The sequence below is a fragment of the Lolium perenne genome, chromosome 1 (assembly GCF_019359855.2).
Source record: "Lolium perenne isolate Kyuss_39 chromosome 1, Kyuss_2.0, whole genome shotgun sequence".
In the NCBI taxonomy this organism is placed as follows: domain Eukaryota; kingdom Viridiplantae; phylum Streptophyta; class Magnoliopsida; order Poales; family Poaceae; genus Lolium; species Lolium perenne.
This window is the reverse complement of record NC_067244.2, coordinates 28,983,784-29,055,872: the sequence shown is the minus strand read 5'-3', so window position 1 is coordinate 29,055,872 and position 72,089 is coordinate 28,983,784. Positions and strand designations below refer to the sequence as shown.

General features: G+C 41.8%; 3 protein-coding genes and 1 long non-coding RNA gene across 16 annotated transcripts; all 4 read left to right on the top strand.

The window, feature by feature from the left end:
• Window positions 1-20,317: 20,317 nt before the first annotated feature.
• On the top strand, window positions 20,318-21,334 carry LOC139836165 (uncharacterized). Its single transcript, XR_011752655.1, has 3 exons — window positions 20,318-20,684; window positions 20,766-20,864; window positions 21,260-21,334. It is a non-coding gene; the product is annotated as an uncharacterized lncRNA (long non-coding RNA).
• Window positions 21,335-23,881: 2,547 nt separating this feature from the next.
• LOC127344971 (uncharacterized) lies at window positions 23,882-31,160 on the top strand. Of its 12 annotated transcripts, XM_051371436.2 has the most exons (10): window positions 23,882-23,971; window positions 24,098-24,214; window positions 24,320-24,397; window positions 24,493-24,565; window positions 24,673-24,714; window positions 25,150-25,270; window positions 25,663-29,515; window positions 29,609-29,929; window positions 30,011-30,116; window positions 30,198-31,160. In XM_051371436.2, exons 7-10 carry the CDS (start codon window positions 27,483-27,485, stop codon window positions 30,894-30,896), a joined length of 3,159 nt encoding a protein of 1,052 aa, XP_051227396.1. In that variant the 5' UTR covers window positions 23,882-23,971; window positions 24,098-24,214; window positions 24,320-24,397; window positions 24,493-24,565; window positions 24,673-24,714; window positions 25,150-25,270; window positions 25,663-27,482; the 3' UTR covers window positions 30,897-31,160. The 12 variants fall into 12 exon arrangements, with proteins under 12 accessions (XP_051227396.1, XP_071682788.1, XP_051227438.1 ...); XM_071826687.1 differs by having other exon boundaries at window positions 24,098-24,158; window positions 24,673-25,270; XM_051371478.2 differs by lacking the exon at window positions 24,673-24,714.
• Window positions 31,161-32,113: 953 nt separating this feature from the next.
• LOC127332413 (uncharacterized) lies at window positions 32,114-35,736 on the top strand. 2 transcript variants are annotated; one of them, XR_007870538.2, is made up of 13 exons: window positions 32,114-32,461; window positions 32,552-32,808; window positions 32,900-33,103; window positions 33,207-33,299; window positions 33,392-33,493; window positions 33,574-33,915; window positions 33,976-34,038; window positions 34,099-34,167; window positions 34,258-34,320; window positions 34,396-34,461; window positions 34,566-34,631; window positions 34,727-34,792; window positions 34,879-34,932. XR_007870538.2 is itself a non-coding variant. In XM_051358742.2 (12 exons), the coding sequence occupies exons 1-12, from the start codon at window positions 32,239-32,241 to the stop codon at window positions 35,584-35,586; spliced, it is 1,740 nt and encodes a 579-aa protein (XP_051214702.1). In that variant the 5' UTR covers window positions 32,114-32,238; the 3' UTR covers window positions 35,587-35,736. The 2 variants fall into 2 exon arrangements, 1 of the variants encoding a protein (XP_051214702.1); XM_051358742.2 differs by lacking the exons at window positions 34,566-34,631; window positions 34,727-34,792; window positions 34,879-34,932 and adding exons at window positions 35,244-35,480; window positions 35,566-35,736.
• A 1,659-nt stretch (window positions 35,737-37,395) lies between these two features.
• LOC127329282 (uncharacterized) lies at window positions 37,396-37,818 on the top strand. Its single transcript, XM_051355816.1, has one exon. It carries the CDS (start codon window positions 37,396-37,398, stop codon window positions 37,816-37,818), a length of 423 nt encoding a protein of 140 aa, XP_051211776.1.
• Window positions 37,819-72,089: the final 34,271 nt, after the last annotated feature.

Here is a 72,089-nt window from a genome sequence, read left to right as displayed (position 1 = left end):
CATATGCTTCTTTCACATTCCCTTGTGATACTTGTGATACCACTATGGTTGATCATGTGGAATTAGTTGCTTATGATAATATCACCATGCCATGCTATGGGAGTTTCACTTTCTCTCCTATTGCTTGCAATATGTTGAACAATTGCTCTTTCCCATGTATTGCTTGCAATGAAAATGATGATGCTAATGCTTGTGTTGTGACAACCTTGATGAACAATTGCTCTTGCCCTAGGTTTGTCAACAACAATGCTAAAATGTTGAACATGTTTTGTGCTAGATGCTTGCAATACTCTCCCATTAATGCAACCAAAATGTTGAACAATTGTTCTTTCCAATGCTTGGTTTGCAATGATGTTAATATGCTTGTAAATGAGATTGCCCCCATAGCTCTCTCAAGTTTTGGAGACTTTGCATATATCCATGTTGAGCATGTTCCCATGTTTACTCCCCATATTCACCATATCTATTATGATGCTTTGCTTAACGCTAATGGTGATGTGCAAAAGAAATGGACCATCATGATGGATGATGTGTTCATATACCATGCACACACGTTCTTTGCTTTGCCTATTGTGTGTGTAGGTACAAGAATGCCAATGTCAACCTCGATTGAACACGAGTTGACAAAGAGAGCTCTAGAGAGCATAATACACGTAAGTTCAAGATCGAACCTGGCTCTAATACCTTTCCCATGCTTTGCATTGAACATGCCGAACAATTTCTCTTTCTCATGGTTCTTTTGCAAGCATGATGATGTGATTCTTACCATTGGTGTTGCCTCAAGAAAGTTGACCAATTGCTCTTTCTTTTGGTTTGTTGGCACGCACGGTTGTGTAAATGTTGTTTTGATGAACGTTTTGGAAGATATGTTGTGTGTTGCACCAAATATCAGGACCAATTTATCTTTCCAATGGTTTGTGTGCACACATGTTGATGATATTTTGGACACCCTTCCGTATGTGTTTTTTGCCAAATTCTCCACTTGTTGCTTCAAGGATGTTGAACAATTTCTCTTTCCGATGCCTTGAGAGCAACAATGAAAATGACTTTCTACATGAGATGGACACCACGGTCGTCTCACAATTTGGAGTTTTTGTGTTTCCACATTCGGAAGATGTTCATACGGAGTTCTTACACATTGACCTTGCACATGCATTATTCTTGATAAATTTGTGTTGTGCTAACGGTGTTGTGAACATGAACGGACATGTCATTGATGATATGCTCCTCTATCACGCACACATATACTTTGCTTGGTCTTTGTTGTGTGAAGGTACACGTGACATATGGATGAGCGTCAACGAATGGGTTCAATCCCATACATCTACTACACAAGATCTCTCAATGAGAGCACACCGACATCTTGCTAAGGTGACCTCCTTCTACTTACGCTCTCTTGCTAAACCCGTGGAACATTGGCTATGCTTTGAGTGTTGTTTGGCTTTTCTTGTGCTATTGATAGGGCTCTTGACAAGTGAAGCGACATTCAAGCGTTGGTGTCATCTACCTCCTCTACACATTCATGAAGATTTATCGTCGAGGACGACTCTTTTTCAAGTGGGGGGAGATGATACGGGGCGACCTTCGGTCTTCACCGCATCATGTGCTTCATCGCCAAGACGGCACGCTAAGGTGAATCTTCTCCTTTACGCGTGCCTCGAATCGCCTATTTGGGACGATATACTACTTCATACTCCGTCATACCTTGATGATAGGAACTCGACGACAAGTACGGAGGGAAGAGAGTATGCCATGGAGACCCGAGGACGCAAGGCCGATGTCACGGAAGCATGGAAGAGAAGGAGAAAGAAGAGCTGGACGCTCCAGGCCGGAACTTCCGCCCAACATCGCCGGAACTTCCGCCCAGATGCTGTCAAGACTGAAGATGCTCGCACAGCAGAGCTTTGGCCGGAACTTCCGCCCCTGATGGCCGGAACTTCTGCCCAGGACCGGAACTTCCGCCCAGGACGGCCGGAACTTCCGCCCCATCGAACCTCAGCCAGATCTCAGCCCCCTTTGGCTTGTAACTTACCCCTTCATCCCCTTGCCTATAAATAGACACCTACCCCCACCTTCATGAGGGAGAGATGATGTTTAGATGAATTGGCTTATGCCTCTATTATCCCTTAGTGGATTTGGGAAACCCCCACCTTAGGTTGATTCCTATTGTACCACCCGGGCTCCGACCGAATCCCATTGTATCTCTTTGGTGACTTCTACCAATCTTGATCTTTTGCTTGCACTTCTACCTATTTGGTCTTTTGCTTGCACTTCTATTGAGTTTGGTCTTTTCACCCTTCTAGATTCATAGGATCTTCGATTCGTCGATCTTTTTGCGGGACTTCTACCGAAAGGTCTTTTCCTTGCAACTTCTATCGAGTTGGTGGTTCGGGCCAACGAGAACAAACTGATTGTGTTGTGTGCGTCTGTTTGTATCGAGTTCTTCGCGTTCATCCACTTCCCCGCGAATCCCCCTCTGCAATCACACTCACCCGGGTCAAACCGTGAAGATTGGGCACACCCTCGGGCTTAGCCCGCATCAAAATTGTTGAGGTGAGAAGCAGCATCATCAGTACTAACACCAGAAAATTGCTCTTTCATAACAAGGTTCAACAAGGCAGGCTTAATCTCATAAAAAGCTGCTTCAGGAGCAGGTGGAGCAATGGGTGTGAAAATAAAATCATTGTTGTTGGTGCTAGTAAAATCACACAACTTAGTATTCTCAGGAGTAGCCATTTAATAAAAATAATGCTAGCAACAAAAATAAAAGCTATACTATTTTTTTGGATTTTCGATATAAAATGCAAACAAGATAAAAATAAAGTATGCAAGAAAAACAATAACAAAGTAAAAGAGTTGAGAGTGAGAGACTCCCCTAGCAGAAGAGATGCTTTTCTCCCCGGCAACGGCGCCAGAAAAAGTTTTTGCTGAGCGCGGAGTTGATGAAGGAGAATTTATGCGCAATGTTGAGTGAAACCCCAATAGGAAGGTATGATGAGCACAACAGGAAGTTTTCCCTCAGTAAGAAAGCAATGTTTATCGACTAGTAGGAGAAAAACATTCTCTCCTGAGGTGTTGCGAACCAACTCGGGGCAGGGCGCACTGCCGGCGTCAGCAGCAACGTGCAGACCTGCACACAAACAACCAAGTACTTTGTCCCCAACTTTCAGCGAGGTTGTCAAGCTCACTGGTTTTTTTGAAAACAAAGGATTAAACGAACCGTGTGGAAGAAGAATTGTTTGCAGAGAACAGAACATAAAAATGTTGTAGAAGATTACAATTAAAAGGAGAAGGACCGGGGTCCACAGTTCACTAGAGGCGCATCCCCAATAAATAAATATGATGGGTAAACAAATTACACATGGGCAATTGACAAACAGAGATTCTAAGCTAATGGTTGGTGTAGAATACATGCTATGAAAGTATGCGGGCATTACAACAATATACATAGATCGTTATCCAACTATATCTATGACTAATAATCCACCTTCAGGATTGCATCCGCGACACCCTCTAGTATTAAGTTGCAAGCAACAGACTATCTCTTTAAGCAATGTGTGTAAAGTAAACGATAAAACTACCCGTGAATAGAACACCACTGTTTTCTCCCTAGTAGCAACATCACATCTACAACCGTAGAGAACAAGGTCACTTTCCATGGTTAAATAGAGGCATGAACCCACTATCGAGCATAAATACTCCCTCTTGGAGTCGCTAGCATCTACTTGGCCAGAGCATCTACTAGAAACGGAGAGCATGCAAGATCAAAATAACATAATACATAATCTCAACTAAAGCAATCTCTCTATAAATCGGATCCACATCAAACCAACATGTAGCAATTACAAATATATGATCTTGATCATGTTAGGCAGCTCACGAGATCTATACATGAAGCACAACAAGGAGAGGACAGCCATCTAGCTACTGCTATGGACCCATGGTCCCGTGGAGGAATACTCACGCATCACCTCGGATGAAGTCATGGCGATGTAGAGGCTTCCGGCGGTGATTTCCCTTGACGGCAGGGTGCCGGGATGGACTGCAGAACCCTCCCGAACTAGGGTCTCGGTTGACGGCGGCGTCCGAACTTTTCGTGGATGGAGGCTCGGGTCCCTGGGGTTTTCCCGATACTAGGAATAAATAGGCAGAAGGGCGGAGCAAACGAGGCGACGAGGCGCTAGTACATGGGCCAGGCGCGGCCAAGGGTGGGGCCACGCCTACCCTATGTAATGCCACGTAGCAGCTCTCCTGCGCGTGTCCTTCTGGCTCCGTCTTTGTCCCGAAAAATAATACTCTGGGCTTTTGTTCGTCCAATTGCGAGAACTTTCATGTACAACTTTTCTGAAACACAAAAACAGCAGAAAACAGGAACTGGCACTGCGGCACTGTGTTAATAGGTTAGTCCCAGAAAATGCTAAAAAGTGTGGAAAAGTGCACGTAATACATATAAGAATTGTAACAAAACAAGCATGGAGCATCACAAATTATAGATACGTTTGGGACGTATCAACATCCCCAAGCTTAACTCCTGCTCGTCCTCGAGTAGGTAAGTGATAACAAACATATAATTTTTTAGGTGACATGCTGTCAGACTACTTTGATCAATCTAAGTGTAAAAGCAAACATAGCTGGAATCATAGAATCCTAACATAAGAATGATAGATATAATCAAACAATGAAACTTAATAACCATGCTAAAACATGAATAGTAATCAAACAAAAGAAAATGTATAACGTGCATGGAAAGCAAAGTGGTTGTCAAGAGTATATCATAGATACATAATAAAGTGGTACTCAGCTTGTCCCATAAGTGGAAGCAAAACATAAATGCTTGGACACCTTTAAAAGATTATAAGGATGACTAGAAAAAAAAGTTTGAACAAGCAATACCATGATTATGAATCAATCAATAAAATCTTGGGACCATGCACATAAAACTAAGAATGACAACTATGCTCTCATAAGTGGTGCATAAACTAGAAGGTGGAGACTCAACATAAAAGTAAAATAAGGTCTCCCTTTAAGAGGCAAGTAAGATCAATCATGTGCTAGAGCTTTTTATTGAAACAACAAGAGTATAAAATGCACTTTTGAGAGGTCGTTGTTTGATACATCTCCGCTAATACCACGCAATAGCATATTTGGAGGGTCTACGCTAATACCACGCAATAGCATATTTGGAGGGTCTACGCTAAATTTTAGTAATTTTGCTCGCTATGGCGCTATTTGTGAAATAGCATGATATATCGTGCTAAAACTTCATAGCATTAGCGCACTATTTTTTCAATCTAAGTTGCTTTCACTTTTTCGTGGTGATGAACTGCAATATGTTGGTTCCTCTTCTAGAATAGGACTTAATATCGCTAATGTTGATGATTCTTAATGAAGAATTTATACTATGTTGTTGCCTTGTGAAATAATGATGTTAGCCTTCTAAAAAATTGGAGATTCTATTTGTTGTATATGGTTATGTATGTATGACTCAGTCATTTTTTGACTAAATATCCAACTTGTTTAGCGAAATCCTTTATTTTTAGACTATATTTGATGTTTTTTTAAAATGTTGTTTTAAATATAGCACGCAATTAGCACGATATAGCGTCCATAGCGTTTGAACGAGGCCGACGCTATTTCATTTAGCACGCTATTTTAAACCTTGATAATTTCTGATGTTCCATGCTTGTTTTATGACAATACCTACATGTTTTGTTCACACTTTATATCGTTTTGATGCGTTTTCTGGAACTAACCTATTGACGAGATGCCGAAGTGCCAGTTCCTGTTTTCTGCTGTTTTTGGTTTCAGAAATCCTAGTAAGAAAATATTCTCGGAATTGGACGAAATCAACGCCCAGTATCTTATATTTCAAGGAAGTTTCCAGAGCACCGAAGAGGGGCCAGAGGAGAGGCCTAGGGCCACCACACGTGGTGGCGGCGCGGCCCGGGGGGCGCGCCCCCTGTTGTGTGGCTGCCCCGTAGCCCCTCCGACTCCGACTCTTCGCCTATTTGAGCCGTCCTGACCTAAATCTTCGACACGGATTGACGAAACTCCAGAAAGAATCCAAGGACGCCGCCGCCATCGCGAAACTCCAATTCGGGGGACAGAAGTCTCTGTTCCGGCACCCTGCCGGGACGGGGAATTGCCCCCGGAGCCATCTCCATCGACTCCACCACCATCTTCATCGCCATCGCTGTCTCCCATGATGAGGAGGGAGTAGTTCTCCCCCGGGGCTGAGGGCTCTACCGTAGCTATGTGGTTCATCTCTCTCTCTTTGTGATATAGTTGAATATCATCTATGTGCTACTCTAGTGATGTTATTAAAGTAGTCTATTCCTCCTCCATGATGTAATGTTGACAGTGTGTGCATCATGTAGTACTTGGTATAAGCTATGATTGTGATCTCTTGTAGATTATGAAGTTAACTATTACTATGATAGTATTGATGTGATCTATTCCTCTTTTCATAGTCTGTCGGTGACGGTGTGCATGCTATGTGAGTACTCGGTATAATTGCGTTGGTCTATCATGCACTCTAAGGTTACTTAAATATGAACATCGAATGTTGTGGAGCTTGTTAACTCCGGCATTGAGGTGCTCTTGTAGCCCTACACAATTAATGGTGTTTGTCATCCAACAAGAGAGTGTAGAGTGGTTTTATTATGTGATCAATGTTGAGAGTGTCCACTAGTGAAAGTAGGATCCCTAGGCCTTGTTTCCACACATCCAATCTCCGTTTATTTACTGTTCTGTTGCATGTTTACTCGCTGCCATATTTATTTCAGATTGCTATTACCACTCATATACATCCATACCACTTGCATTTTACTATCTCTTCGCCGAACTAGTGCACCTATACATCTAACAAATGTATTAGGTGTGTTGGGGACACAAGAGACTTCTTGTATCGTAATTGCAGGGTTGCTTGAGAGGGATATCTTTGACCTCTTCCTCCCTGAGTTCGATAAAACCTTGGGTGATCCACTTAAGGGAAAACTTGCTGCTGTTCTACAAACCTCTGCTCTTGGAGGCCCAACACTGTCTACAGGAAAACAAGCCAACAGTAGACAGCAAGCTATTTTCTGGCGCCGTTGCCGGGGAGGAAAGGTAAAAGGCACTCACACTCCGGCTCCCGGCAACTAAGCTATTTTCTGGCGCCGTTGCTGAGTGCTCGAAGCTATTTCCTTTAGATCCTGCAATTGCATCTTTTTGTTTCTTTTTTTTCACTAGTTAGGCATAATGGAAAGCAACTATGAGCTTTTTAATCTATTTCCTGAGTTAAGACATGGATTGTTTAATGCGAAAATTAAAAAACCTATGGAACCTTATTTGCATGCTAGTAGTGATATTAGTATGAACGCTTTGAACACCATTGTTGCTAATGATATAGAAAGTTCTAAGCTTGGGGAAGCTGGTTTTGATGAGCATGATATTTTTAGTCCCCCAAGCATTGAGGAGAAAATTTACTTTGATGATACTTTACCTCCTATTTATGATGATTATAATGATAGTGGTCTTTTGGTGCCGCCTACTATGGAGGATAAATTTAATTATGATTATAATATGCCTCCTATATTTGATGATAGCTACTTTGTTGAATTTGCTACCACTACAATTAATAAGAATGACTATGCCTATGTGGAGAGTAATGATACTTTTATGCATGTGGCTCATGATAAGAATGTTTCATTTGATAGTTATATTGTTGAATTTGTTCATGATGCTGCTGAAAATCTTTATGAGAGAGGAAAATATGGTTGTAGAAATTTTCATGTTACTAAAACACCTCTCTATATGCTTAAAATTTTAAAGTTACTCTTGTTTTATCTTCTTATGCTTGTCACTTTGTTCTTCATGAATTTATTTGTGTACAAGATTCCTATGCATAGGAAGTGGGTTAGACTTAAATATGTTTTGAATTTGCCTCTTGATGCTCTCTTTTGCTTCAACTCTTATTTCTTGGGAGTGCATCATTAAAATTACTGAGCCCATCTTAATGGCTATAAAGAAAGCACTTCTTGGGAGATAACCCATGTTTTTATTTTGCTACTGTTTTGTTGAGTCTTGGAAGTTGTTACTACTATAGCAACCTCTCCTTATCTTTATTTTACTGCATTGTTGTGCCTAGTAAAGTCTTTGATAGTAAGGTTCATACTAGATTTGGATTACTGCGCAGAAACAGATTTCTGTCTGTCACGAATTTGGGCAAAGTTCTCTGTAAGTAACTCAGAAAAATCTGCCAATTTACGTGAGTGATCCCCAGATATGTACGCAACTTTCATTCAATTTGAGCATTTTAAAATGAGCAAGTATGGTGCCTCTAAAAAATTCGTCTTTACGGACTGTTCTGTTTTGACAGATTCTGCCTTTTATTTCGCATTGCCTCTTTTGCTGTGTTGGATGGATTTCTTTGTTCCATTAACTTTCAGAAGCTTTGGGCAATGTCCAGAAGTGTTAAGAATGATTGTGTCATCTCTGAACATGTGAATTTTTATTATGCACTAACCCTCTAATGAGTTTGTTTTGAGTTTGGTGTGGAGGAAGTTTTCAAGGGTCAAGAGAGGAGGATGATACAATATGATCCAGAAGAGTGAAAAATCTAAGCTTGGGGATGCCCCCGTGGTTCATCCCTGCATATTTCAAGAAGACTAAAGCATCTAAGCTTGGGGATGCCCAAGGCATCCCCTTCTTCATCGACAAATTATCAGGTCACCTCTAGTGAAACTATATTTTATTCCGTCACATCTTATGTGCTTTACTTGGAGCGTATGTTTGTTTTTATTTTTGTTTTTGTTTGAATAAAATCGGATCCTAGCATTCTTTGTGTGGGAGAGAGACACGCTCCGATGTTGCATATGAACACGTGTGTTCTTAGCTTTATTCTTAATGTTCATGGCAAAGGTTGAAACTGCTTCGTTAATTGTTATATGGTTGGAAACAGAAAATGCTACATGTGGTAATTGGTATAATATCTTGAATAATTTGATACTTGGCAATTGTTGTGCTGATATGGATCATGTTTAAGCTCTTGCATCATATACTTTGCACCTATTAGTGAAGAAATACATAGAGCTTGCTAAAATTTGGTTTGCATGATTGGTCTCTCTAAAGTCTAGATATTTTCTAGTAAGGGTTTGAACAACAAGGAAGACAGTGTAGAGTCTTATAATGCTTGCAATATGTTTTTATGTGAGTTTTGCTATACCGGTTCATTCTTGTGTTTGCTTCAAATAACCTTGCTAGCCTAAACCTTGTTCTGAGAGGGAATACTTCTCGTGCATCCAAATCCTTGAGCCAAAAACTATGCCACTTGTGTCCACCATACCTACCTACTACATGGTATTTCTCTGTCATTCCAAAGTAAATTGCTTGAGTGCTATCTTTAAACACTTCAAAAGTTATTACCTCTTATTTGTGTCAATGTTTTATAGCTCATGAGGAAGTATGTGGTGTTTATCTTTCAATCTTGTTGGGCAACTTTCACCAATGGACTAGTGGCTTCATCCGCTTATCCAATAATTTTGCAAAAAGAGCTGGCAATGGGGTTCCCAACCCCAATTAATTAACTTTCATAATTTTACAAAAAAGGCACTCCTCCATGGTATGTGATTGTTGGACGGCACCCGAGGATTCGGTTAGCCATGGCTTGAGAAAGCAAAGGTGGGGAGGAGTGTCATCTAAATAAAAACTAAAATATAAGGCACTCCTTCATGGTATGAGATTGTTCGCAGGCACCCGAGGATTCGGTTAGCCATGGTTTGTGAAAGCAAGGTTGGAAGGAGTGCCACCCAAAAATAAAAATCTTTCATCGGAGCCGCTCTTTGAAAGTCTGTCTGGCAAGGGGGTTAGAGTGCCCACTACCATTCGTTGACAACAACAAACACCTCTCAAAACTTTACTTTTATGCTCTCTTTATGTTTTCAAAATAAAAGCTCTAGCACAATTATAGCAATCCATGCTTCCCTCTGCGAAGGGCCTTTCTTTTACTTTTATGTTGAGTCAGTTTACCCACTTCTTTCTATCTTAGAAGCAAACACTTGTGTTAACTGTGCATTGATTCCTACATACTTGCATATTGCACATGTTATATTACTTTACATTGACAATATCCATGAGATATAAATGTTACAAGTTGAAAGCAACCGCTGAAAATTAATCTTCCTTTGTGTTGCTCCAATGCCCTTACTTTGAATCTATTGCTTTATGAGTTAACTCTTATGCAAGACTTATTGATGCTTGTCTTGAAAGTACTATTCATGAAAAGTCTTTGCTATATGATTCAGTTGTTTAATCATTGTCTTTACCATTGCTTTGAATCACTTCATTCATCTCATATGCTTTACAATAGTATGATCAAGATTATGTTGGTAGCATGTCACTTCAGAAATTATTCTTTTATCGTTTACCTACTCGAGGACGAGTAGGAACTAAGCTTGGGGATGCTGATACGTCTCCAACGTATCTATAATTTCTGATGTTCCATGCTTGTTTTATGACAATACCTACATGTTTTGTTCACACTTTATATCGTTTTGATGCGTTTTCCGGAACTAACCTATTGACGAGATGCCGAAGTGCCAGTTCCTGTTTTCTGCTGTTTTTGGTTTCAGAAATCCTGGTAAGAAATTATTCTCGGAATTGGACGAAATCAACACCCAGTATCTTATATTTCAAGGAAGCTTCCAGAGCACCGAAGAGGGGCCATAGGAGAGGCACAGGGCCACCACATGTGGTGGCGGCGCGGCCCAGGGGGGCGCGCCCCCCTGTTGTGTGGCTGCCCCGTAGCCCCTCCGACTCCGACTCTTCGCCTATTTAAGCCGTCCTGACCTAAATCTTCGACACGGATTGACGAAACTCCAGAAGGACTCCAGGGACGCCGCCGCCATCGTGAAACTCCAATTCGGGGGACAGAAGTCTCTGTTCCGGCACCCTGCCAGGATGGGGAATTTCCCCCGGAGCCATCTCCATCGACTCCACCACCATCTTCATTGCCATCGCTGTCTCCCATGATGAGGAGGGAGTAGTTCTCCCCCGGGGCTGAGGGCTCTACCGTAGCTATGTGTTTCATCTCTCTCTTTGTGATCTAGTTGAATATCATCTATGTGCTACTCTAGTGATGTTATTAAAGTAGTCTATTCCTCCTCCATGATGTAATGTTGACAGTGTGTGCATCATGTAGCACTTGGTATAAGCTATGATTGTGATCTCTTGTATATTATGAAGTTAAATATTACTATGATAGTATTGATGTGATCTATTCCTCCTTTCATAGTCCGTCGGTGACGGTGTGCATGCTATGTTAGTACTCGGTATAATTGCATTGGTCTATCATGCACTCTAAGGTTACTTAAATATGAACATCGAATGTTGTGGAGCTTGTTAACTCCGGCATTGAGGTGCTCTTGTAGCCCTACACAATTAATGGTGTTTGTCATCCAACAAGAGAGTATAGAGTGGTTTTATTATGTGATCAATGTTGAGAGTGTCCACTAGTGAAAGTAGGATCCCTAGGCCTTGTTTCCACACATCCAATCTCCGTTTATTTACTGTTCTGTTGCATGTTTACTCGCTGCCATATTTATTTCAGATTGCTATTACCACTCATATACATCCATACCACTTGCATTTTACTATCTCTTCGCCGAACTAGTGCACCTATACATCAGACAAGTGTATTAGGTGTGTTGGGGACACAAGAGACTTCTTGTATCGTAATTGCAGGGTTGCTTGAGAGGGATATCTTTGACCTCTTCCTCCCTGAGTTCGATAAAACCTTGGGTGATCCACTTAAGGGAAAACTTGCTGCTGTTCTACAAACCTCTGCTCTTGGAGGCCCAACACTGTCTACAGGAAAAGAAGCCAACAGTAGATAGCATTGTTCATGTCAACGAGTAGTAAAAAAAGCTATTTTCATCTTCCATACTAAGCAAGTTTGATAGCGGTTCCGAAATATTTGGGCGAAGCCTCTTTTCATTTATACTACTTATAAAATTGTGAAACTACTTCCAACCTTTGCTTACACATACCATGGCTAACCGAATCCTCGGGTGCCGACCAAGCAATCACAAACCATGGAGGAGTGCCCTTTTCTTATAATTTTCCTATTTTCTTCCCCTATAGGAAGTTGTGGTCAAACCAGCTCTTCCTTTTTTATATAATTTTTTATGTGATAAGCAAGATGAAGCTCGCGAGTCTTTGAGTTACTTAACTAGTATGGAAGATCTATCGAGTACTTGGCATATGAACTTCGACGGGTCCAAAACAGTAGAAGGAGCTGGAGCAGGCATGATACTTGTGTCACCGCAAGGCGATAAGATGAAGTACATATTGCGGTGACGTTCCCCAACGCATCAAATAATGAGGCGGAATATGAAGCTCTGATCCATGTGATGAAGATGGCGAAAGCATGTGGTGCCACTCGTCTCAATTTTTTTTGGAGATTCTCAGCTAGTCGCACAACAAGTGATGAACAAGTGTGAAGAGGCCAATGACAGCATGATAGCATACAGAGATGCGTACAATGAACTCGAGAAAACCTTGGATGGTTGCGAAGTAAATCATGTGAGCAGGCTCAGGAATGATGAAGCCGACATTCTAGGAAACATCGGGTCACAATGTCTGCCTATACCACCCAAGAAAAAGGATAAACCCAAGAAAGCCTCGGGGGCTGATGAAGCCCCAGAACCACATATTTCTGATGAAGAGGAAGAACCAGAGGAAGTCATGATGATACAAATCCCTTGGATGCAAACATAGCTGACATATATCACGAAGAAAGAAATACCCGAAGATCCAGTGGAAGAATGAAGAGTTGTTCAACGATCTAAGGCATTTACAGTGGTCAAGGGAGAACTATACAAACGAAGCATATCGGGGGTACTACAGAGGTGTGTTACACCCGAAGAAGGACGCGCTATATTAAAGGATATACATGAAGGGATATGTGGCCACCACACAACTAGTCGAGCAATTGCAGCCAAGGCTTTTTGAGCGGGATTTTACTGGTTAATAGCCATAGAAGATGCAAAGGAAATCGTGCACACTTGTGAACCTTGTCAAAGATTTGCATCTAAACAACACTCTCCAGCAGCGGAATTAATGCCAATACCTTTGGCATGGCCTTTTGCTCAATGGGGATTAGATATGGTGGAAAAACTGCACAAGTCTTGGCCAGGAGGACACGTCTATTTGCTCGTAGCACTCGACAAATTTACCAAATGGATTAAAGCAATTCCAGTAACTTCGGCGGATGCAGTATGAGCAGTAAATTTCATCAAAGGGATACTTTTTCGGTTCGGAGTCCCCAACAGCATAGTCACGGATAATGGCAGTAACTTCACTTCTCGAGAATTCAAGAACTATTGTGAGGGTGTAGGCATCAAACTACAGTTTTCATCTGTTGCACATCCACAAATCAACGGCCAAGTTGAAAAAGTAAACAACCTCATATGCAATTGCATCAAGAAGTGTATGCTGATACCACTCGAAAAAGCAAAACACGCTTGGGTCGATGAATTACCCTCCGTGTTGTGGATCTTACAAACAACACCAAATGCAACAACTCAAGAAACTCCATTCTTCCTGGTCCATGGTGCCGAAGCAATAATTCCAATAGAAATAGAACATAATTCTCCTAGAGTTGTGGAGTATGATGAGGAGGCCTCGTAAAAAGCACTTCAGGATGATATCGATGCAGTTGATGAAGCAAGATATGTGGTGTTGTCAAGAGTAAGCGCATACCAGCAGAACCTTAAAAACTACCACAGTCGACGTTTGCGGCCCAGATCTTTCGAAGTCGGCGAACTAATTCTTCGGCTCAAGCAGGATAGCCACGAGAAGTTGGAATCACCATGGAGTGGGACCATACATCGTCACAGAAGTCATCCCGAGAGGAGCCTATCGACTAAAAGATAAGAAGAAATGCAAGGACGAAGGAAACCCGTGGAACATTGCACAAATGCGACGTTTTTACGCGTAGGAAGAGGCCAATATAGTGGAAACCATGTAAACACAAATGTACTCTAACAACTCGCAAGTTTTCGGATACACTCTTTTCCTTCTAGGGCACCGAGTGGGGCTGGAAGGTTTTTAGTGAGGCGGGCTTGCGATGCTGCAATATTGCATGGTTGAAATAAAAAATAGTGATGAAAAATGTTCTTCTTTTCTTTACAAGCAATGCTCGGGGGACTCGAACCCGCAATACACAACATAATCGACTTGGGCACACTTGACAATATATCCGCTTTGGTTTCACAAAAAACCTCGCGAAAAAACAATATTCTTATGTTACCCCAGATACGCGGGGGCTAAGAAGAAAAGTACAATACAACCAGAAGAATTTTCATTTACTCTGTAGATGTCTCGCAACATTTTACAACAAGACATGCCAATATAGCACATGAAAAAATTGTCCGCACAAGAACTCGATATTTATAACAAGATATACGACAATTTCATATACACAACATTGCATCTTGGCTCAAACCTCATGAGTTGAACAATATAAAGAATTCCTATATTAGCCTATCTATATTTTCTCTAGCAGCACGCATTTGTTGCATTGAATCATCGTATCGGTATTCTTTGAAGAAAGAGGTGTCTACTTCAAGGAGTTCATCAATCTTTTTTTCGGCGATAGGTGACAAGACCGCATTGTGCTGATGAATATTCACCCTCCTCTTCGAGGGCTTGAGAAGAACACCATCAACAACCTTGTCAAGATCCATCTTCGAGTGGTAAATCCTCAGCCAGATCAAAGAAAATTTGGCACTAGTCACCATCTGAGCCTTCACGAAGTCCTAAATATTGCACACATCATTAAACTTGTCAATGAGTTGAGTAAGATTCTCGTGTTGAGGATTGCGAGGAAACATGGCATTATAAACCATGGCCAAGGTACTATTGCAGAAATCAAGAAATTCTCGAGTCTGGGTGGGACGATCTTGAAACTGACCAATTCGGCGACAGCGAGTCTCATCCGCCCAAAAGTCAATATCGTTGGCTCTGGTAAGACAAAGAAGGCTATCAACCCGCAAGTTTACTCTCTGTTCCTCAGCAGCAGTATCCAGGAACGCACCTATGAGAGATAAAAAAGGGAATATAGTACAAGGATAAACGCAGGAGAACAACGTGAAAGTGTTAAGACAGAAATAACGTACCAGCCATATCTTGACTCGCATCAGTCATAAGGTGCAACATATAATTTTCGCGTTGAGCAGATCGAGTGGCGTTGGAAGTCGCAGTTTTTTCCAGTTCAATAGATTCTTGCATCTGACGAAGAGCAGTTTGTTCACGATCCGAGGATTTTCGCGCTTGTTCCAAGGCAGTCGTGGTTTTTTTTTCATCGACTGAAGTTGTTGTCGTAAATCGTCCATGTCCTTATTCATCGATTCAGGGCACGATGAAACGTCCAAGGAGGCATTTTCAGGAATTTTCATGGAGTGCGATGTAGCAGGGGATGTGTCGGAGCATCCAATCCCGGTATAGTTGTCAAAAATCAACTGGAAAGTACAACTTATTGGAATCAATCATCTATCAAGGCGAACTTATTCATTCATAGTCACAGTACATTCCATAAAGGAGTTTTCAAAATATGTGGATCATAAGGCGCTTACATAAAAGTTCGAGAGCAACAAAAGGCGGAAATATCTACAAAGAAAAAGGAGTACAGATTTGTCTACATGACCTCCATTTCGGCAGTGCTGGTAGAAGCGGAAGACCTTGAGTCAAGGATAGCAATGAGTTTCCTCGAGAAGAACTTGACATCTTTTATCAAGGCTTTCCACTTATCGCTGTTTAAACCCTTTGACATCAGCAACTTTAGCCCAGTCGACTTTCTCGCCACTGGCCGCCACGAGAGCAACTGTGCCTTCCAATCTTCAAGCTCGCTTGGCGATGCACCAAAGCTGGATCATGTTGTCCATGGAAGTGTCTGGCGAGTTGGCCAAACCTCGAAGGCAGCACAACCTTTGGGAAGAAATGCGGGAAGATGAGTTCAAGCGCAGTCCACGCTAACTTCAAGCAATCACGCGCTAAGACGCATTTCAGTTACAGGGCGGTGAGAGTATCCAGGAGACGATCTTTATCTAACTCCTGGTTCCTGGTATAATGTTCACCAATCTTTTCTGCTGAGGAAGAGAAACATTCTATCAATAAATATGATAACGGCATGGACACGCAAGCAAAAAGTGCAGAGAAGGGAAAGGTAGTATTACTCAAAAATCTGGGGCATTGCATCTCGAAGAGCGCAATTACATCATCTTCCCTTTGGGTGATCTCTGCTTCTTTTTCACTCAAGGCATTTTTGGCGACATGAAGTCTTTTTCGAAGATCTTCCACACCAGCAGCTTCCTTTTCAGCCTTTTTGCGAGCCTTCTCGCTGGCCTCAAGTTTTTTCTCCAAGACATTGGCGCGCTCCTCAGCAAGACACAAACGCCTTTGAATAGAAAGAAGGGATAAGGATACAAGATAAATAAAAAACATATATAGTGTTATGTGCAATAAAAGTTTACCCCTCAGAGAATCAGCTTCATTGCGGAACCCGATAAAACGAGAGCCTATATCGACCATCTCCTTCATCAAGGGCTGCAAAAATAGTCGACAAGGAAAAATACAATATAAAAAGTTAGAACTTTCCCGAGTAAACAAAGAAAATGACAAGAAAGGAAAAGAAATCTCACATCATCAAGGAGAGGTGTCAATAAGCTCCCAGTGATAATTTGTTCTTTTCCAGACGCGCCCGTTCTAGCTTTTTTCTTCTTCTTCAACGCTCGGGGGCTGTGTACTGGTGCCGAAGCTTCGGGAGCAACATGTGTTGGAACCGAAGATTCTGGGGCAACATGTGGTTCCTCGGAAAGAACCAGCGTATGGGATGTGCTCGTGTTTGCTGGCCTAGGAGCTTCGAGTTCCAACAATTCTTCGTCATCTCTCTCCACACATCATCATTTTCAGTACACAAAATAAAATACAAGTCAAGGTTGGGTGAAGAAAAAAGATAGACTTGCGAGCTGACGTCTCCAGCAGAAGTGAAGGGGTCGAAGTTTTCTTGTCCTTCGGGAGTAGATTCTTCGGCGACTGGTTCAGATAGTTTGGATTAACCGGAATCTTCTTCGTCCGGATTTCTCTTCCTCTTGCGCTTATCTGGGGAAGCCGCAGGAGAAGGAGAGTTTGAATGGGAGGAGCCAGAAACTTGTTCTGACTCCAAAATTCTGTCAGAGGAACCCACACTCTTTTTAGATTCTGCGGGTTCGCTCTCGAGAAAGGAAGTTTCTTGCAAATCATCATTAACGATGGCTCGCTCAGTTATATCTCCACCTTCGGGAAGGGGAGGAAGAGAAGAAAGAGACTAGTATTCCTGCATAAAGAAAAAGCGAGTTAGTAAGCGCAAATTTATTGGACTAGTAAGAAGAACGGTGTAACTCGAGGAAAAGTAACTTACAGCTGGAAGGGCATGGACACCACGGAATGGTTCCGTGCGACAGGAGGAGGAGGGAGCTTCACTTTTCTTGCTCAAAGAGGTGAAGCGGTGTACTAGCTTTTCCAAGTCCTTCAAGGAAAGATATTTGGAAACCCTATTAGCATCTTCAGCACCCGAATACAGCCAAAGAGGATTCTTTCGAGCCTGAAGAGGTTGTACTCGAATCCGCGGGAAATGTGCAATAATCTCCACTCCCGATAGTACCTCCCCCTTAGTGTTCTCCAGCTCCTGGATACGAGCATTTAGGGACTCGGTAGCCGCTACTTCTTCGGCTGTGGCTTCTGCGTCCCAGGACTTGCGCCTCTGAATGTCTCCCGGCGAGTCAAAAGGGGCAATTCCATATTCTTGCGCATCCGAAGATTCATCCTTGACGTAGAGCCATTTCTTGCGCCAGCCTTGGACAGAGTCGGCGGATTTGAAGTCAAAATATCCGGCTTCTGTTCGAACACAGATGCAAACACCACCTACATTGTAGATGGTGTTCTTCGAGTTGTTGCGGCGGAGGTAGAAAATGCGCTTCCACATGCCCCAGTGGGGTGGATGCCAAGGAAACACTCGCATAGAGTGATGAAGATAGAGATGTGGAGGATAGAATTGGGTGTCAACTGATGAAGCTAAATTCTGTAAATAAAAAGGATATCCCGGAGAAATTCATGGAGGGTAACAGATAATCCTCGGATGAGAAAGTCAGTGAAGGTTACTCGGAAACCTTGAGGAGGATGGGGAGTACTTTCATCCCCTGGCATCCGCATGGCTTCATTCTTGAACAGGACCAAGTTCTTGAGCATGCGACAGTCTTGCGTGGAGATCTTAGATCTCTCCCATCTGGAGATCTTCTTCTTCTCCACGCGTTCTCCGGTACCAGGGGCGGCGTCTCTGGTGAGCTTGGTCCGGGGCGGCGTGGTGTCGAAGCGGAGGAGGAAGAGGAAGCTTAGCGCAGGAGGTTCTCAAGGAGGGAGAAAGCTAGGGCAATGGAGATATGAAAATGGTTGTGCAGCGTAGCGAAGGGCAAAATTGAGCCCAGGGGTAAGAATTTATAACCAGGCAGACGATGAAGCTCGACCATTGGATGAAGGCGGGAAGATCTTAAACCCAACACGTGGTTGCTTGGTAAAAAGCCTCTACGGTTTATTTTGGACGTGAGAAAGTTACTACGCGCGTGCCGGGAATGTCGGAGGACGTGTATGCCCCACTTGCGCGACGTGGGAGAAGAGCAGAAATTTTGGACCCACCAAATAGTGGTACGTCAGAAGTCGTGTCCTCCCAAGGTGGTCACACATGGTTTTCTTCAGCATCTACGTCATGGTGATAAAAATCTTCGAGTTGCTGGAATAATATATAGTCAGAAGTAAAGTTCGAGAGCCTATGTCCAGCTGCAAGCACCTGTTCATATGCTCAGGGGCTACTATTATCAGCAGTACTGAAAACACTCCTGATAAGATGATGTGATGGTGATAAAAATATAGAGTTTCTTAAATAATAGAAGTTGAGCCTACAACCAAGTGCAAACACTCGGCTGTAGCCTCGGGGGATGCTCCTATTGGGAGCGTTGGTCGCGCACCCAATGAAATATAGAGGAAAAAAGAAAGAGAAACAAATGACAAGACAATATAGAGTCGAAGCCGGAGAATTTTTACGTACATCTTCGAGACGCATAACTCGTCATGTACTTCCATCCGGAGGTCAAGATATTGTTCCATATAAACATGTCATCCTGAAGAAATGAAGAATTCTATCAACCACACAAAGGCACTCGATAATATATTCTCAGAACGCGTCCGCCGCGATAAAAAATCTAAATGCCGTGACTCAAAAGAGAGTTCGCAAAGATAAGACCCCATGATCTGTCCCGTGTGGCGTGGTATAACACATGAATGCGCTCTCCCACTTTACCCACATCAACATATGTGAAGAAAAATCCTAACGGACGCATTGGGTAGTCGATAAAATAAGCTGGAATTTGATTCACGATATGTCCTGAAGCGGCACGTATTGAATTACATCAATATTCCAGGTTCGAGTCCAGGGACTTGAGCTTGAAGTAGGTTTATGCGGGTTTACCACGAGAGAAATTAACTGGTACCTGACCCGTCAGATGAACCAGCCTCACTTACCATTATCCTTGTGCAAAATAGATATTGAGAAAAACACGAATGCTACTCGAAAGTCTTATTAAATAGATAGATGGCGGAGATTTTAATCGACTGTATGATTCAAAGAAATTCTTGGGAGCTACTGACATAGGTATTCCTACCAGGCATGCCGAATAAAGTAACCTGGGTCTACGGAAAGTCATGAAGCCCATGGATTCGAAGCTTTGGAGGCCCAGAAGGTGGAAGGCTTTCGAGTTAGGAAAGTATAGTTGTAATAGGAAACTTGTATCAATATAGGAAAAGCCCAATGCGGCTCGACAGTTTGTAACTCATACGACACGGAAAGGGCTCGACAGTTTGTAACTCATACGACACGGAAAGGCCTCTGCTTCGCCTCCACTACAAGGAAACCCCCTCTCTAGCAATACATAGTCTGCAATGAATTAAATATGTGTTGCATTTTTTTTGCATAGATACATATATATCTGTTGCCGGCCATATCCGTGGTCCGCTGTACAGATTGCAACTGATATGATGCGTTGTGGTTGCCGGCCATATCCGTGGTCCGCTGTACAGATTGCAACTGATATGATGCGTTGTGGTTCATGTGTTGCAACTTCATTACGCTTTTTGCATAGGGCCCCCATGAGTACGTATTAAATCTACTGTAGTTGTCAGTTTCTTCTATACAACAGACCAATTTTTCGAAAACAGAAAAAAATATCACTTGGGCAGAGATTGAACCCGGGACGTGCATTAAGATACTAAGCCTAGGCTTGTGACCATCTCCGCTAGGGGCATGTTTACGATCAGATTTACAAAGAGATTGTATTTATTCATTTTGTGACTACTTCTGTATGGCAGATCGGATAGATCTGTGGGTCCTAGGCACATCAGGTCTGTATCGGGAGAATCCAACCGAGTTCATTAGGTCTGAGCCATCAGCTCCCAATACGTCTTCTTCCATTAGGTCGTTGCAGCTGCATCTATCCTGTGGCGGCAACGCCGGCACAACTTCACCGAGTTTGCGCCATCCTCTCCTGATACCTCCTCCTAATTCAATCGGTCCGCATCTATAGCCGGCCGGTGTCGACAACGCCCCTGCAAGTCATCAGGTCAGAAGCCTCTGCCCCGATTCATCCTCTTTCTCCTGATCGCTCCGCCCCTAGTCCGATTCTCTAACTCAATTCGTACAGGTCTCACCCCAGGCACATCAGGCAGGTGTCTCCAGGTCCCAAAACGAGTTCATTAGGTCAGCAGACATCCAACAATCTTTGTTCTGAATTGATTCACTGGTGAGTGAAAAGATAAGGGGCTTTTAGCATTAACAAATGAGTTACTTTAATTAGAATTTCAGTACTACTTAATTATTATCGATGGGCTTATTGTCTTTGAATTTTATTCTCACCTGTGACTACCTTAGCATTCAGTGCCAAGATGAATCCTGATAAGTTATCATGTCTAATTGTTTTACTAAGCATGCCAATATTTGTTTCTTCTGACTTACTGAGTCAATATGGATAATTAGACTACTCTGTTTCATGATTTGGACAAGTTCTTTCACACGTGCCCTCTTCTTCTCCATATATTTTAATTAAACATGATATCTCTAAATTTATTTGGTTGCTACATAAGGCTTCTAGAGATTGTATACTGTAATTTATGTAATTGCTCTGTATTGTTTCGACAGAATAGCTGGCATCTTTCTAGTGGATTGTATTTGGTTAGATACTCGCAGAACACAACGTAACAACAAGTTTTCAATGTATGTTGTCAAATAAATTGCATTCAAATGAACTGCAACTGAAGCTCATACATGCTACTGATCTCTTTATGCAGTGTGGAATGGATTTAGACGCCATCAAGTTGTTGTTGCGTTATCCTCGAGGGACTACAGAGCACTTAGCTGGCGTAGATGGATTTCTGGAATTTGCATATAAAGATAAGCTCGAAGATACAAAGATCTCTTGTCCATGTGAAGATTGCGTAACGTGCCCTGTTCTTCTCCATATATTTTAATTAAACATGATATCTCTAAATTTATTTGGTTGCTACATAAGGCTTCTAGAGATTGTATACTGTAATTTATGTAATTGCTCTGTATTGTTTCGACAGAATAGCTGGCATCTTTCTAGTGGATTGTATTTGGTTAGATACTCGCAGAACACAACGTAACAACAAGTTTTCAATGTATGTTGTCAAATAAATTGCATTCAAATGAACTGCAACTGAAGCTCATACATGCTACTGATCTCTTTATGCAGTGTGGAATGGATTTAGACGCCATCAAGTTGTTGTTGCATTATCCTCGAGGGACTACAGAGCACTTAGCTGGCGTAGATGGATTTCTGGAATTTGCATATAAAGATAAGCTCGAAGATACAAAGATCTCTTGTCCATGTGAAGATTGCGTGCACACTATAATAACTACTATACTATTTGGGAACAAACATCTTTTTTGTAAGAATTTTGAGGTATGCTGAGAATTAATGTGGAGCTGACACGTTTGCACTTTATACTTTAGATTTCTGCTGGGTTTGAAATGTGCGCACTTTCGGTGCTTCCTACAAATTTTAAGAGGCGCTTGGATTCTGTGTGGTACCCCTTCATGTGCGTTTGATTTTTTTCTGTGTGCGTGTAGCAGCCTAGAGCTGGACCCGCAAGTTTCAGTGCGGTCAAAGCGGCGCCCATGATTCCACGACGCTTAATTGCATCTGGTTCATTCTCTCGCCCCCATCTCTCCCATCTGTTCTCTTTCTAGGCACCGCCGACGCCATCGTCCACCAGGACCGGCGAGCGGCGAGCGGGACCTCCGTTGACGGGACAAGCCAGCAGCGCAGTGGAGAAGCCCCGCGTACATATCTCCATTGCGAGCAGATGGCGGCGCGGAGGCCTCAGAGCTCCCTCCTCTCCCACCCGAAACATTGCCGGAGCCTACACGGCCGTCCTCGTGGTATCCCACTATGCCATGTCTCTTGCCCCATGCCCAAGCCTCCTGCCCTGGTCTCCTCCCCGTCCCGATTCCCCCAGATGTGGAGGTTGACTAGCTGTGGGGAACACCGAGAGCCCTCGCCGACGTTTTCAATGCTGATGTGGAGGTTTGTGCGCGGAGTCTTCGCCCGCGGCCGTCTGCCACGGGCACGGGCCGATGCGCCGCCATCCCGTGACAGGAGGAGCACCGCCTGGGCGTCGCTCAGCGTCGGAGGGATGGAGGCCGAGGAGTGCCACAGTCTGCGTGCCGGAGGGTTTCGCGAGGCCGGCCGTTGGCCTCCATGGCCATGAGCCGATTGTTTAGCTCCATCTTCATGGACCTCCTCCTCCCTCGAGCGGCCCTTCACGGGCCTCCTACTCCCTCGAGCGGCCACCCAACCCCACCTTTTTCAGTCCCAATTCTCCCCGCCGCGAGGCGGTCGTGGACTGAGTCGGCTGCTCCCGGACGCCGGGGACAGAATCCCCTGCCGCGGCTTCCCCGCCGTAATTACCTCACATGGATGGCAGCCCTGGACGGCAGCAGTCCCGCTGCCTACTCACTTTGCTTCTCCACATATCTGCTTTTATTTTCTCCTCCGATCTCCTGGGTGTAGACTGTAGACTGTAGATCCGGCCCTGATTCACGCCCTCCGTTCATCTTCTTTGTCTTGCATCTTCATCAATATTTTCTTCGCGTGGCCATCTTGAGGGTAAGCCCTTCTGCGTGAATTCTGTTTTTCTACATTCAGCTTATGATCGGTGTGTTGTTTGGCCCCTGTTGAATTGTCTCCTTTAGGTTGGCGTCCTCCCCTATCGAGCCGGACAGCCCTGGAGACGGAGTATTGTAGGACGGTTAGGCCTCTTGTCGTTGGACGACAAAGGCGGTGCAGATCCCCTGCTCCGGGGCGGGCTGCTTTTTTCTGCGCCACCTTCGCGCTTACTTGAGGTGAGGTGATTTTTTTTCTTGATGGCCTGTACTTCCTGTTGGGGATTCATGATACTTTGTTCATAGCTTTGATAAAATTGCTTGAGAAAATCTGTCCTACGAAGATGGTACATGAGAAGCAGCTCTGCTTCATAGATGAACATTACTCATGCGTGTAGATTCGACATTGATAACAATTGTTACCTTGGATGCATTCACTGTTAGCCTCAGAACATGTTTATGTCTAACTGGCACAACCTTTTGAAATATGACAGTCTTTATGGCTTATGGACTTCAGGATGATAAACACATGAAAATCTCAGACATGATTCTGCACTGCAGGTATACTTTTTTTAAAATTTTAATAGCTACTGTCATATTTGTACTCCTAAAATTAATTCTTGAGCAATGTATTTCCAGGCTGCATATTGTGTCGGTGGGCATTCAGGAAACTGGCAAGTTATTCAGAACTCAATTCTTGGATGTTACTTGCGTCGTCCTACTCTGGTATGGCAACCACCTACATAGCAGTTTATATCAGCAAAACGAACACAATCAAATTTAATAAGCATAAGTTGCTAACAAGCTAATGGTCATACGGTGGTTTTGTACGCTATTTACGCCCATCAACAGAATCGGCATCATGGAGCTCCATACATCCACATGCTCTTCGTCAGCCAGAGCCCATGGCCCAGTTTAGTCTTTCCCCCAGATCATTTTCAGATCCACCTTTAAGTTATACAACCAATGGTAACGTTTCAACTGCAAAATGACCACATTATCTCACTGTAAGAAATATCTGCATTTTTAAATATGGAGTGATCACATTATTATTAATCTATAAAGCCTCTCCAGGTAAAGTTATACACAACTAAGGGACCATATCATCAACTAGATCAAGACAAGACTGAATTCGTTGGAGCCAACGTTATGGTCAGGAAGCATACCATCTTTCTTCCCAATGTTCTCCACTACTATGCATGGATGCTGCACTGGAGTTGCCTGATATGTATTGAGATGGTACGCAGGAGCATGCTTGAAGCCCAGTGAGAAGAAATGAGAAAATTTCTCAGGAGGGAGAACATGCTTGAATATTGCCGTGTAAGTCTTCTTTCAGATACAGTGTACACATGGATTTGGGTGAGTACACACTGCGTCTTTCTTTCTCAAATTGTGCTTGCTTGAACGTTGTTTGCTGGCTTTGGCAGCTTTTGTCCATGGCTTCCATGCGTGTGTGCACATGAATTGGGGTGAGTACACACTACACCTTTCTTTCCCAAATTGTGGTAGCTTGGACATTGTTTGCTGGCTTCGGCTGCTATCGCCCATGGCTTCCATGCGTGCAACCGTACCAGTCGCTCTGTCCGGTGGTGTAATCGAAGACAGTGTGCACAACAAGTCAACAACTAGCTAAACTGATATGCTAATTAAAGTAATATGGTTCTGCTAACTTTTCTATGTGCTAATGTAATTAATCTTCCAAAGGGAAGTATGAAAGAAACAAAAGAATAAACTATAAAGAGGAAAGGCATATGATCCAGAGCCTTCTAAGGCGTGAACATGACAGTTGCCGGTTCTACCGCCACATTGCCTAGCTAGCCATGAACAACTACTAATTCCAATTATTATTCATGCCCGATGTTGAAGTTCAAGATGCACCTCTATTTATGTCCGACCAATTCCAGGGTGAGGGATTTTCCTACCAGTTCAATATGTCCAAAGTGAAGAAAGAAAAGAGAAGTGAGAAATGCGCAAACGTACACTTTCAATTGCCATGGTCTGCTGAATTGATTAATTTGTTGGAAGGTAAGGTTCTTCAGATGAATCGTTCCCAAATGTAATTGCATTATGTATTCTTCTCACAATATTTTAGGTTCAACTTGCAAAATATTATTCAGCATGATTGTAAGAAACTTATATGTTGGAAAGCTGCTCATGAAAAGATAATCGAATTAACTGTTGGGAAATTTCAATTGCAGGTTTATAAAAAATAGAGATTAATCATAACAAATACTTTTTAATCCAAGAGTACCTAGGAAGTGTAATTATGCCATGTGATATATCACAATTTTTTAATAATTTTTTTAGCCAGAATATTAGCGAATCAGAATTGCCTGTAGTGGAGTAGTATGAATTAACAATATATTAGCAACCAGGTTTCTGACATGTTCACTGAATTGCATGTTTTGTAATTGCAGGTCAACCAATGTTAATTATTGTTATCGACCTTCTTGCTATCGTTTTAGTGGCTCTTAATATTGGTGATGTAAGACGACCTCCTTGCACACTTCAAAGTTCATTTTTGCTTATACCAAGTGGGTCAGACTAACTAAAGGGTGGTTTTTCTTTGTTCTACTGTGGTAATACATCCGAGCGGAATGTATAACTCTGAACTTTTATAGCCAAGCGATTTCTTTTTTTCACCTTCAAAATGGCAGTGTAGTTCTAGATGTAGTAAAAAAAATATTCTTGGAACACTTTTGCTCAATTCACCTCTTACAGATTGATGCCATTTTGCAAGATTGTTCAATGGCAATTGCCCAAACCATTTGTATGTAGAAAATGCAACTCTCTGTTCTTCCTTTATTGTAACTAGCTAGCTAGATCAATTTATTATATCTCTGTTCTTCTTTTACTGATAACTAACTAGATCAGTAAATTATATTCACATATATCTCCCAAATTAACACTGCATGCATATCTTCCAAATGTGTTAACAATGAAGTAAATCAGTTCAAGTAAGTAAGGAAGAGGAGAGATACAAAAGGAGAGAATGAAGATAGATATGTCAAAACCTTTTGTTTTTGTTCTTGGATCCAGATCCTTTTCTTTTCTTGATGTCTTTTTCCTTATGAATTGTAGATCCAGTTCTTGTTAATTTACATTTTGTTCCATGCCGCCTCCTCCCACCAGCTATAGAGAAGTCCACCCTATATGGAGAGTATGGAGCATACAGAGCTATAGAGAAAACAAATGCTACTGCAATTTCTTGGGCTAGCTTGCCTCCTGAAACCTGAATTGCTTTGAGATATGATTGAAGGATTTGGCTTTCCCAATGGTCTTTGGTTGGTTATTCAGTACTCTTGGATTTATTAGTTATGTTTCCTCAACACAAACATTAGATTACTATAGTGAACTGCGACATACTCACAGTTCAGGTAAGAAATTGATATTTATTTTGTATCTGTTAATACACGTGTTGTAGCTATTTGAGTTTGAGTGGTTTGGATAGATGGAACGGTAGGTTTTCATTGTTGTAGTAGATATTTGAGTTTGAGTGTATGCAGTCCTGCTGATAGGCAAGCAGCTGCCTGTTGCTGCGCCAGCCACACCATATTGGTTCCTCTCCATCAGGGCCCCTCCATTAAGGGATGAGTGTACTCATTTTTAGATCAGAGAATTGGAAAAGGACCAAACATAGTGTACCAATGTGTTGATAACTTATTTGTCTAAGGTTGATAGATTTCTTAGAACTCTTTGTTGGTTTTTTAGTCTTTATCATCTAGCAATAATTTCCATGTCACTGGTCATGGCCTTTTAAGTTTATAACTGTCGTTCGCCATGGCAGCGGCGGTGGTGACGTTCAGCTTATTTTGGGAGCTGAACCCGAATAAGATGTGGCCAGGAAGTGGATCTACCACAACGGTAAAAAAAAAAAAGCTCAGCCAAACGTGTCAATAAATGTCCATCTCACCAGACACGAGGCCACACACAGCATACAACAAGCCATCGATCACCCATCACTCAATACCAACCTTTCACCGCAACCATCTACAGACCAGTAATAGTGTATTAGTGTATGTATAAATGTCACACAAAAATAAACCAACAAATACACCATGCCTTTAAATAGCAAGAACAAACATAATTCCCAAAAGAAAAATACTAAAATGCACATTCATTTAGCACTACCAGAAATCACCATCACTCGGCCACACATGGCGCGGCGTGCCGCCGCGCCCCTTCTTTGCTAGTACTATCAAGAGATGATGTTCGTGGCCACTTGGTGTGCAATGGAATGCTTCAGAGTTATGATAAATGGGTTTTCCATGGTGAGTCAATATCTGAACAACCAGCTCAGCAACCACAACCTCGCAATGAAGGAATGAATGCTAACATGCACCAATTAATTAATGATGCACTTAGGCAAGTATATGATGATGTGCCTATGGCAGACAATACAGATTTGCCAAATCCACTTTCACATGGACCAAACATAGAAGCACAAAACTTCTACAAATTGATTAAAGACTCACAGAAACCTTTGTGGCCAGGATGTGAATTATCTCAGTTATCCTTACTTGTTCTTTTGTTTAATATAAAATCCATGAACAAATGGTCTGATAAATCATTTGGAGATCTACTTGATATTTTGCACATGGCTATTCCGAATGGAAAGGAACTTCCCCAGAATTTTTACGAGTCTAAGAAGATTGTTTCGAAGTTTGGCCTTGGTTATGAAAAAATTCATGCATGCCCAAATAATTGCCAGTTGTTCTGGAAAGATAAAGCAGATGATGATTTTTGCTCTATCTGCAAGGCTTCTAGATGGAAAGATAAACTACCCGAAACCAAGTTAACCAAAAAGGAAAGAAAGAAGGCAATCCCAAGCAAAGTTTTAAGATACTTTCCAATCAAGGAGAGGCTGAAAAGGTTGTTCATGTGCAAAGAAACAGCAGCTTTAGCGCGATGGCACGATGAAGAGCGCATCAAGCAGGATGGCGTGCTACGGCATCCAGCTGATTCCCAGGCATGGAAGCATTTTGATGAAAAGACAGGATTTGATTCTGATGCCCGTAATATTCGGTTTGGTCTGGCTACTGATGGTTTTAATCCATATGGGATGATGAGCTCTAGTTATAGTTGTTGGCCGGTTGTCTTAGTCATGTATAACCTGCCTCCATGGCTATGCATGAAGGAATCTTACCTTTCATTATCTTTAATAATTCCTGGATCTAAGAGCCCCGGGGATAATATTCATGTCTTTCTACAACCCCTTTTAGAAGATTTGAAAGATCTATTTCTGAATGGCATTTCCGTTTATGATGCATCCAAAAATGAAACCTTTCCTCTGAAAGCAGCTTTGTTGTGGACTATAAATGACTTACCGGCCTTCGGAATGCTGGCTTCATATATGGTGCATGGAGAATTTGCATGTCCACCTTGTGGTGCAAATGTATGGACCAAGCGCCTGAAACATGGGAAAAAATATTGTTTTATGGGTCACCAACGATTTCTGCCACCTGGTCATGAATTCCGTAATGATGCTTCTTCTTTTGATGGAAAAACGGAGCATGGAACAGAGCCTGAAACTTATTATGGGCGCCCCGTATTAGATGACATAGCTTCTATTAGTGATTTTACAAAGTCAGAAACTTACAAGGGCAAAAGCAGTCTATTCACATTACCTTATTGGAACACTAATCTCCTTCGACATAATCTTGATGTTATGCATATAGAGAAGAATGTGTGTGATAATATTTATGGCACACTTCTAAATTTGGATGGGAAGTCAAAAGATAATCTACAGGCTCGTCAAGATCTCAAAGAGATGAATATTAGAGAGGATCTTCATCCAGAAAAAAAACCTTCAGGCAAGTTCTACTTACCACCTGCAAGCTTTACTATGTGTAGAAGTGAGAAGCAATTATTCTGCAAAAATCATCAAAATATAAATGTTCCAGATGGATATTGTGGAAATATATCCAAATGTGTAAATTGTGTTGACGGAAAAATTCATGGGCTCAAAACACATGATTGTCATGTCCTAATGCATCAATTCTTGCCTATTGCTTTGAGGGGTATTCTTCCAGATAATGTCACAGCAGTACTATTTGAATTGTCATCTTACTTTCGTGGAATATGTTCGAAAGTTCTTCACGAAGATGAGCTTGAACGTTTGGAAGAAAGCATCAAAATTACACTCTGTAAAATGGAGATGATATTCCCTCCTGGGTTTTTCACGGTTATGGTTCACTTAGTTGTCCATTTAGCAACTGAGTGTAAGATCGCTGGACCAGTTTGCTACCGATGGATGTACTTCATTGAAAGGTTATCATGTGTTCTTAACATACATTCAGTTTTTATTTTTCTTTGTTCCATGTCATATATTTTGCTAAATTAATGGTTATGTGTGGACTACAGGTATCTTGGTAAGCTGAAGTCGTATGTTCGGAACAAAGCTCGTCCGGAGGGCTCAATTGCAGAGTCGTATTTGGCGGATGAGTGTATGGCATTTTGTTCAAGATACTTAGAGGGTTTCGCCACTAAGCATAACCAACCAGCAAGGAATGATGACAACCCACATCAATATGAATCTTCAATATATTCACATGAGTCTACGTTGTTTCCTCCGGTAGGGAAATCACTGGGAAGACCAATTGGTTACACTTTAGGCGACAACGAGGCAGTACAGGCCCATAGATATGTGCTATTCAATTGTGACGCTGTCAAGCCATATTTAACGTAAATGTCTTGGCCCAAATTTTCAATTTGTTTATTATTTAGTTTATATATATATATAAACTTGTGGCCTTTTTGTTGTAGAGAACATGGTAAATATTTGAGAAGAAAGAACCGGAAGAAACGCCTAGATCCAAATACATTTGAGAAGATGCAACATGAGGAATTTGCTGAATGGTTCAAGGATCATGTAAATTCCATTATGCAATTTAATCATGATTTACTTATTGTTGGTTTGAATTTAGCTTATGTATTACTTTTTTTTCCTAAGGTCATGGAGTTGGAGAGGGAGAACGGTACTGGAAGCATCGACGAGGATATTAGATGGTTAGCCCGTGGTCCACTTCAGGTTGCAACTAGACATAGAGCATTTAATATTCGTGGATACAGATTTAGACCGAAGCGTTATGACAAGGTGACTCAAAATAGTGGTGTTGTTCTGATCGCAAAAACATCAAGCTACACTTCTGCACGTGATAAAAACCCTATCCTCGGAGATGTCATCTACTTTGGAAGGATAGTTGACATAATTGAGTTAGACTACTATAGAAAATTTTCAGTTGTGCTGTTTAAGTGCGAATGGGTTGATCCTACTGAAGGAAAAGGTGTGCAAATAGATAAGTATGGTTGTAGACTTGTAAATTTCTCGCATCAAATTCACACCGGTAAAAAGGGAAGTGATGAACCTTTTGTGTTTGCCAGTCAAGTTGACCAAGTATTCTATGTGGATGATCATCTTTATCAAGGATGGTCAATTGCTTTGAAGATAAAGCCTCGAGATGAGTTCGAATTGGGTGAAGAGTGGACCGATGTGGAAACTGAACCTTATCATGTCAGCAAGTTCTTGGAGCTTTTTGATATTTCCCATCAGAAACAAACTTGGAGGAGAAGAGATATAGAGGGAGATACTGTAGATGCTCCCAAAGTGTCACCAGATGAATCAGTTCCCGATGAAACAGTGCCTCAATAAAGTTCAGATTCCTGCGTGTTCTCATGTGATTCAGTTGCTACATTTTCTTCAGCAGCGGGTGAATTATAAAAGGCTGGAACCAGTTAACTTGATGAAGCCATTGCTGTTCATTTTTAAAACTATTTGTTGCTTAAAGACTTTATTTTCTGTCCCAGTACATGGTACCTCGAACAAGTATATTTGTGGTGCGTGAGAGTATTTTCTTAATTTCGCAACCTGCAATTTCTCACAATATGTGTGCAGTGCTATTATTTTCTGAAAACGTGATCAAAAGTTCCTTTTTTCATGGTATGTACAACCATTATTCAGTATTCTGCCTTCGTGGGACATATCTCCCTTTATATCAGGAAACAAATCCAAGATCCGTATGTAAGATGACCATCAATTGGATAAACTTTGTAAACGGAGAACATGAGAGTCACTTTCAGTTTTGACACCTACATAATATTTTGAACCGCAAATCAGATATCGATTCCCTGAAACTGTCCACAATCAAGTTCAGTTAACGGATTTGCATCCCCGATCTATGAATATTTGAGTACTAGTATTTCCTGTCGGTCTGTATCCCTAGGGGGTTGTTTGGATAGCTAGGATTAGCGATCAGCTTTTAGAAAACGAGTATTAGGCTCTCAATCGTCCACCTTCCTCATTGCTTTCTGTAGATAGGAGGGCACCCAGATACAGCCGCGCCGTCGACCGGCCGGATGTCATGCGTTTTATCTGGTTTTGGTGCGCACTTCATGGCCCTTTTATCTGGTTTTGGTGCGCACTTCTCAGCCGGCGCCGGCGGCCGGCCGGATGTCATGCGTTTCGACGGCGTCACCAGCTCGTCAAAATTCGTGGCGATTTGAAGTACGTATGTCTCGTGTTATAGGAAAGGAAAAAATGGCGCAATAGGAATGCAGGAGGCGGCATAAGTCAGGCTATCGCCGGCGAAGTTTTGAGAAGTTGTTAAGATCGAGTAGACGGAGATCGCGTTTATGGAAAAACGACTAATACTCGTTTCTCTAAAAACACGAAATCTGAGGATTTCCAGTACCAAATTTTCTATATCCACGGATTGTTTAGCGGGGCCAAACAAAGTTTTATTCTGTTAGACAGTTTTCCTAGTTTGTAGAATTCTGGTTTTGTGTATACCACGTATCCAAACAACCACTAGGGGTGAATGGATACGTTTTTTTGTTTCATGCCTCATTTTTTTCACTGGTGAAGGAACGGGGTAAATTTCCTGGGAATTCACATGTGAGTACTGTATGCTACTGCCGCATGCTTTCCCCCTCCCTCCACCACTTCTATTATTTCTACACTCGGCAGCATATATTTGGAGGACTTTCTATGATACATGCTAGCTTTGTGTTATGGTTTGCATGGTGCAGCAGATATGACGAGGAACAAAATGCATGTTGTCGAATCCAACGAAGAATATTTGGTCGAGGAACAGATCCAGCAACAAAATTGTGTTGAACAAGTTCAAGAATCATCTGATCATCAAGTTATAACAAGTAACGATGAAGAAGGCTCTACAGATTGTGATGATGATGATGATGATGCTGATAACGACGAAGGTAATTTGGAAGTTATTCCTTATTCATTGCAACAGAAAATTCTTAATCGTCATATGAGTTAATTCCGAGTTGAATCCATCCAAACTGTAGGAACAAAAGGGCGTAAGAAGAGAAAGCTTAAATATATTTGGAACCTTCCTGTTGGAAAAAGGATTGTGGTTAAGTGCAATGATTTAGATCAGCCAATTGGGAAAGAAGCTAAACATCTTGGAAACTTTCTTGGCACGATAGCTAGGAATGGATCTTTGTGTAGCTTGTCCTACAAGGATTGGAGATTGTTGATAGGAGAAAAAGATAAAGAAACTAATGTAAGGATAAACTTAAAGGCTATACTTGATCAAGTAAAGGTAAATTGTGGTACATTAGTATCTTTTACAAGATTCTCATATTTTGCATTAAATTTAATGTCTCTCTTGTTTTCTGATTACTATTATGTAGATGAGGTTTCTTTATCCTTCACGATTGGAACCATACATATTAAAAACAATTAGAGACCGATGGAGGCAACATAAGTCAGACATGAAAGCACTATACTTTAATGAGAAGAAGAGCATTGAAGCAAATTACAACAATGGTCCAAATTGTGTGAGTCCAGATCAGTGGAGAGCTCTAGTGAATAATTGGACAAGCCAGAAAGCAAAGGTACATAGCCATTTTTTTTATCGTTTATATTTTCCCCTATCAAATTAGCTTTTCCACAAAATTACAAGATATGCGCACAAACTTTTCCACTTATTCTTTGTAGGATATAAGTGCTCAAAATAGGGAAAACTGTGGGAAGAGGAAGTCCACACATACCGCTGGAACAAAGAGTTTTTCTCGAAATAGGGAAGAATTGGTACATTTTTAATAACTATATGCATCTCTTTTCCATTCATATAATGTAAAGTCATGACCAACTCCTTAAGTAATTTATTCATCCACTATTAGAGAGAACAAGATCCTGAGAAGAAGTACCCTCATAGGGCTGTCTTGTACATCCATACACACAAGCCTGTAAGGAAGGATAACAAGAAAATTAATGCACACGTGGTATTTGCTCAGCTCTCATCCACTCTTACTTTGTGCTGCTATTGCATATTTTGCTTTTTCTTACTCTGTCTTGTGTTTAGGCAAGGTTGAAAGGTATCTTAGAGGAGCAACCAGAGTTAGCAGATACCAGCCAAGGAAAGACTGCTTGGAAAGGAGATGCATTGAATATAGTCTTGGGAGATGAGAAGTCTGGTCATGTACATGGTTTGGGACTAGTTCCTAATCCAAACAAAGTTCTTGATGTGTCAACTTCCCGTCGCTTCCAGAATATACAATTTACTTCATTGGAGGATATACCAAATGAAGCTATGCTATCTCTTAGGGTTGAGATGGAAAAAATAGGACAGTATGTGAAGAATCAAGGTGCTGAATTGCTGGAACTAAAAGAGAAGATAATAGAGTTGGAAAGAGAACCGAATCAGGTAAATTTATAGGAACTTCACCATCATTTGTTTTCAGAACTAACTTCATCGCTATGACAGAGAAGTTTGGAAATTATGGAGCTAAAAGAGAAGATAAGAGAGTTGGAAAGAGAACCGAATCAGGTAAGTTTATAGAAACTTCATCTTCATTTGTTTTCAGAACTAACTTCATTGCTATGACAGACAAGTTTGAATCTTGTGCCTACTCTTCGAGATGATCCTCCTGTAGATGGACATAATTCCAAGAGGAAAGTATGTACATTTTAGTGCACAAAATAAATTGCTCAAAGTTCACTCTAATATATATTGTCTCGCGTCTTAATTTTCTTTCTATATCTGTAGAGAGTATATGGCGCTTCTCCTAGTAAACAACTCCCAATGGTTGAGGAACCAAATAATTTGATGGTACTGTATGGATCTGGATTTACATTCTAGCAGCAACTTATAGAAACTACTGATTTATCTTACCTTTCACTACAGGTCAAGCAGAGTGGTTTCCCTGGTCTGGACTCGCAATCATCAATCAAGCAGGCTACTCAAGATAAGGTTTGCTCGCATTGTAGATGATCAAACACTTATGCATGAATTGTTTACAATGTTATGTCTAAATTCTATTCTTCCAAAACTTGTGATGTATTCCTTGATCACAGAACAAAGAAAGTTTGGTTCAAAATGGCAATGCACAATAAGGGGAGAAAAATGCTGCTCTACACAATGTTAGTTCACTCTTGTTATTTGGAGCTTACCACCATTATGAACTTTGATGTATCACATTTTTATTGGTAATTTGTTGTTGTATTACAAAATTCAGAACATGAAAACAAACCCCCCACACAGTGAGAAACAAAGAGTAACTGGGGTATCAACATCAGTCAAGGTATGTTTTTATCATCAAACTTGGATCTATGTTCAAACTCTAGTACTCTAATGATTATTTAAAATGATGTTGCTTCTGGCTATCAGCATGATTTTAAGAGCAGGAACTCAAAAGTTGTTAATGCAGCCGTGCTTTCTAATGTAAACACACAAAACCTTCTTAAAATGTTGTTTATAATACTTACTTGAATTGGGCACTGACATTCAACATTATATCTTTTTGTAGAAACAACAAAGTGGTTCACTAAGTTGGTTGGGTGCCGGCTTGCTACCAGTAAGAGTGCTCAACTTTGCGATCCATTTATTTAGCTTCGCCAGATGTAAATGATAATGTTTTTGACATTACTTTAATTATGATTATATTTTTCTTGAAACAAATCTATTTTGTTCTAGTTTTCTTTCCGAATGATGGGCATGAGGAAACCAATCCATACCTTTTGTTTTTCTAACAGGCAGGCACTAAAGTATTCTTGAAGAGCCTATCAAGCGGAAACAAGGATGTTGCTCTTGCTACAATTGTAAGCAACGATCCGAAATATAAACTTGATGGTGCTGAAATAACAAACCAATTTTGGGCAGTACATGTCATTGCTGCACTTGTGAAAACCGAAGAGTTGGTACGGAAGCGAAAAAATTGTACCACTCTTGGTAACGCAGAAGGAACAAAAATTGCATGGCCTTCAACCTTTGTACGTGACTTTTTTGCCATCTCGATACTTGCATCATGTGATGTTTTTTCCACTGTTGTATTGACAATTTGGCCTTTTTCTGTAGATTCAAAAGATAAATGGATGATAATATGGGTGACTAGTTGAATGGGAGGAGGAACAATGATGTTGCGGCTGGATAATCCATTTCACATCTACGCATCTTTAGTTATTTCGTGGGAGAAAAGTGATGTTGTAAACATAATATTTATATATGTACCACGTGGATGGTGTTCCTCTTGTAATGCTACCATTTGAGTCCAATATATATGTTTATCTTCTATATAAATAGTGATGTTGATTTTTCTCACTTAAACGTATGTGTTGAAAGCATGGCATGGACCCGATTCAAGATAATTGCGATAATTGAAAGAAAAAATAGGACGGCTGTAATATGTGGACCACCATTGCTAATATTTAATTAATAAAATAATATTTTTTTGCGAAAACATAAAATTAATATTATGTGTATCATGAATCCAGTAGGACAAACACCAACGTATGTAAGTGTTGCCCGCCCTTAGTTCTATACGTTGCTGCCTAGCAACGCCCCTGTTACCAACAGACCTATATGCGTTGCATTGTACCTTTGCAACACCAAAAAACGCAACGCATTATTATCCGTTGGTAGAGGTGCTAGCAACGCCTATATTGATATTTAGATACAGATAAATATGTTGCAGTAGGAGGGGTCCTGTTGTAGTGCTCCTATATAAAGGGGAAGCCGAGGGATGAAAAAAGGATCGAATTATTGTAACCCTAGCCACCATATTATTTAGTTGGGCACCTTTGTTCGGCTGAAACTTCGAGATGTACTTGCCCTCTACTTCTTATGAAACCCTAAGTCTACAACACGTAGGCATTGACAAGTTAATCCCTTGTCAGTCGTTGTGTCCAAGTGCTTATCTCTTTGAGGATCCGTTGCAGCTGAAGGGTGCGGAGGTTGAGGGACTGTCCATAGGTGAGGTGTATCACCATGGGCGAAGACACAACAAGAGGATGGCGGGTAGCTGTCAGTGTGCCTCAACCAAGTCGTCTATGTGTCTCCATGAGAGGATCAAGGTCAAGTGCGAAGAGGGCGGTAAGCCAGTGAAGGGGAATCTCTTTAATGAGGATCTATCTCTACATGAGGCTGGAGTGGATGGTGTAGTCCACGAGGTAGTTGACATGTATTGCGCTAGGGTGGACGGTGTGTTCCACGATTGCTAGCGTGGCTATATAGTCCGGATCATGCTTGAGTTGTTTCGTAAATTCGCCAAGTTAAAATTGGGTAGAGCTAATTAAACTTGTCGTGAAGCGAGACCTAGACAAAAAGAATATGTGCAAGAAGTCAAAATCAGAAAAACACATAAAACAAAGAGTCAAGATTAGGAAGAGATTGTTGGCAATAATCTTTCCTTGATTGAAGTTAGTCGTGTCTTAGTTTAATTAGGTTGTTAATTAGGGAAGGCTTCGTGTTTCAAGTGCATGGCTGCCATCTAGGTGGTCACGTGGAGTTGGTCATCTTGGTTGTCCATATTTAGCTAGGGAACTATGCGTGACTCGGTTTGCTAGCTTGTGTACGTTTAGGAAAGAGTAGGTTCGTGTCGTACAAGGTTAGGTTTATCTAGTAGCCAGGCGTGTATATATATACACATCAAGGCTCCATTTGAAATAAACAGAAAAAGGAGGGCACGATACGATGTCTTGGCCACGAGTTATTTTGCGTGGTGTGTTTCCTCGTTTCATGTGATTGATCTGTGGGCAAATCCCAACACGTTGAGCGCACACTCTATAAATTTAGCGCGCTTGTTGCCAACTGTCACCGTTTCAGTGCACCATTTACTCTTCGTCGACACCCGTTGCCCACCGCTTCGTGGTGACGCCCACCGCTTCACCTCGCAGTGCCGCCAGCGCCATGCCTCTGCGCGCGAACCAGACGGGCTTCACCGGCGTGCGCTTGCGCCCGAGCGGAAGGTTCTATGAAGACATCTGCGATGCATCATCCTCAAGACATTCGACACGACGGAGCTCAGCGCGCGCGTACACTGCCGCGTGGCGGCTTGGGCACCCGGCCACCACCTTCAACTTCCGCGACTGTCATACCCTCGCGGAAGCGGAGTTCATGGCCGGCGTTTCCATGAACCTCGTCAACAATGAGCAGCGCCGTCACCACCGCCAGTGTCACAGCATAGTAGAGGTAGACGAACATGCCATGGAAGTGTGGTGCCAAGCCTTCCTGCAGGACGCCCTGGACAAGGAGGCCTTCTACACGCAGAAGAGGGCCGAACGTGAGGCGGAGACGGCGGCAAAAATGGCGCTGAAGATGGAGGTCCGCTGAAAGAAGGTGTTCATCGGGTCGCAGAGGGAGGGGCCCTGCATGATCAACGACAACGACGAGCGTTGGCTGGATGAATTCCTGACCACCCGTCGGCATCATCGGCCTCCGAAGAAGATGTCGATTTCTAGATTATCGCCGCGAAAATAAAAATGTTTAGCTTTTCTAGTTTATTCTCTGCACTAGTTTATTTTCTGCACTAGACGTTTATGCTAAATTTAATCCATAATATAAATGTTGTATGCTAAATTATGTTTAGCGCGCAGGATTTTAGAACTCCTGCTGGGGTGATTTGCCTACTTTGGTGCACCATATGCAGAGGAAAACATATCTTCGTGCACCATATGTCGACGGAGGAAAACATATCTTCCTGCACCATATGCAGATGGTGCGCGCTGCAAAGTGATTTCAGCGTGCTGAACTTTAGCGCCTCTGCTAGAGATGCTTTAAGGGGTGCTGAATTTTGGCGTGAATCAATGTGTGGTATGGGTACGGGAGACGAAGGTACTACAATGTTATGAAACGAACGCCGGAATAAAGCTATCAAAGCTGACAGGGGTGATGTACGCCTCACGAAAATGTAGAGAAATTCTTTTAGTGGGAGGTTGCTATTTGGAGATATAAGATATAGAGAACATGCCAATTGAGATTTTCTTAAAATGTACGACGCACGTTGAAGGTGTACTGAAATTTTTGTTGAAATTTATAATACAGATAGTCTTGCCTATTTTGTGATGTTGAAAATATATTATGTTCATAGATTTATTTCAAACTTGCCAAAGCAATCCATTCTACCCACTCCCAGTTGCAGCATTTTTTTTTGAGAAACACAATACAAACGTAGACGCTCACATACACGCGTATACACTCATCCCTATTAACGCACACACGCACACCCTACCCCTATGAGCACCTCCGGAGTTGCAGCATATTATAAACATACATGTATCTTGTTCTTTTCTTTTCACGACATGTTTTTATGAACAAAGTTAAATATACTATATTGGCATGATTTGTTTTGCTTTCAACCTGACTATTATAGTCATGAGCACCATTTCTCTTTGTTCGTATGATCTATATGAATCTCCACACATAGCACATTCTATCGACATGGTCCTCTCCACATGTAGCACGTTGGACTGATGTTTTCATATATTTTCAAGAAATTGCATGTTTAATATTTAAATAATACATGTACGCTGATAATATGAGGCTTCGAAAAATAGATTAAATATCGAGGTAGAGGCCTGGATTTTTTTATACGACGAAGATGATACTTGGCATCCATTGTGAGAGTATGGTTTTGTTTGTGTTCCGATGTCTTTGTCTAAACAATGCGCGTGACACAAGTGAGTTTGATGATTTGTGATTTTCTGGAGCGGTCTACGTGTTGCGAGTAGCTGATTACTTGCCAGGTCATTTTTCTGTTTTGTTTTTCTTATGTATTTTGGCTGTCTCATCCTTAATGTCTCAACTAGTTCTTAACATTATGTCGGTGCAGAGGCTGGTTGGTATCTGCTTGATTTTAAATTATTCCCTTTACCAGAAACAAGATAACGCAGGGTAAGAAATAATAACACTGAAATAAGGCTTATGCATGAGTGACATGAAATCTTAGTACATCATGCGCTAAGGATGATTTTATAAGTACATGTAGCGTAGTTTATGTACATCACAGTTCAAATTATTTACTAAGGATGAAAAATAATAGATGTGAACTTAGTATATCTAGAGTAGATCTGCTCAGATGCTCATACAGGATGGCCATAAGTAAAGGCATCGGCCCAGGCTTTTAAGTAAAGCCATACAGCTGATCAAGGTCTTAGAAGGAAATTATTAAAAAAAAGGTCTTTGAAGGGTGTCTTGTTTAGATAAAGGGAAGAGTCACACGTACACTTCTACACCATATGTCCATCTAGTTTGATAACACCCAGACAATCTAGACTGGACATATATGAAAGATAATGAGAAAAATGGCAGCAATAATGCAAACAACTAACAAACAAACGAGAAAAATGGCAGCACTGTCGAAAAAACAAGTAAGAAACAAAGGATCAGGAAAATGGATAAGCACCTGGAATCTCGGTTGGGCTCATTTCCAACCCTTCACTAGTACAATGGATACAAAAATAAAGAGATGCACACAACATTGGCTCAGAAATTTGTAATACTAGAGGATACCCCGCACGTTCCTGCGGGAATTTGTGGCAGGGTTTATAAGTTCCGTTCAATGAAAGATGGAACTCCAACTTGTGGGACATTAGTATGTCGACTCAAGAAGAGATTTGGATAATAGAAGAAAGGAAATAGTCAGAGCAGAAGGGAAATAAAATGAGATTGGCACATATATATATATATTATTTTGTTAAGCATGACACAATATAAGTTAGAAATCAATGAACACAGTTTATACGACCATTTGTTCGATCAAGAACCTCCGTTGGCTATTTTTCTTGATTATAAATCATATTACAAATGTAAGAGCAAGCAAGGAGAAGGAAGCATAAAATAAGGGATAGTGAAAGCTGTTAAACTTTTCCTTCGAATTAATTTTTAGTAAAGCTTAAGACAACTAATTTTATATCCATTTTGAACAGCTTACACAGGATAAGGACTAACACTTGTTTGCTCAACCAACTACAATGAATTTTAATTGCCAAAAGATACGGATTTATGTATGGAGCAAGCTTTTTGACACATTGTTGGATCTGCTGCAAACTCCACGAGGAAGCCACAAATGTGATATCAGCTAGATAAGCTGCACATGAAGCAAAAATTGAATATTTTACACTAATTTCTTACAAAAGTAGTTCAACATTAGATGACACAGTTTGTTATGACAAAAATATTAGAACATGTACCTTTTGTTGCTAGAAGTAATGCATGGTAGATCTACATCAGACTTTGATAGACAAATATTTCAAGTGGCATGCATGGTTCCAATAGGCAAATACCAATGTCCTGGAGCACTAATATCTTGGGAGATCCACACGAGAGCAAAAAAAACAGTCGTAACGCTATGAATTTGCACAAATAGAGTTATTTGAGTTGCAGAGTAGATACCTTGGCAAGTTTGTTTCTCAAATGATAAACTGGTTGGCACCAAATACAAAAATTTCAAACATGCTTGCAGATGTATGTCGAAGATACTCTGAAATTGTGTTTAACATGATACCTAGGATGCTAGGCATCAAGAACAGCTACAGTCTGTAGAACCTCAATCTACACATTCATCTACAGCTACAGAGTTTTTCCAATTCTCTAGCATATCTATAACAGGTTGGGGGCAAGGATATACCTGATCTAGTAACTGAAAAGCAAGGAGAAGCAAGCAAGCCTTCCTATATGTGAAGCTAATTGTAATCCATGGGTATGCAATGTAGATCCGAAAATCTGATTATACATAGGGAAAAGGATATACCTGATCTATTAACTGAAAAGCAAGGAGAAGCAAGCAAGCCTTCCTATGTGTGATGCAGCTAATTGTAATCCATGGGTATGCAATGTAGATCCGAAAATCTGATTATACATACAGAAAAAATCAGAGGAGGCACAACTTTCTTATTTACTGCAATTGAATCTACCATGAGCATCGATTTTAGGAAAGTAACCTTCCTGTTGGTGCTAGCTCGATTACTGAAAAAATACTTACAATTCTCTGCAACTGAAATTGGACCTTAGTTTCATATATGCATGTGCACTGGGCCGAGCCTAGTGGGCTGGGTCGGTCCTGCGTCCGTGGGTTGGGTCGGTTGGCCTGGCCCATGAGTTTCCAGCCCCAGTGTTGCCCAGTGAGGCACTGAGCCGAGCCCACCTCGACCCATCGTGCGGGGTGGAGGCCTTCCCCAGGCTTAAGTGGTGGTGGGTTCCACGTGGGGTGCGTGACCTTACCCTAGGGTTTCCTGCCTCCCGCTCTGATATCCGATGGCGGCGGTGACTAGCTAGGACCATAACCATCCACTCCCCACCCGCTCCCCTGTCCCGTTCATTCGCCGAGGTGGTGCAGATGGACCGGTAGCGTGGCATGGCGGCGAGGAGCCAAAACGGCAACGGTAAACGCCGGTTGGAGGAGATATCTGCGGTGGAGGATGCACGGCTGGAGGCGGACACGTGTGCGAGGCTCCTGGCGTCCGAAGGAGCGGCTCTGGCAGCGGTGGCGGCAACAACAACAACCACGCCAACCGTCGGGGTGCGGGGCACCAGGCGAATACGTCCGCAGCTGGCCAGGAAGGCCAGGGTGGACAGGCTCCTCCCGCCTGGTTGCTGGCGAGGGAGAAGAAGCGCAGGAGCAAGCCCTGTGAGCTACGCAGGAGGGGCGGGCGCTGGCTCCTTTCCCATGGAGGCGAATCACGGCCGTGGGCCAGAGCGGGGCTCTGGCTGGACGCAGCAGCAGCCCCGACACATGTCATCGATGGCCAAGCAGCAGGCCTCGCCATCTCTTGTGGTGGCCGGCATAAACCCATCCAAGGTGGAAGGCTTCCGCTGCGGTCGCCCTGGCCACTTTCAGGCTGGCTGCACCGCCGACCCGATCTGTGTCATTTGTGGCAAGGAGGGCCATTTCTTGGCGGAGTGCGCGGGTGCTGCACCCCTGGTGTTGTGCTTGATGGGACAGGCCATCTCCGGGAAGGGTTTCTTCTACCTCGACTTCGAGGAAGGAGGCGAGGAGGAGGGGGAGGCCTCGAACGCGGCGGTCCTGTCGTTTGACGGCCTCCCTCTATCTGCCCGTGACCCTGAGGCGGAACTCCACCACTTCATCGGCATCGACTGGGACTGGAAGGTGACCCAGGTGGCAGCAAAGGAGTACATGGTCCTCTTCCCGTCGCAGGACTGCCTCCGGATGAGCGCTCGTAGCGGGAAGTTGTTCTTTCCGCTCAGCAACTCCACGGCCAAAATCAAGCTGGCGGATACTGACCCGGCACCGGCGGAGCTTCTTCAGGAGGTGTGGGTGACCATCTCGGGCCTCCCTCGCCGGATGTGGCGTGCGAAAATTCTCACGAAGGGGATGAGGATGTTGGGTCGGCCTGTCGAGGTGGACTTGAGCTCCCTCGCACGGCGCACACCTGTTACCATTCAGATTGCATGCAGGAATCCATCCAAGATCCACGGCCTAGTGCAAGTATTCCACAAGAACGGGCGCTTCAACGTGGGTATCCGGGTGGAGCAACCCCTCTGTGCCCCCACCGGCCCTCTGCGCAATGATGATGATGATAGCATGGGGGACGAGGATGATTCGGACAGCCTGGGGAATGAGGAGGAGTGGCGCCGCTTGGGAGAGAATGAAAAGGGGAAGAATGCGGCCGCGGCGGAGCCGGAGTCGGAGGGGAATCGCACGGAGCCAAAACCAGCGGACCAGGTCGCGCCGGCTGATAGTGTCATGACGTGTGACCCAGTCCTGGATCAGTACGGCAACAACTTGCCCTCCTCATCGGGCGTGTGGCCTCTACCGCTGGCGGTCCTGGAGAAGCAGCGGGCATTCGAGACACCGCCTACTACTACACCGGCACAACAACAACTGGCTATATTGGAGGGGGTGCCTACATTGCCGCCTTTCGACTGTTCTACCCTGGTGACGGTCGAGTCTGACTATGACTCAGATGCCTCAGAGGAGTCACCGGGCAGGCTCATTGGTGCCCGGTCTGTGGAGGCCGGCTTAGGTGGAGCTGCCGCGCTCTCGGGGGAGTGGGACCTTCAGGTGTTCAGGGAGGCGACGATGGACGCGGCCACGACGGTGGTGCCACGCAGGAGGAGGACCAAGACGGTGCCGACTGGTCCGGCGCGAAAGAGTGCACGACTCCAGGGTCCAGCGGCCGCGGTGTCGGTGATGCAGAGGGCCCAGAACAGGACTGCCTCCAAGAACCTCGACCACGCAGGTACTTCCACCCCCCTCGCCCACCTTCCCGATGCTCACCTGTCGTCTGTAGCATGAGATTCTGGTCTCACTTTCATGACGGAAACACACTCGGTGTCCGAAATTCTTTCGATCGTGCGTACTAAGGAGGCGGCTCACGCGCTGCTTGCGCAAGCTGCCCTGCAGAAAGAAGCGTCCCAGGTGGGCGCTGACGCGGTGGTGGTGCTCTCGGGGCCCGGTGTAGATGGGACTACACCGGTGGCCATGGAGGAGGTCAGGTGACCGTGGTGGACATCCCGGTCCAGGCTGCTCCTCAAGCCAATAAAAAGAGCTCTTCGGCCATGTTGGCGACCCATCGTGGACAGAGGAAAGCCACACTTTCTTAATGCATGTTGGGTTCTACAATATCCGTGGGTTTGGCAGACCGGGCTGCCGCACCCAGATCAAGGAGCTGATTTCCCGAGAACATCTCGACTTTGTCGGTCTGCAGGAAACCATCAAATCTTCCTTCTCCGCAAGCGAGCTGCTTAGCATCGATCCTGCTGGCCGATTTGCGTGGCATGATGTGCCGACGGTATGGAGATCTGGGGGAATCCTCTTAGGGGTTAACGAGGATTCTTTCGACGTATTGGGTTGGAGTAGGGGCTCCTTCCACATTAGGGTTTATGTCCTTCAGTTGGTCACTCTTTGTGGTCTACGGCCTGGCTGACCATCGGCGATCACCTAAGTTCCTCCAGGAACTTAAAGAGGCCATCTCGGCTTGTCCCTTGCCACTTGTTGTGGGAGGTGACTTCAACCTGATCAGGGGATCTAGGGATAAAAATAACTCGAACATAAACTGGCCCCGCTTTCATAGCTTCAATGACTGCATCGCTAACTTGGAGCTCCAGGAGATCAGGCGCACCGACGCGAGATATACCTAGTTTAACAAACAACTAAACCCGGTTCGGTGCGTCCTGGACAGAGTCTTTATGTCCACGGAATGGGAAGCTTCGTTCCCCCTGTGCACCATGGTGGCAGAGATCATTATTGGTTCGGATCACTCTCCCCTCATCCCGAGCTCTGGGGAGGAGCTCATAAAACGCAGCCCAAGATTCTTCTTTGAGAAGAGCTGGCTGGAGCGTGATACGTCCAAAACGTATCTACTTTCTCGAACACTTTTGCTATTGTTTTGCCTCTAATTTGTGTATTTTAGACACAACTAACACGGACTAACGTTGTTTTCAGCAGAATTGCCCTGGTGTCTCGTTTTTGTGCAGAAACTCAACTTTCAGGAAAATCCCCGGGATTAATTCCAATGGGCCTATTTTCACAGAAGATGGATGGAGCCAGAAGACCAGAAGGAGGGGGGCCACGAGGCGCCCACCCGACAAGGCGGCACGGTGGGCCCCTAGGCCACGCCGCCCTATGGTGGCGATGCCTCGGGCAGCCCCAGGTGCTCCCCTCTGGACTACTTAAGGGTTTCGACCTAAAAACGCACGGGGGTGAGACAAAATCGCCACAAGACATCCAGAACACCGCCGCCGTCGCGAAACTCCGTCTCGGGACCAGAAACTCCGTTCTGGCACTCCGTCGGGACGGGGAATTGGAGGAGATCATCGCCATCATCACTACCGACGCCTCTCCATCAACCAGCCATGCTTCCCCCATCCATGTGTGAGTAATTCCCCCGATGTAGGCTGAAGGGGATGGTAGGGATTGGATGAGATTGGTCATGTAATAGTATAAGATTGTTAGGGCATAGTGCCTAGTATCCGTAATTGGTACTTTTATGATATTGTTGCAACTTGTTATGCTTAATGCTTGTCACTAGGGCCCGAGTGCCATGATCTCAGATCTGAACATGTTATCGATTCATGATGATATTCATTGCTTTATGATCTCACCTGCAAGTTGTATACACATATTGCTGTCCGGAACCCGAGGCCCCAAAGTGACAGAAATTGGGACAACCGGAGGGGAAGGCTGTGCTATGAGGATCACATGTGTTCACGGAGTGTTAATGCTTTGCTCCGGTGCTCTATTAAAAGGAGTACCTTAATTACTAGTACATTCCCTAGAGGCCCGGCTGCCACCGGTTGGTAGGACAATAGATGTTGTGCAAGTTTCTCATTGCGAGCACGTACGACTATATATGGAACACATGCCTATTGGTTGTTTAGTACTTGGATACTGTTTTATTACTATCTGCAAATGCACTACCTTGATTGTTACATGATTTCTCTCATCCATGAAGCGCCCGTCCATCCATCCCTGTGCCTACAGTATTTTAATCCTGTTGTTTACTATAATCACTACTGCTGTCTTGTTACATTGCTGCCGATATTTGACTACTGCTACTACTATAAAACTGTTGCTACTGATAAACTCATGCGAGCAAGTCTGTTTCCAGGTGCAGATGAATTGACAACTCCGCTGTTAAGGCTTACAAATATTCTTTGGCTCCCCTTGTGTCGAATCAATAAATTGGGTTTTACTTCCCTCGAAGACTGTTGCGATCCCCTATACTTGTGGGTCATCAAGACTATTTTCTGGCGCCGTTGCCGGGGAACATAGCTTTATTTGCAAGTTCACTTGGATTGATATTGTTCGCTGCAAATTCTCCATCATGGGTAAACCTCGCGATACTAAAGTCGCCAAATTACCATCCACTACAAGAAAAGGTACAACTCTGAGTACCTCTGCTGCTCTGGATTCACCATCTGTGATAAGTCAACTTGTTTCACCACCACAAGCTTCACATGCTGGTACTTCTGCTGAATCTGAAAATTCTTCTTATAATTTTAATGAAGTTTCTGCTGTGCTTGATGATAGTGGTTTGTTAGGATCTTTTCTAGATGCTAATTGCTAGGTCTAGACAAATTGAAAATACTGAAATTCCTAATGAAAATACTGTTACACCTGTTAATTCACCTGAGTCTGAATACTCTAGTGATGATCTTGATGAAGATTATGTGGAACTTGATGATGATTTTATTGTTAAATGCAATGCTACTACTGATGCAAGTAATATTAAAAAGCTTCTCGCACAACATACTGTTAGATATAAGTTGTCTCCTGATCCTAAATTTGCCACATTTCCTATAAACATTAAGGATAAGGATTATGATTTTTTTCTAGATTTATCTCATATATCTATTGTTGAGAAAACACATTTTTGTGGTACTGAAAAAGAAAGTGTTGTAGAACACATGATTGAGCTGTCTACTTTGAGTAGCTTATTTTCTGATGATATCAAGAAGCGTACTTATTTTGTTGCTAAATTTTTTCCTTTCTCATTAAAGGATGATGCTAAAACTTGGTATAATACTTTGCCTCCTGATTCTATTGATAGCCCAAGTGGTTTGCTTGATGTTTTCTTTCGGAAATACTTTCCTGCTAGTGCTCAACATATTGCTTTGCAGAAAATTTATAGTTTTGACCAGGAAGATGGAGAGAAATTGTCTGAAGCTTGGGCAAGGTTTTGCTCTCTTATCAGAGCTCGACGTGGACATGATTTGGAAAAGCATGATTTACTTGATATATTTTATTGTGGACTAACCCTTGAGTCTAGGGCATACCTGGATAGTTGTGCTGGTTGTGTTTTCAGGAAAAGAACTCCAGACGAAGCTGAAGAATTATTGGCTAGAATAGGCCAAAATCATGATGATTGGACTACACCTGAACCAACCCCAACATCAATATTGAAGAAGAGGGGTATAATTAAATTAAATGATGAAGATATGAGGGAAGCCAAGAAATCTCATAAGGAGAAAGGTATTAAATCTGAAGATGTGAAGAATTTACCTCCCATAGAAGATTTATGTAAGATAACTCCCCCTTCATCCATGATTGAGGTACATTCTCTTCAACGCTTTAGTAGGGAAGATATTCCGTATTCAAAACCTCCTGATCAATGTTTAGATGAGTTTGATAATTATATTGTTAAGCAAGATAATTTTAATATGAGAGTAGAGAATCATTTAATGGAAAATTCTCAAGCTATTAGTAAATTGCATGATGTAGTGGAGAGAACCTCCAATGATGTTAAGATGCTTGTTAAACATTTTCATATGATTCAAACTCAAATTGATCAACTCACTAAAGTGCAAAATGACTTGTTAAAAAATAGTTCTAAAGAAAAACATGCTTATGAAGTAACAACTAGAGGCGGTGTTTCTACTCAGGATCCTCTATATCCTGAAGGGCATCCCAAAAGAGTTGAACAAGATTCTCAACGAACTGAAACTAGTGCTCCTTCTAAGAAAAAGAAGAAGAAACATAAAACTGTTGTAGAATCCTCTGAGCCTGTTAATGATCCTAATAGTATTTCTATTTCTGATGCTGAAACTGAAAGTGGTAATGAACATGATAAAGATAATGATAAGAATGTTGTTTCTGATAAAGAAGAGGTTGAAGATGAACCTGAAAAGCATGCTAAAAATAAAAAGTATACTAAATAAGATTTTATTGCTAAGACACATGGTAATGAAAGAGAACCTTGAGTTCAAAAGCAAATGCCTTTTCCTGCTAAGAAACTAAAATCAAAGGAAGAAGAACACTACAATAAATTTTGTGATTGGATGAAACCTTTATTTTTGCAAATTCCTTTGACTGATGCTATTAAATTGCCTCCTTATTCAAAGTATATGAAAGATATTGTCTCTAATAAAAGGAAAATTCCTAATGAGGAGATTTCCACTATGCTTGCTAATTACTCTTTCAAGGGCAAAGTTCCAAAGAAGCTGGCCGACCCAGGTATACCGACTATTCATTGTTCCATTAAGAATAATTATGTTAGAACTGCTCTATGTGATTTGGGAGCAGGTGTTAGTGTTATGCCTTTTTCTCTTTACAAGAGACTTTATTTAGATAAGTTGATACCAACTGATATATCTTTGCAAATGGCTGATAAATCTACTGCTATTCCTGTTGGTATATGTGAGGATGTTCCTGTTCAAGTTACTAATAACTGCTTAATATTAACTGATTTTGTTGTGTTGGAAATGCCTGAAGATTATAATATGTCTATTATTCTTGGAAGACCTTTTCTTAACCTCCAGGGGCTGTTATTGATTGCAATAAAGGAAAAGTTACTTTCAATGTTGATGACAAGGAGCATACTGTTTATTTTCCCAAGAGGATTGATAAAGTATGTGGAGTTAATACAATTTCTAATGTGAGAACTATCAAAGTGGGAGTTATTGATTGTCCTATATATGAGCCTAAAGAAGGATATCAAAATATTATGATTGGATCCATATCAATACAATACAAGGTAACATGATTGATTTGAGGTTTATTTCTTCTTATGTCATGTAAAATTTATTTGGTGGCAAGACTTGATCAACCTTGTTAACAAGTACATTTTATATGCATAGATGAGCTAAACAACATTTCTTTCTTCCTCCACTTGTTCTACTTGCTGTAGCACTACTTGTTTTGCAAGGTTGTTTAATTTTTTAGAGGTTTGAAAATCTTTTTCTGCCCTGTAATAATAATTTTACCACCCAAAAATGTGCATTTTTCAAATTTTCAAAAATTCACAAAAATTATACCGTTGGTCTTATTTTTCGAAGAGCTACCTGGGAGCACCTGGGGCTGACCAGTGGGGCACCCCAGGGCAGGCCCCCATGAGCCGGCGCGGCCAAGGAGGGGGGCGCGCCACCCTGTGGTGTGGGCCCCTCCTTGCCCCACTAAGTCATCTGTTCCTCCCCTTCTACTCTCTCTGTCCCGAAAAAACTCGTACCAACTTTCTCTCACTCGCGTTTTTTCTCAAGAGCTCAGGATTTCTTGATCTCTTTGCTCAGCCCAGATTTCTGTCTGAAATTTGGCACATTTGCTCTCCGGTATGTGACTCCTCCGATTATCCAAGTAGAATTTTGTTTGGTTGAGTATATCTTGAGTATTTTGCTGCTGTAGGTAACATGTTAAGTGAGCTTGCATGCTTGTTCTAAGTTGTAAGAATTAGTTTTGATGCATGTTTAGTACTCTACCAAGTTCCTATAGTAGTTTCCCTCATTTATATGTCTCCAAATCAACTTTTGTAATGATTGTTGAAAAATTTCAGAAAAAGAAGATGCATAACCATACCTTTGGAGAAGTGTTCGAAAGAGAGACGACAAGCACGGGGAGGCCCTCAAGGGCATCCACTCGAATTAGACGATCCTATAATGAGGATGTCATCGCACCGAGCTTCGAAGTTGAAGAGGACAATGTAGTTCGTAATGCTTCATCCTTTCCATGCTATGACTTTTTGCGTAATGCAGGGCTTCTTGATGACTTCTTGTTCCTCATCAATAATGTGGGCTTTTCTACCTATATGGAAGATGAGAGGAGTCAATACTACATGCTAACTAAAATCTTTGTTGAAAGCTTTAAGTTCAACAACGCACACTTCCAACCATCAGTTACATTTAGGATTTACGATAGGCCTATTACTATGAACTTGAAGGATTTGTGTGCTGCATTGGTTATTACTCCTGTAGGTACAGCGAAGAAGATCGAGAAAAGCCCCAAAGCTTTGACGGATATCTATCGAGAAGTTACCAATGATGATAGCCGCACCATTCAGCGCGGCAAGATAAGAAACATTCAACTCCCTGCCATTAGATATTTCGCTTACTATCTTGCTACTAGCATTCTTGGTAGGGAGAACACTAGCAACATTTCCAGTTATCATCTTGCTTTTCTAGTTGCTGCACTTACTGGAAATACACCTTATCATCTTGGTGCTCTTGTTGATCGTCGTTTATCCAATAAGGGGCCTATTTTTGGAGGAATTGTTGCCTCACGCATTATGGCATATCTAGATCTTCCTCTTGATCCTACTGATGAGAAATTAACTCCTATAAGGCTTGATATTGCTGCAATGAAGAGTCACCAATTTATTACAACTTACTCTAGTTTAGAAAATATTGTCTATAAAATGTTGTTTATTGACGGGGATGAGAGGGAAATCCCTTTGCCGCAGACCGATTTGTTCAGTGTTCACAGGAGACTGTGGTCGCGCTCTAAGGAGGAGGTGGATGAGCAGCTGAGGATACATGGTTTCCACCAGAAGCATGACTCCGAGGACGCCGAGCCCTCCAACGGGTACACCGTCACGTATCCTGGTGCATCTTCCAGCACATACCCGGAGCAGGATCCTTATTCGTCATACTACGGAGGTGCCACTTCATGGGCACCATGGGGTTGATCTCCACTTAGGCCAAAAGCCTAAGATTGGGGGGAGGTACACCGGCATCACTCATTCATTGCATATTACTATTGTCGGATACTTGTACATACTTGTTTAGCTTCTTAAGGTGGTTTCTAATAAGAGGGAGATGATATTTGGGGAAGTGCTGTTTGAAAACAGATTCTGGACTGATACCAAAATTTTTTTCAAAAACAGCCAGAACGTTATTTTGCGAAGCCAATTTTTTTGCATGTTCCCCAGGTTATTATATAACTTTCATTAGTTGAGCACTTTTCGATTTGAGCAGCGGAAGATTTTCTTAAAAATCGATTACTGTACTGCTGTCAAGTTTGACGAATTTCTGCTACTTTGTGTTTATGTGACTCTTTTAGTTTTCATTTTCTTGTTTTTGTTTTGTTTCTTTCCTAAAACACAAAAGACCAAAAATATTTCTGTTGTTTCTCTTTACCATTTGTTTATTTTGGTTTCTTGCTCCTATTTTGCTTTATTTGCTATCGTTGCTTTGCTATAAGAAAATCCAATTTTTTTTTGCTTTGTTTGCTTGTTTCCTTTTGTTCTTGTTTCCAATTCGAAAATACCAAAAATATTTGTTGTTGTTCTTTGGTTTTTAAAGTTCATTATGGAGTTCAGCGGTCTCCGGTGGCTAGAGCTTGGTTTTCATTCCATATTATTCAAGCTACACAAGTGAAAGGCAATAATGACGATCTACGACAAGTCGACTGTGGTAAGTGGCTGGTATGAACTCTATTTGTTTTAATTTTTGTACATATACTCATCCATGTGAGCATGCTTAGTTGGTTCATGTGAGGTATATGTCATTTAAGAAAGTCTAGTAGTTCATGATCTCTCATGTTTAGCTCCAATTTATTAATATGAGTAGCATGTCATAAATATTTGTCTGCATTGTTTTATTCATAAATAGGTATGACATTGTGGTATCCTCCTCTGAATAATTCACTTGAATCGACTTGGCACATGCTCACGCATGCATATGACTGAACAAAAGTCAATTAAGCCTCGATGATTTACTTTGCATCAGAGTTCTTGTATCACTTTTATGCCTCCGTTAATTTATTTTGTCGCAAGCATGATTATGACAGTTATTGCTCTCTTGATTGTCGCTTCCCAGTCTATTGCTATCCTTCACTTGTACTGAGCGGGAATGCTGCTCGTGCTTCCAAACCCCTGAAAACCAAGTTATTCCAAAGTGTCCACCATAAATACCTATACATGGCATTTCAAACCATTCCAAGTAAATTCTCATGTGCTACCTTTAAAACCTTCAAAATACTTCTCAATTTGTGTCGATGTTTTATAGCTCATGAGGAAGTATGTGGTTTTTATCTTTCAACCTTGTCATTTACTCCTGACAGACTTTCATCAATGGACTAGTGGCACATCCGCTTATCCAATAATTTTGCAAAAAGAGCTGGCAACGAGGTTCCCAGCCCCAATTAATTAACTTTCATCAATAATTCTCTTCACATGTTTTGCCCTGATTTATCAGTAAGCAACTTAATTTGCAAATAGACACTCCTCCATGGTATGTGAATGTTGGAAGGCACCCGAGGATTCGGTTAGCCATGGCTTGTGTAAGCAAAGGTTGGGGGGAGTGTTATCCATAATAAAACTAAAGTACGTGTGTAAACAAAAGAGAAGAGGGATGATTTACCTTGCTGGTAGAGATAACGTCCTTAATGGGAGCCGCTCTTGAAAGTCTAGTTCACTACAAGAAAAGTTCTGATAGACAACGTCTCAAAATCGTCCGCTAAGGGGTATTTTTCGTCGCCTATGGGCCTAACCCGACGATATGGGTTCTGTTGTGGAAACTGCGTCAGGCAAAGTCCTACGACGATTTTTTCGGTCCGTCGCGCTTGGGCGCCCTTCCGCCACGGAAAATCGGACCGTTGCCCAAGTGTTTCCGGGAGCCCGTTGACTGCTGACGTCATGCAAACTGACACGTGGCAGACGCCGTTAACTGGCAGTTAACGGCGTTAACCGGCTGAAACCCCGTGGTAGATGGTAGGCCCACACGAGGCCTGCCACGTCTTAAGCGGGCCGGCCCATTAAGTTTGCGGGCCGGGCCAGCTGACTTAGTTTGACCGGTCAACTATATAGCTGGGCTGGTCCATTAGTTACGTGGGCCGGGCCTAACCTCTAAGGTTGACTGGTCAAAACTTTAATGGGCCGGCCCACTAAGTATGTGGGCCGGGCCGAATGCACTCGTTTGACCGGTCAACAGGCAAAAGGGCCGGCCCACAAGACATGTGGGACCCACTTTCAGTATCGGTGGCCCATTTACAAAGTGGGGTCCACATTAAAGCAATCGGGCCGGCCCAAGAAGTTATTGGGCGGCCCAATTAGCATGTGGGTCCCACTTTCCTGCTATCGGGCCGGCCCATTTTGTACGTGGGGTCCTCAGTTGATCAAATGGGCTGGCACAACAAGCGATTGGTCCGGGCCAAAAGCACCGGCGGGTCCCACTTTCCTGTTAAAGGGCCAGCCCATTTAGTATGTGGGGTCCACCATATAGCAAGTGGGCCGGCCCAACAAGATAGTGGGCCGGGCCAAAAACACAGGTGGGTCCCACTTTCCAGTTAAAGGGCTGGCCCATTTAGTATGTGGGGTCCACCATATAGCAAGTGGGCCGGCCCAACAAGATAGTGGGCCGGGCCAAAACACTGGTGGGTCCCACTTTCCTGTTAAAGGGCTGGCCCATTTAGTATGTGGGGTCCACCATATAGCAAGTGGGCCGGCCCAACACGCTAGTGGGCCGGGCCAAAAACACAGGTGGGTCCCACTTTCCAGTTAAAGGGCCGGCCCATTTAGTATGTGGGGTCCACCATATAGCAAGTGGGCCGGCCCAACAAGATAGTGGGCCGGGCCAAAAACACAGGTGGGTCCCACTTTCGTCTTAAAGGGCAGGCCCATTTAGTATGTGGGGGCCACCACAAAAGCAATTGGGCTGGCCCAACTAGTTAGTGGGCCGGCCCAGTAGTGGGTGGGGTCCACCTTAAAGCAAGTGGGCCGGCCCAATAAAAGTGTGGGGTCCACAGTAAATCAAGTGGGCTGGCCCAATAAGTAAGTGGGCCAGCCCGTTTAGTTGCTGTTTATATGCCGGCGTAATAGGCGCTTTAGGATTTTGCGGGCCGGCACATATGTGATTTCGCTTAATTGGGCCGTTTAAGGGATGGGAATTCGTGATTTAGATACTGAGAATATTTACGCAGCATTGATTTCTGTCGGATAGCCTCACTTACCACAAGCACCAAAGAAAAAATGCGCGAAAGAACTACTCCCTCCGGTTCATATTAATTGACTCTAATATGGATGTATCTAGACACATTTTAGTTCTACATACATCCATATTGAAGTCAATTAATATGAATCAGAGGGAGTATAAAAACTAACTAAATATTACATCAGCTGCAAGGCATTGAAAAAATATTACAGAACCCAGAGAAATTGAATGGTAATTAAACCTAGCAATACAATGAAGGGATCCGGCAATCTTTTAAGTTGTCCATGGAGCACCTATATCCGAAACAAAGACATTACAAGTTAAGACAGCAACAATGGAAAGGCAAAGACACTACAATATTGTTTGCCAAAGAATTTGGAACTCATCATTTTGTCGTTATAACAAGATCATTGTAATGCGCACAATAAGCAAACAAAGAGTGCATGCCGCATACTAACAGCCAATATAACAGAGCATGTTAGAATGAAACAGCAGACTTACTACTGTCGAGTCCCATGCAAACCAACATGTTCAGGGAGTACAAAATTGGCATGAACAACATAGTAGCAGGCTATAAATTTTGTAACAACGACTGAGCAAGATGAAGTTATGATGGCTACATCTACAGAGCAGGGAATGTAAACCAAAAATAGAAGTTACGATGGCAAAAGCTAAAGAGGAGGGAATGTGAACCAACATGTGCCAAGTGCAATTACTTCATTTTGGCCGTGAACTAAATAATACTCCTGAACTTATAGTGAAGGGGATGCAAATCAAGATGTTTCGGGATATAAACTTGTAATGAGCAACACATAGAGGATAGTTAATGCTGGAGCTTAGGATGGACCAGATACAGAATATAGTGGGATCACCTGTGAACTTGTATAAGAGGGAATGCAAACCAATATGTTCAGCTTTCCATATGTGAGCGTCATGCCAAGTCAGAGAAACAAGTCAATAATGCAGCTTTTGAAGAACAAGATGGCACGCAAAATTATTATCTAGTAGTATGACAAGTTTATTTGTACTACAGGCTAGATAGCAGAGTGATAGCATGCCAAACTAAGTCCTTACTTTGTTAGCTTACAATGAACTAGATACAAAAAATGGCATCACCTGTAGTACAGGGAATGCAAGCCAACATGTTCATGGAGTAAAAAATTGGCACAAACAACATAGTAGCAGGCCATAATTTTTGTAACAATGACTGAGCAAGATAAAGTTATGATGGCTAGATCTACAGAGCAGGGAATGTAAACCAAATATAGAAGTTACGATGCCAAAAGCTATAGAGCAGGGAATGCGAACCAACATGTGCAATTACTTAAAATTGGCCATGAACTAAATAATAGCAGGATGTTACTATAATACCTATAATTTTTGTAACAACGATTGAGCAAGATAGAAGTTATGATGGCTACATCTACAGAGCAGGGAATGCAAACCAAAATGTTCAATCGCTTAAAGTTAGCAATGAAGTAGAAAATAGCAACGTGTTACGGTCATAGCTAGGAATGAACTAAAAGAGCTTCAGACAAACAAGCATCGAACCGAACATGGCGCTAAAACAAGGGACTTACATTAGGAGAAGCACTCTGTGGGAGTCACAGCAGATCTTCCTGGGGTTGATAGATCCGGTGATGAAGTACGCTACATGTGCTACTTGGGGTTGGAGAGATGGCCATTACACTTCATGATTACTCATCTCATCTGCAAAAATGTAACGGCGCGTCGTTAGCACAAACAGGTTCCCCCAAGATTAAACAAGAACTTGCAGGCAAGCAATAGAAAAGCGACAGTAGAAGAGTTTAGATCATGCACGGCGCCGGTGAAGCAGATCCGGTTCGTGCACAGCGGTGTCGGTGAGCAAGATCCGATGCGGTGGACGACGGATCCGGCGAAGCGGCTCCGGTGGGGTGGACGATACCGCAGCTGAAGCGACTGCGGTAGACTGCTAGATGAGCATATGGTTTCGAGGTTCGGCGGGGATGATCCGATCCGGTTGATGACGGCGTCGATGAAGCGGCTCCGGCAGGCAGCCGGATGACGAGGATCGCGAGGGCTCAGGTAGGCCAGGGAAGTCCGGCGGGGATGTTCCGGTGCGGTGGTCGTGGAGGTGGGAGAGATGGACTTGGGAAGTTCCGGTGGGTGGTCTGAGGGAAATGAATTTTTTTGGGAGGGTTTCCGGGCTAGGGAGGTGGTGATCCAAAAAATGACGGGCAGACCCCCCCACCAACCGACTTTGCTGTCATCTCCACAGGGGTAGAATGGGAATTTGGAAGCGTGTGAAATTTTTGTATTTTGTAGGCGGGAAGTTTTGCCGCTATGAGATTTTGAATTTCGCTAAGGTCCAAGTATAATGATAAAAAATTGTGAGACCGTACTAGTACCTCTGTTCAAGGCCGAGTGCAAAATCAAATCATCGTCACCTTGAATATTGGTCACTACCATGGTCATGATCTATCTCTGAAATTAGCGTATCCGCTATATCTTGCAAAGTATAATGATAAAAAAAATTGTGAGACCGTACTAGTACTTCTATTCTAGGCCGAGTGCAACATCAAATCATCATCACGTTGAAAATTTGTTACCATGATCATGATCTATCTCTGAAATTGGCGCATCCGCTATATCTTTCAAAGTATAATGATAATAAAAATTGTGAGACCATACTAGTACTTCTGTTCAAGTTCGAGTGCAACATCAAATCATCATCACGTTGAAAATTTGTTACCATGATCATGATCTACCTCTGAAAATGGGTGCATCCGCTAAAACTTGCAAAGTATAATGATACAAAATTGTGAGACCGTACTAGTACTTATGTTCAAGGTCGAGTGCAACATCAAATCATCATTACATTGAAAAGTGTGTTACCATGATCACGATCTATCTCTGAATTTGGCGCATCCGCTAAATCTCGCAAAGTATAATGATAAAAAAATTGTGAGACTGTACTAGTACTTATGTTCAAGTTCGAGTGCAACATCAAATCATCATCACGTTGAAAATTTGTTACCATGATCATGATCTATCTCTGAATTTGGCGCATCTGCTAAATCTTGCAAAGTATAATGATAAAGAAATTGTAAGACAGTAGTAGTACTTCTGTTCAAGGTCGAGTGCAACATCAAATCATCATCACGTTGAAAATTTGTTACCATGATCCTCTGAAAATGGGCGCATCCGCTAAAACTTGCAAAGTATAATGATACAAAATTGTGAGACCGTACTAGTACTTATGTTCAAGGTCTAGTGCAACATCAAATCATCATTACATTGAAAATTGTGTTACCATGATCATGATCTATCTCTGAATTTGGCGCATCCGCTAAATCTCGCAAAGTATAATGATAAAAAAAATTGTGAGACTGTACTAGTACTTATGTTCAAGGCCGAGTGCAGGATCAAATCATCATCATGTTGAGATTTGTTACAACGATCATGACATATCTCTAAAATTGGCGCATCCGCTAAATCTTGCACGTGGCGCATCTCGGTGCGGAGCAACAAGCCGGTGCTATCAAGGTTGAGGCGTCGGTAGCGTCATCGGGCTCTCCTCTTTTGATAGATCTTCTACATGGCGTGGCGCACCGCCCACCGAGAAGCAGTCACATGTGAGATCGAGGTGGAGACGTTGCCGGCATCCTCGAGGCGCGACCGCCCTTCTACGAGCCAGAGTCGACTCAAGGTATGAATCCATGCGCTGTCGCGTCCCTTCTGCATATGAAGTGGGATGCCTTAGATTTATTGTTCTTCTCTTACGATTATTTCTAGCCGGACATGTGTGCTCTTTCTCTGAATATATTGCTTGAAAAGCTAACCAAGTTACTTAAATTCACTTCGTTTCTTAATCTTGCGTGCTAATTTTGTTATTTTTCTTTGACAGTGGTGCGCGCAAGGAAATTTATTTCTGGGTGTGCTGAGCTGTTAGGCCTAAGTCGAAATCCTCAGCTAAACAAGGCCTCAGCTTAACACATAAAAAGGTGTTCAATCTCGCCCACAATGTCCTCTTCTTTCCTCTTCCTTTATTGGAACTTGTTTTGCGAGACAAGGAAAGTGGCACGTGTAATGTGAGTAAAACCCTCTTAGCCAAAATCAGCTACGAGCAAGATTTTATGTATTGTAGATTCCCCAATTGACTCTCATCCCCAATGTAGTCTTTTTTATGTCAGTATAGACTTCTTTACTGGATGTATACTATCGTACATGGCATGCATTTGCCTAATGAGGAGCATTGTATTGCCATTCTAGCCAACCTGATCGATCTGTCAAGCTTCATGCACGAGATGCCATGTTTAATTTACTCCCTCGCTCCGATCCATATTTCTTGGTGTAAAATGAATGTGAATCGGAGGGAGTACTCTTCTTAGATAGTACTATACCAGTTCAAAAAAAAGTACTGTACTACTACATCACAAATGCATCAAAAGAGTACTACATCACAAGACCACCACGGTTGTACTAGTAGAGTTTAATGCTTAACTTCCAAAGGGAATAAGATTACACATATGAACTTTAAACAGGTGCTGTCCGATGTCTGCTTGTTTGGGAGCACAACATAAATAATACTACCCCCGTCCATACATAAGTGACTAAACTTTGTCTGAAGATGGTTTCATCTATATATGTTTTTAGTGTGTAGATACATCCGTATCTTGAAGGAAAAAGGTGAGCCGCTAACTTTTTGAATAGAGTGAGTAATACAATTCGGATAAACAATGGTGTAGTAAAACAAATACTCCTGCCCATCATAAAACAAAACACAGACTGACTCAAATATATGTACAGATCACAAAAAAGGTTTCATCAGAACCCGAACATATACATGCAGAGATGACCGTTTGATCACATAAAACAAAGGTTTCGTGGCATATTTATGCCCCCAAAACAAGCAGACGTAGGACAGCGCCAACGTACTAGCAGCTAGCACTATGGAGCTGCAGTACAAACAAATGGTGCAGCGACATTTCCACCAGAACGAAAACTAAAAGACATCAGACCAAACAAAAGCTGAGCTATCACTTCTTGCCCAAACAAGCCTTGCTCCTTCATATGCGACTTCCTTTTCTCTTATGGATGTTGAACTTTGAATTAGATGGGTTCCTGACAGCGCGTTCTTTTTCGTGTCCTTGATGTTGCACTCTGGATCAGGTCGGTTCTTGTCGGAAATGAACAAATTGATCAGCAAAAGTCATATGTAAATGAATGCAAAGGTTACATATGAATGACTAACCCGGTCTAACTGAGTAGGGATGTAAAGTGCACCAACGTCTAGCAGAATTGTACTTTCTCCACTGCCAGTTGCTCATATCTAATTGGAATACTCCCTCCTTTGCCCGTACAACCAGCTCATTTTTGTCCTCAAATACGCAGAGTAACCTTACTGCATGTTTCCAATTGTATGGAAATGATGTGTCAAGGCCAAAAAAAGTATCCAATTCAAAATTTATATGACATGTCCATGACTCGTGATCGCCTGTTGATGATCTTGTACTGGCCCATGTTTGTAGGGTGAAGTCTCTTATAACAGCAAGGGCAACATCTCCATTATGTCCCTTTAAGATGTGAATGTTAAGCATGAATATATCATGCGTCTCATGAGGGCACTGAATATATTTCAGAGCCTTCTTTGCATGGTCAAGCTCAATGATATATCTAGACTTCGTTGGCCAGTACAAAATACCCCCTATGAGAGTTGCCGGTCTACGGTCAATCTCTGACAGCATCGGAGTTGATCGAGCTAGAAACTCCCATTCTTTTGAATCTGGTGAGTAGATATGAGCCTGTGCATCGTAACGTTTAGTTGTTATCCAAACAACCGAGAACTTGCCACAATGTGTAAACGGTTCAGAGTTGTTTCTCGAACAGAGAATTGAGCCGCTGCTTTCAATTGTGTGATTGCGCCACAATGGTGGTTACGGTATCGCTGTGAGAACTTGCCTAATTGGATCCCAGGTGATATATACCCACTGGATACATTAGAATGGAGTAGCACCATACCATCGCGGCATCCCAGGACATAGATTTTGGGACCGTTCACTTGAGACGGGATTGCCAGCATCTTCAAGATTGCCGGGTGAAGATCATGCTCTGTGATGAATCGATTGTCCTCGGAGTTGTTGGTGAAAAACCCTAGCAACGGGTTTCCTCCGTTGTGTGACACAGTTAGCTTTCTGAAATAATTGCTTCCCATACATTGCCTCCATGCTTTCTTGGTGCCTGATACAGCTAGTAAGCAGGTTGGATGGGGAGGAAGCCTGACAAGAATCTGAGAGACTACATCTCCAGGCAGATCGTTGATTGTTGTGGGTGTCCTTCGACTGAAGCTGGTAGGATTATGCAAATCGCACGATGCATCGTCAAAATTATGTAAACAGCACACTGCATCATCTATTTTTTAAAACAAAATGCAACATCTAATTTGACTAAGCAGCAAAATGCATCATCTAATTCATCATCAAAGTTTCCTAAACTGCACGGTGCATCAGCAAAATCAAAATAGTGTAAATAGCACAATGCATCAGCAAAATCAAAATAATGTAAACAGGACAATGCATCAGCAAAATCAAAATAATGTGAACAGCACAATGCATCAGCAAAATCAAAATATTGTAAACAGGACAATGCAATTGTAATCCTGTTGCATAATCAATGAAGCCCTTAATTTGCAAAAAAAAACACCACAAAAATAGGACGCACCAACGGAAGGCAATCTCGCATATACAGTAATAATTGCTAACGTGTCAACACGATTGGAGGAAAAAGAGACCTCTACAGGACCCAAAACGCTGTGGTAACATCAGATGGGGTTAGCTTTGATATAGGTAATAAAATGTAAACAGCACAATACATCATCTAAGTTGACAGCAAAATTCTTCATCAAAATTTCCCACTGTTCAAGGAATCAGAAAAATTACCTAAAAGGCTAAAAGAGCAAAATGCATCATCAGAGTAAAATATATGTAAACAGTACAATGCATCATCCAACTTTTGGCTAAACAGCAGAGAGCATTAGCTAGGTTGACAGAAAAAAAAACAAAAAAAAACCATGAAAAATTCCTGAAGAGGTGAGTGCATCAGAAAAATTACTAGTACCTAAAAAGCATAATGAATCACCCAAATTACAAAAGAAGCAGAATGCATCATCAAAAATACAAAAACATCTCAATGCATCATCACGTCTGGTTTGGGCAAAAAACCCAATCCACCAGATCTAACCTCATTGCAGTTGGGGAAGGTAGAACTTACAAAGGGGTTGACGAGTCACGATCATATGCAACAAGCGCCGCCTTAGATGAAGTCACCATCCAAGCTCTCGACGCGTTCAAAGCAGCCAGCTTCGAAGCCTCCGACGGTTCTCCCGGCTGCGCCGCCAAAACTCTCGAAGCACGCGCCAAGACTTTCCAACAAAATGCAGCTTCGATACGAGCATTTGCCAGCGCCACAGCGCCCGGGCCCGTCCTAGCCACCGCCTTCGCCTTTGCCTCCGCATCCGCTTTACATGTCTCCGCCGATGCATGCAGAGCATCCGTCTCCGCTTTCCATGTATCCGCCGACGCAGTGTAGGCATCGAGCGACGCCGTTTTCATTTCCTAGAAAACCCAGTAAGTTACTCACATTGCAATCCCCAAATTAAGGTTATATCGAACACAATGACCGATGAACCTGCAGTACTCGCCGGAGGTTGGAGATGTACATACCTGCGAAGATCGGTCCGGTGGTGCTTGACTGTGGTGCGTCGGGGACGGGGGAGAACTCGGCGGGGAGAATGGTGGCGCGGCCCAAGACGGCGGCGCGGAGAGGGGCGACGGTGCGGTCATCGAACCTCGGCAGACAGTATTTTGTATATATATATGAGAAGAAGAATAAAGTCTGGTCGAATGAGGCAGCGCGACCGGCAGAGTACAACCGAAGGCTACTAGTGCTACCTTGGAGTATTGTAGTAATATAACATAATAAAAATAATGGCCTTGTTTAAACCACTCTTGTCAGTGTGGCATCGCGTCCAAATTTAATGCATTATGTGGAAATCGGAATAATGCTGTAAAAACTCTCATACTAGTGTGGTATATAGCATGCACCGACACTTTTCAACAAAATGTCGTCTCCATTTCATAGGAGACTGCTTGCACACTGGGATACGATGCTGACATGACGAAGGGCGCAGAAGTATTTTGGAGTATTTCATTCGAGCAGATCGGGACGACGGTGCGTCTTTGGAGGGAATACCGTGTGGTGTGTCTTTGGAGGGAATACCGTACGTACTTAGGAGTATTTCATTCGAGCAGACTGCTTGCACACTGGGATACGATGCTGACATGACGAAGGGCGCAGAAGTTTGCGAAAATGGTTGTACTACCATCCGACCATTAGTATAATCATTGCGCGATAGCTTACACGAGAAGGAAAAGAGCCGAACAGCTGTGGATAATAAAAGCATTTGGCTCTTCGAGGATCCTTCTTCTACTGCCTTCTCAAAGGAGTACTACTATTGTAATCTTTTTTTGTTTTTCTGGGACCTTCGGGTCCCTTCCCCGTTGAAAAGTGAAGTGTTTCGAATACATTCATATGCCTATGTTTCTATTTTTACAAGCAAATAAATAACAAAGGATGACTCAATGCACAAGTTGATCTCATTTTGAAATTTTTTTAAACTTCTTCTATTGTATTCAAATTTGATTAGAAGGAGTCGATCGATTGTACATGCCAATCGTATAGCTTGGTGGGTGGATTGGCATTTGAAGTTTGGTCATTGTGTTCTTGTTTGTTACCACCCTCGCAAGGCACGTCCAAGTATTTCCTGTCAGAATTTATGGCATGTATGTAGTTAAATAACCTATATTATTTCAATTATGAGTTTAATTACTAGGCAAAAGCTTAAAAATCCATATATAGTTGCAGATTAAGATGAACAAATCCTTGAACCTATATCTACAAATATGGCACTAACACATCCTACCAAGCGGAAAGCATGTCTACCCTACTGCTTCCAAAAGGTGGAATTATGACAATAATGTGCAACTGTTAAAATTTGGTAGCCCTCCTTCACAAATAACACACATCTAGCCATTTTTGTAGAGTAATAAAAAGGGAAATCATTCTTTCATGCATGCATATAATTGTTAGAATCTCTTGTTTGTGAAGTTGCTTAAAATACGATCTCTTCCAAACTTGAGGTCATATGATAACTAAAAAGTTTTGTATGGCGGGATTTTGCATCAAAGTACATGCGCACAATACTCACTTGTGGGCAGAAAGCCAAACAAACTCATATTACAAGGTTTGTATTAATTTGTTCTAGAAATTTCACCATCACACATGATTTTGTGCTTGCGTTAATTTTACTTAAAAAACTTCTTCCAAATTCAAATTTTCTTCAAACATGCCAACGGTACATGTCTACCAATTAATAATTAAGGGTACACCACACGTACTGCCTCGTAGGGTACATAAAAAATTACTATATTTTACGGCATGTACTAATTTCACATAATCTACAACTCAATGTTGAGTTTAATGATCAGCCCAGAACTAGAAAACAAATATACATATAGTTGCAAATTAACCTAGAAAAGCTCTAGTATCCTTTAAAACCCTAGAAAATGGCCATGCATGCATGCATCCTACCCATAATAATTAATTAAGGTCTCGATCTCTATACTGCTCACGAAGTTTGGAATTCTGGCAAATATGCAACTTGTTTCATTAATTTACCATGGCGAGATAGATGCATGCACATCGATCTCTTAAAAAATATAAGGGCTCCTTTGATTCATAGGATTGATATAGGAATTATGTAGGAATTGGATCCTATAGGAAAATTTCTATACAAGTCATTTGATTCATAGGAACATATCCTATAGGAATTATTCCTACAGGAATCTTGTAGTACAAATCCTATAGGAAAAAAGCATTAGCTCATACCTCATGGAAAAATTCCTTTGCTACAATCAAAGACACACCATATTCCTATAGGATTCAACTTGGCATGACATTCCAATCCTACACCTTTCCTATTCCTACACTCTTCATATTCCTATGAATCAAAGGAGCCCTAAGTTTGTAAAGGATTTGGCATCCATATATGCTCACCGGATATATAGATAAGGCCAAGCAAACACATCGAATATTTGTGAAGAAATGTTTTTGCTATAACCTTCAAATTTTTAGATTTACATCACACACAAAGAACACACCTTTAATTTCGCCAGGTTTGTGCACTAATAAAGTACTCCTACAGTACTAGAAATTGGATTGTTCTACTCCGGAGTGATATGCTCACCGGAGTATTTTTGGATCTTAGCTGGAGCAGCGTTTGGCGGTTGCACGAAGCCGTCTTTGGATGTTAAGCCTGTCGAGGCACGCCTGGTGGAAAGCGTGCGCCACCTTAGCCTCATCGGCGCGCCGCTGCAATGCTGCGTCCCTGGGCTTTGCAGCCGCCGCATTCTTAGCCTGCACGAAAGCTTGCAGAGCATCTCGGCATCTATAGAGTGCCGGGAACATCACGTTATATACGAGCTCCTTGGCGGTGTTGCTCCTGCAAAGGGCGTCGCTGTGATGCGCTTCGAAAGAACGGCCTAGCTCCACGGCCGGCACCGCCTGAAGTGCGATCGGATTAGGCGGCTGGCCACGGGAGCTCCCTGCCTCCGCATCGTTCGCGCCGGCCGGGAAGGGGATCTCACCTGCTGGCAAAGAAAACCATGCGGCATGCGCGGGCGGAAAAGCCGGCCAGGGCCGAGCGGGCGTCGCATGCGGGGTTGCGTGGGAGATCCCTGCCTCTGCATCCATCGGCCCGCACGGGAAGCGGGCGGCGAGGGCTCCACGGCCAGCGCCGCCGCCGCGGGCTGAACAACCGGCCAGTGCAGAGCGGGCGGGTTATGCCTTGGTGCGCGATGGACGAAGCGAAGGCGGCGCTGATGCTCCGCTTCCTCGTCGGTGGTAGGACTACGCGCGCGGCGACCAGAGCCAAGTCGGAAGGCCATAGCTATGTCGATTGGTCACTTAAGCTGGAGAGGTTCTCTTACCATTTCGGAGAAGCGGAGTAAGAGGAAGTTGTTGCTTATACGGGTTCACTGCCACGTTGGGTTAAGAGGGGCAAAGTTGGTCAATGCCTAGGAAGTTGGAATCGTTTTGGCCCCAATTTTTTAATTACCTTGCGGTTCATCTCTCGGTCTCTCCCACCTCTTCACTATCCCTCCCCTTGCTTCCTTTCATGCTTCATCGTAGTGCATCTTGTTTTTCTAGCACCTTCACAAAAATCATACACATGTGTGCACTAATAAAGTAAAAAAAATCCATTATATGTGAATAAACGTTTAATACACTAGCTCGCAAAGATGTTTCTCAAGGCGATATGCACAATGCCTGCCAAAAATGGGTCATGATAACTAAATTTCGTGTTAATTTTTGCATGACATGTACTCACTTGTGTATGAAGCCAAGCAAACTCATAATCTATACCAAAAAAATGTGAAAGAGTTCTTTTTAGTATCCTTCATACATGGGGTTCCTATTTTTACTTTCTATTTTTACTAGTTACAAGTACTCATGCATGAAAACTTTTGAAAATATGTGCATTTTGGGCTGTGTGGAGACATGGTACAATAATATATTCAAGTTGATATACAAAGTCTAGACATATTCAAACTAGACAAATAATGTATCTAACCCCCTAACCCTAAACTCTGTCTTATGAAGTCAAGCATGCATGAAGAGAATTGGTTTCGGGTTTCAAACATGGAAATTTCAAAATCATCCCAAAAGCTTCATTTTAGAGCGACTAAGAAGGATCCAGGCTTACCTTTCCATTTTCATGTTTTAAACTTGTTTAAATCTTGGTCAAATCTAGGATTTGACCACGATTCAAATGGGCATAAAATAAAAAAATGAAAAAATGAAAAACCAAAGCGCACATAGTCTTCTTATATGTCATATAGTAAGCATTAAAGTTGGTAAACAAGGTCTAGACATGTTCAAACTAGACAAATCATGTATCTACCCCCTAACCCCTAAACTCTGTCTTATGACGAAGTCAAGCATGAAGATTAAGTGGTTTTGGGTTTCAAACATGGAAATTTCAAAAACCTCCCAAAAACTTCATTTTAGGGTGACTAAGAAGGATACAGGCTTCCCTTTTCATTTTCATGTTCTATACTTGTTTAAATCTTGGTCAAACCTAGGATTTGACCAAGATTCAAATGTGCATCAAAATTCCAAAAAAATCAGAAAAATGAAAAACCAAAGCACATAGTTTTCTTATGTCATATAGTAAGCATTAAAGTTGATAAACAAGGGTCTAGACATATTCAAACAAGAAAAATCATGTATCTACCCCCTAACCCTAAACTTTGTCTTATGTAGTCAAGCATGAAGAGAAGTGGTTTTGGGTTTCAAATATGGAAATTTCAAAAACCTATCAAAAGCTTCATTTTAGAGTGACTAATAAGGATCCATGCTTACCTTTTCATTTTCATATTTGAAACTTGTTTAAATCATTGTCAAACCTAGGATTTGACCAAGATTTAAATGGGCATAAAATTAAAAAAATCGGAAAAATGAAAAACAAAAGCACATAGTCTTCTTATGTCACATATATATATAGTAAGCATTCAAAAGTTGATAAACAAGGTCTAGCTAGACATATTCAAATAAGACAAATCATGTATCTACCCCTCTAACCCTAAACTCTGTCTTATGAAGTCAAGCATGAAGAGAAGTGGTTTTAGGTTTCAAACATGGAAATTTCAAAAACCCCCCAAAAACTTCATTTTAGAGTGACTAAGAAGGATACATGTTTCCCTTTTCATTTTCATGTTTTAAACTTGTTTAAATCTTGGTCAAACCTAGGATTTGACCAAGATACAAATGGGCACAAAAAAATGAAAAACAAAAAGCACATAGTGTTCTTATGTCATATCGTAAGCATTCAAGTTGATAAACAAGGTCTAGATATATCCAAACCAGACAAATCATGTATGTACCCCGTGTCGATCTTATGAAGTCTAGCGTGAAGAAAAGTCGTATTGGTCGGGTTTCAAACATGGAAATTTCAAGAACATCCCAAAAGCTTCATTTTAGAGCGACTAAGAAGGATCCAGGCTTACCTTTCCATTTTCATGATTTAAACTTGTTTAAATCTTGGTCAAATCTTGCTCAAGCATGAAGATAAGTGGTTTTGGGTTTCAAATATGGAAATTTCAAAAACCTCCCAAAAACTTCATTTTAGGGTGACTATGAAGGATACAGGCTTCCCTTTTCATTTTCATGTTCTATATATACTTGTTTAAATCTTGGTCAAACCTAAGATTTGACCAAGATTCAAATGTGCATCAAAATTCTAAAAAAAATCAGAAAAATGAAAAACCAAAGCACATAGTCTTCTTATGTCATATAGTAAGCATTAAAGTTGATAAACATGGTCTAGACATATTCAAACCATACAAATCATGTATCTACCCCCTAACCCCTAAACTATGTCTTATGAAGTCAAGCATGAAGAGAAGTGGTTTTGGGTTTCAAACATGGAAATTTCAAAAACCGCCCAAAAACTTTATTTTAGAGTGACTAAGAAGGATACATGCTTCCCTTTTCATTTTCATGTTTTAAACTTGTTTAAATCTTGGTCAAACCTAGGATTTGATAAACATGGTCTAGACATATTCAAACCAGACAAATCATGTATCTACCCCCTATCGACCCTAAACTTCGTCTTATGAAGTCAAGCATGAAGAGAAGTGGTTTTGGGTTTCAAACATGGAAATTTCAAAAACCTCCCAAAATTAAAGCTTCATTTTAGAGTGACTAGTTAAGAAGGATCCAGGCTTACCTTTTCATTTTCATGTTTTAAACTTGTTTAAATCTTGGTCAAACCTAGGATTTGACCAATATTCAAATGGGCATAAAATAAAAAATAAATAAAATAAAAAACCAAAGCACATAGTCTTCTTATGTCATATAGTAAGCATTCAAGTTCATAAACAAGGTCTAGACATATTCAAACCATACAAATCATGTACCCCCTAACCCTAAACTTTGTCTTAATTATATATGAAGTCAAGCATGAAGCAGAGAAGTGTGGTTTTGGGTTTCAAACATGGAAATTTCAAAAACCTCCCAAAAAGCTTCATTTTAATTAGACTGGCTGGTTAATTAAGAAGGATCCATGATTAATTACCTTTTCATTGTCATGTTTTAAACTTGTTTAAATCTTGGTCGAACCTAGGATTTGACCAAGATTCAAATGGGCATAAAATTTCAGAAAAAAATCGAAAGAATGAAAAACCAAAGCACATAGCCTTCTTATGTCATATAGTAAGCATTCAAATTGATAAACATGGTCTACACATATTCAAACCAGAAAAATCATGTATCTACCCCTAACCCTAAACTCTGTCTTATGAAGACAAGCATGAGCAAGTACGGTGGTTTTGGGTTTCAAACATGGTAAATTCAAGAACCTCCCAAATGCTTCATTTTAGAGTTACTAAGAGAAAGATCCAGACTTAATTACCTTATCATTTTCACATGTTAAACTTGTTTAAATCTTGCTCAACAAACCTAGGATTTTACCAAGATTCTCAAATGGGCATAAAAATCAAAAAATGAAATACCAATGCACATAGTCCTCTTATGTCATATAGTAAGCATTCAAGTTGATAAACAAGGTCTAGACATATTCAAACAAGACAAATCATGTATCTACCCCTATCGACCCTAAACTTCGTCTTATGAAGTCAAGCATGAAGAGAAGTGGTTTTGGGTTTCAAACATGGAAATTTCAAAAACCTCCCAAAATTCAGCTTCATTTTAGAGCGACTAAGAAGGATCGATGCTTACCTTTTCATTTCCATGTTTTAAACTTATTTAAATCTTGGTCAAACCTAGGATTTGACCAAGATTCAAATGGGCATAAAAATTCAGACAAAAAATCTAAAGAATGAAAAACCAAAGCACATAGCCTTCTTAATTATGTCATATAGTAAACACTCAAGTTGATAAACAAGGTCTAGACATATTCAAACCAGAAAAATCATGTGTATATCTACCCCTAACCCTAAACTCTGTCTTATGAAGTCAATCATGAAGAGAATTGGTTTTGGGTTTCAAACATGGAAATTTCAAGTACGTCCCAAAAGCTTCATATATTTTAGAGTGACTAATTAAGAAGGATCTTGGCTTACGTTTTCATTTTCATGCTTGAAACTTGTTTAAATCTTGGTTGAACCTAGGATTTGACCAGAATCAAATGTGCATAAAATTCTTAAAAAATAGAAAAATGAAAAACAAAAGCACATGGTCTTCTTATGTTATATAGTAAGCATTCAAGTTGATAAACAAGGTTTAGACATATTCAAACCAGACAAATCATGTATCTACCCCTAACCCTAAACTCGGTCTTATGAAGTCTAGCATGAGGAGAAGTCGTTTTGGGTTTCAAACGTTTAAGCCAAAAGCCCCATTTCAAATATTTCAAACTTATTCAAATTTGGTTCAAATTTGAAAGACACACAAGTTATAGCACACATAGTGCATACATTCTCACACATCTTTGCACTAGATGCTAACCCGGCCTATAGTTTGAGGCCATTGGATGAGGTCGAAAAAAATCTTGGATTAGAAATGGGGTTGTTCGAACCCCGTAGTTGGATTTTTTGAACCTTGATCTGTAGTACTGGGCAAAACCCTAGTTTAACCTATTTAATTATAGATTCGTAGGTCGATTTTTCTACCTTTTTATTATTACTATGCAGCACATGTGTGTTTGCCCGTCGAGTGAAACTCGGAGGAAGAGGGATCACTCGGAAGGAGAGAAGAAGGGAGAGAATTATGGTGTCTCCCCTTTTTCGGGTGATGATGTTGACTTTTGTGCGGGGTTTGTCGGTGAGCAGGAGGTGCGAGCGAGCGAGCGAGCGAGTCGAGCGAGGCCGAGAATGAGAGAGATTTGTTTTTTGTGAGAGGGACAACCGAAGGATCCGAAGGACCCACAGACTTCCAATACGCATCCTGATGCGTCTTCTCTTGACAAAGAAAATGGCTGGGAGTTTGCGTACCTATTGCATGTGACTTGTGCTCACTGAAGTGTGGGACCTCACGCATGGGCACCACACGTAAGTGACAGACCTGCTGGTGTAAAAGCTCGGTTGATTATTATAGTGCATTAGAACAAAGTTTCCTATGGATTCAAGGGTAGGAAATCCAAGTTAACTCATTTACATGACATTATTTTTTCCATGAAGCAATGTTAACGCACCTATCAATTGGTACATTTTGGAGTGACTAAGAAGGATCCAGGCTTACTTATTCGTTTTCACGTGTAAAACTTGTCTAAATCTTGGTTAAACAAAATTGGCAGAAAATTCAAAAAAAAAAACAGAAAAATGAAAAACCAAAGCACATAGTCTTCTTATGTCATATAGTAAGCATTAAAGTTGATAAACAAGGTCTAGACATATTCAAACCATACAAATCATGTATCTACCCGCTAACCCCTAAACTATGTCTTAAGAAGTCAAGCATGAAGAGAAGTGGTTTTGGGTTTCAAACATGGAAATTTCAAAAACCTCCCAAAACTTCATTTTAGGGTGACTAAGAAGGATACAGGCTTCCCTTTTCATTTTCATGTTCTATACTTGTTTAAATCTTGGTCAAACCTAGGATTCGACCAAGATTCAAATGGGCACAAAAAAATAAAAAAAAAGCACATAGTGTTCTTATGTCATATCGTAAGCATTCAAGTTGATAAACAAGGTCTAGATATATCCAAACCAGACAAATCATGTATCTACCCCCTATCGACCCTAAACTTCGTCTTATGAAGTCAAGCATGAAGAGAAGTGGTTTTGGGTTTCAAACATGGAAATTTCAAAAACCTCCCAAAATTCAGCTTCATTTTAGAGTGACTAAGAAGGATCGATGCTTACCTTTTCATTTCCATGTTTTAAACTTATTTAAATCTTGGTCAAACCTAGGATTTGACCAAGATTCAAATGGGCATAAAAATTCAGACAAAAAATCTAAAGAATGAAAAACTAAAGCACATAGCCTTCTTAATTATGTCATATAGTAAACACTCAAGTTGATAAACAAGGTCTAGACATATTCAAACCAGAAAAATCATGTGTATATCTACCCCTAACCCTAAACTCTGTCTTATGAAGTCAATCTAGGATTTAACCAAGATTCAAATGGGCATAAAATAAAAAAACAGAAAAATGAAAAACCAAAGCGCACATAGTCTTCTTATATGTCATATAGTAAGCATTAAAGTTGATAAACAAGGTCTGGACATATTCAAACTAGCTAGACAAATCATGTATCTACCCCCTAACCCCTAAACTCTGTCTTATGACGAAGTCAAGCATGAAGATAAGTGGTTTTGGGTTTCAAACATGGAAATTTCAAAAACCTCCCAAAAACTTCATTTTAGGGTGACTAATTAAGAAGGATACAGGCTTCCCTTTTCATTTTCATGTTCTATACTTGTTTAAATCTTGGTCAAACCTAGGATTTGACCAAGATTCAAATGTGCATCAAAATTCCAAAAAAAATCAGAAAAATGAAAAACCAAAGCACATAGTTTTCTTATGTCACATACATATATATAGTAAGCATTCAAAAGTTGATAAACAAGGTCTAGCTAGACATATTCAAATAAGACAAATCATGTATCTACCCCTCTAAAACCATAAACTCTGTCTTATGAAGTCAAGCATGAAGAGAAGTGGTTTTTGGTTTCAAACATGGAAATTTCAAAAACCTCCCAAAATTAAAGCTTCATTTTAGAGTGACTAGTTAAGAAGGATCCAGGCTTACCTTTTCATTTTCATGTTTTAAACTTGTTTAAATCTTGGTCAAACCTAGGATTTGACCAATATTCAAATGGGCATAAAATAAAAAATAAATAAAATAAAAAACCAAAGCACATAGTCTTCTTATGTCATATAGTAAGCATTCAAGTTCATAAACAAGGTCTAGACATATTCAAACCAGACAAATCATGTACC

Coding starts and splice junctions, on each gene's coding strand:
- LOC127329282 (XM_051355816.1), top strand. CDS start 37,396: ATGCCTCTGCGCGCGAACCAGACGGGCTTCACCGGCGTGCGCTTGCGC.
- LOC127332413 (XM_051358742.2), top strand. CDS start 32,239: ATGCTAGCTTTGTGTTATGGTTTGCATGGTGCAGCAGATATGACGAGG. Junction 33,104..33,206: donor GGACAAGCCAGAAAGCAAAG/GTACATAGCCAT, acceptor TATTCTTTGTAG/GATATAAGTGCTCAAAATAG. Junction 34,039..34,098: donor TGGAAAGAGAACCGAATCAG/GTAAGTTTATAG, acceptor TTGCTATGACAG/ACAAGTTTGAATCTTGTGCC.
- LOC127344971 (XM_071826687.1), top strand. CDS start 27,483: ATGCTTCAGAGTTATGATAAATGGGTTTTCCATGGTGAGTCAATATCT. Junction 29,516..29,608: donor TGGATGTACTTCATTGAAAG/GTTATCATGTGT, acceptor TGTGGACTACAG/GTATCTTGGTAAGCTGAAGT. Junction 30,117..30,197: donor CTGAATGGTTCAAGGATCAT/GTAAATTCCATT, acceptor TTTTTTCCTAAG/GTCATGGAGTTGGAGAGGGA.